This window comes from Leopardus geoffroyi, chromosome C2, assembly GCF_018350155.1.
Source record: "Leopardus geoffroyi isolate Oge1 chromosome C2, O.geoffroyi_Oge1_pat1.0, whole genome shotgun sequence".
Lineage (NCBI taxonomy): Eukaryota > Metazoa > Chordata > Mammalia > Carnivora > Felidae > Leopardus > Leopardus geoffroyi.
The window spans coordinates 27,992,299-28,064,387 of NC_059333.1; the positions used below are offsets into that span (position 1 = coordinate 27,992,299).

The 72,089-nt window shown below is 38.5% G+C and overlaps 1 long non-coding RNA gene across 1 annotated transcript; it reads right to left on the minus strand.

Annotated features, from left to right (window-relative positions):
* Positions 1–23,897: 23,897 nt before the first annotated feature.
* On the minus strand, positions 23,898–44,827 carry LOC123576061. Its single transcript, XR_006701142.1, has 3 exons — positions 44,728–44,827; positions 25,681–25,716; positions 23,898–25,307 (listed from the first exon to the last, which is right to left on the minus strand). It is a non-coding gene; the product is annotated as an uncharacterized LOC123576061 (long non-coding RNA).
* Between the last annotated feature and the right edge of the window lie 27,262 nt (positions 44,828–72,089).

A 72,089-nucleotide genomic window follows, 5' to 3' on the forward strand; every position in this document is an offset into this window, starting at 1 on the left:
AAAAAAACAAAAAGGCTGCTGCTTCACTTCCATCTCTCAGATATCCAAATGTCACTTGTGGCTGACACTAACTTGAAACTACACAGTGAGGAGAATTCTGGGAAATGGGGTTCCGCCTTAGCTAAGTTAACACAATATGAATGACTATGGCTGCTCGATACTGTTTGTTAAATAAATAAGTGATACTGAAGCTTGTGACCTCATCATAGTATCGTGATCATTCTCCTAGAATGGAAGGGACCCAGAGAACCCATCGAGCATCTTGTCTAGGAGCCCCATGTGTCAGATTTTCCTTGTGGATTTGGAGGGTATTCAACATTTTATTATGAGGTTGGTATTTTATTACTAAAATAATGAGGAAGAATCAAACCTACCAGATAACAATGCTTCGAAAAGAAGTTTGATCATGAGAGTGGGCTATAGGATTAATCTGTAATGTAGCTAAAATATAAAAGATCGACAAAGGATATTAGGTGGCAGTCCTTGTTGTTTCATAGCCATCCTTAAACTAATGCAATTAGATTATCTGGTTCGTGAATTTGCCAGTTTACTTTCTTGTTTTTGCTTTGCCTCTTCCACTTACTGGCTGCCTTTTTATTCATTCAACATGAACTGAAGAGGGAGAAATGGGAATTTCTGAAACATACTCTGACATTGAAACATTTTGTTCTCTAAATTTCCCAGGGACCGGCAGTTTGAAGTGGAACAAAAAAACACCGCTGCTGTTGATTATTTATATTGAAGGACAATGTATGTTTCAACACATTAACTCACAAAAATGATTTATTGCCACAGCATCCAAACAATGCTCTGTAACCGATGACTGTAGTTTTTAGATAAGTGATAATTTGCATGAACAATGCTTAGTCTCTTTATCTGGGACACTTGAAGCTGCTCAGCTGTTACACAAAGGTCCTATGGACATGGGGGATTTTTCTTTTCTGTTCACCAGGGTCACTTCAGGAACCAGCAGATCGGAACTGTGGATCTGTCACTCATTCTTAAGATCTTCCGCTTGGCCACAGTTGAGGGGAGGTGTGCTTGCAGGAGACAGAAGTGCTGGCTCAGGCTAAACCGTGACCATTCAAACACTGAACACCAAGCATATGAAGTACTTGGCCAAAACATCTGCGGTGGAATAATTGATTAAAATATTATCGATATATGAGTTGATTTTATTTATCCAATTAAATCTCAGGTATCCCTGGGCGCCTGGGTGGCGCAGTCGGTTAAGCGTCCGACTTCAGCCAGGTCACGATCTCGCGGTCCGTGAGTTCGAGCCCCGCGTCGGGCTCTGGGCTGATGGCTCAGAGCCTGGAGCCTGTTTCCGATTCTGTGTCTCCCTCTCTCTCTGCCCCCCCCCCCCCCCCGTTCATGCTCTGTCTCTCTCTGTCCCAAAAATAAATAAACATTGAAAAAAAAATTAAAAAAATAATAAATCTCAGGTATCCTTTTTTTAAATGTGTATAACTGCAGGTAGCTAGCATTCTTCTTTTAATTGGTTTTGACGATGCAGAATGATTTTTTGTATCTCTCCAGCTGCTTCATCAGAATTGAAGGGAGGGAAAATGACCCCATGACCCTCTTCTCTCATCCGAATGAAGTAATAGCCACAAAACTGGAATAATTTTGGATTTTCCACATGGATTTTCCTGACTATTTCTTTTAATACAAACATAAGAATGATAACCAACTCTTTGTCCTCAATTACTTCCATCCAGAATTATGCGTGGGATGCTGTATGTGAACTTGGCAGTTATATGACAGGAATTTGCATCCTCCCAAAGCAATGCAGGTAGGAGAGAAATGAGCTTAAATGGGACTGAGAAAATTATAATAAGTGATAATTTATATAATATATATTTTATATATTATCTATAATATATAATTAATAATATATATGTCATTTATATAATAAATGATAATGATCATAAATGATAATTGGAAAGATCCTTATAGATCCATGGCAAGGATCTAACAAGTCTCTAAAGGTCTATACAATTCCTTGATTGCTGTCCATATAACAAAGAAAGGGATCCTGTCATGTCTCATTTCTTTGTGTCTTACTGTTGCAGTTCACCTCTCTCTTTTCCCAGCTCATCAACTCACACAGCTCTTAGAAACTAAACAGGCTTTCTCTCCCTGTTATCCATGTGGTCACTGAAAAATACAGACTCACATGAACCACTAGAGGGATCTCTCTTCTTGGGAAAGGGGAAAAAAATAATAAAAAAATTCCAATCCAAGTTGTATAATAAACTCTGAACTTGAAATGACACAGGGAAAAGCCAAGCAGGACCACAAATTAACTACCGCAATTTTCAAAGATGTTTCCATGTTGCAGAGGGGCCCTGACCTTGGGGAGTCTGACCTTTCTAAGGTCCTGAGAGAATGTGTCAAATGTGGACTTTGTCACACAAACACACTTTGAACTACTCGAGTGGGCTTCCATGGTAACTTGAAGGGAGAAGGCTGCAGGCTGCAGAGAGGACAGTGAGAGGCCAGATCATTAAGGCCAATCAAATTTGTGACTCCTATTTTATGGTAGTTTTGAAGAACTTCACAGTTTGACATTTCAAACCCTTACACACTTGAAAAAACATGAGAGTGAGGTAGTACACACACACACACACACACACACACACACGCAAGCCTGCATGCACCCACACACCATTATTTAATTTCACAGTTTATGAAGCAGTTATTTGTATCATCATTATATATATATGGAACCAGACTTGGAGGAAGTTAAGTCATTTCTTTAATCACTAAAGTGGAAAAGCCAAAATTTTAACTCAGTTCAGGTACTTTCTGTTTTACTCAAGCTTCCTGTGGAAATAACCAGAATTTTGGAAGAAAGTGACTGTTCTACTGCATGTATCTGATAGCTACAAAATATAGAAGATAGTCATATAACATAAACGTTTGGAAAAAAGACCTGAGGAAGTTCAGAGAAAATATTTAAGAATTTTATAGACAGAGATTTAAAAGGGAAGATGGCTGGAGAAAGATAAAAGGATCACGATAGTGAACTTTTGACAAAACACTCAAAATTGTAAGGGAAAAAGATGCACCTAGAGGAATCAGATAGTGATAAGAAAGGTCTCGTGTGGGGTTCCTGGTGGCTCAGTGGGTTGAGCATCTTACTCTTGATTTCGGGTCAGGTCTTGATCTCACGGTTCTTGGGATTGAGCCCTGCGTCAGGCTCTGTGCTGACAGCGTGAAGCCTGCTTGGGATTCTCTCTCTCCCTCTCTGTCTGCCCCTCTCCCCCTCTCAAAATAAAATAAATAAACTTAAAAAAACTAAAGAAGGGCCTCTAGTAAGCTCAGATTTTACAAGATATGTGAGAAAGATGGCAGAAACCATAAGTCACTAAGGACCATGTAAAGGAGTCAAGCAGATTTATGGAGAGCATGTGAGGTAGTTGAACCTCTAATATAAGCCCATGCATGTGAAAGATGCTAAGGACAGTACAGTGTTCAGGCTATGGGGAGAGGAAGAATAATAAAGGATGAACTTGGTATGTAGGACAGACTATTTAAGGAATGATAGATGAGAGCAAATCAACACTCATTTTTATGTATATTATCAACCTTTTAAAAATATATTGAATGTTCTATCAGGAAAATAATATCGAATTTGGAAAGCTACAAAAAGAGAACTTGGAAGAGTGTGAAACAACTATAATTAAGGAGGAATGAAAGCCTAGGGAAGACTGAGCAGGTACAATCATTGCCTGCTCAACAGCAATCCTGGGCCTTTCTCAAGCCCTGTTCTGTGGTGACAGAACCCTGATTTTTGTTAAGTTACCGGGTGGTTGTTGGCTTCAAGGGTGAGTGTAACTTTCCTGTACCCTAAGAGTTGAATCTTGATTACTTTAAGTGTATCCCAATTATTCCATTCATGTTTAAAAGAGTGGTTTAAGGATGGGCACATGATGTCATTTGGGCCAAAGAGACATGAGGGGAAAGTCTTGTCTAGGGAGTGACTGAAAAATGTTTCTCTGTTTTAAAAAGAGACACATGGAAGGGAGGTGCCTCCTCCTCTCTTCTGGACTTTAGATGCTGTTGTTAAACAAGGGATGCCCAAAGCTGCTGAAGTCATTCAGAGTCCTTACTGGAGGTGCCATCCAGTCTTGATGCTGTAGTTTAGCACCTGAAATAACTAACCAGGGAAATGCTTCCTTAGGTCTTCTTATGCAAGTTGTATTTTCCTTATCTGTGCCAGCCATTTTTAAATCTCCTCTTCCTTGCTGACCAAAGTATCTTAACTGAGACTCAAGTGATCACTTTACTTTAAAAAGAAAAATCCTATACAAAATGAGAAAAGATATGACTTAAGCAAAGTTGATGTAAAGGTACTTACTGTTTTATTTTTATTATTTTTTTTAAATGTTTATGAATTTATTTTGAGAGATAGAGAGTGTGCATGCATGTGTGCATGTGCACGTGAGTGGGGGAGGGGCAGGGAGAGAGAACCCTAAGCAGGTTCCACACTGTCAGCATACAGCCTGATGCAGGGCTCGATCTCACAAACCGTGAGATCATGACCTGAGCAGAAGACATGAGTCTGATGCTCAACCAACTGAGCCAACCAGGCACCCCAAAATACTTAGTGTTTTAGTGAGGAGTAAAACAAACTGGGTTAAATAAAAAACACAATTTTTTGAACATAGGGAAACTAATGGTATCCACCAGTCCTCTGTCCTGTCCAACTTCTATTGCTAACCACCTTCAACAGAGTCAAATAGATTTGCTCTCATGTGATCTCAGAGGCAGGAAGAGTGTTCAAAACAATGACTAGGCATTTTGAAATGGCAATTACACTTATATTTACTGTTATTTCCAGAGTAACTTGGATGTGGGTCAACAGCTCATTTGCATCCATCCACAAAGCATCTGCCATCCTAACAAGGACCTTCTGATACTTCCCAGGTGCACCCTGAAGTATGAGTGGTCCTATCTCCTTTGCATCCCCCCAAAAGTCAGTATGATCATTTTTGCCTCTTTCTCTTGCTTATGTTGTCCTTCAGTCTGGAGTGCCCTCTTCCCTTGTTTTTCTCCTGTCCCTTTTGTCTAAGAAATTTGTATTATCTGTTGTCTTGTTTTTTGATACCTTTAGTCTCATTCTTTCCTCTTGTTTATGAATTCCAAAATTTTCACTGGGAGGTTTCTATCATTAGTTATATAATTAAAGAGTATGTGTTAGCATTGTCTTTCCAAAATAATTATTTCTGTGACTACTACATTGTTTTACATAGTGATTGCTCAACCAAGACTGTTGAGATTGAGATTGCTGACTGCGTAATTTGTAGCCAACCAAAGACCCCTACTCTGAGATCCTAAATTCTAGTAATCTAATGTCTTCCTTTTTATTCTATCAGTACTATGGGTAGTAGCTGCTTGTTATCGCTGGGTAATCCTTAATGTTCTCTATTGCTCTTTCAGCTCTCAAACACCTGTATAATCAGCCTCTAAATGAACTCATTTTTGTTAAAATGCTTATTGTGGTTTCTGTTTTCTGAAGGCATCTGACTGCTACACTGCTAGAAGACTATAGTAGTTGGAGGGCTACGTAAATAGAGTGGGATTCTCCAAAAATTCAGTGGGGAAGATAGGGAAAGATTTATGTTTAAAAGTAGCATTTGCAAATGGCCTTGAATATGAGTGGGATTTAGAGGTGTAGAGATGGGGTTGAAAAAAACTTTTCAAGACAGGAAAGCACTATGAAAAATACTCATTAATAGGAAAAATATTGTAAGTATGTTGGAAATCATCAATATGGAAAAGTTAATATCTAGTATGAATTTGCAAAGGTAGGATTTGATCAGATCTTGGTAGGGGAGGATCTTTAATCTAGCCTCAGAGCCATCAAAGGCTTTTGAGTAGCAGGATTATAATATTAGGTCAGAGGAGGACAGAAAGAAAACATACTTGTTGTTATACTTTTTTTGATGTTCTTTTTTTAAATTTTATTTATTTGTTTTGAAAGAGAGAGAGAATGCAAGCAGTGGAGGGACAGAGAAAAAGGGAGAGACAGAGAATCCCTCTGATGTGAGACTTGAACTCACAAACCATGAGATCATGACTGGAGCCAAAATTAAGAGTCGGATGCTTAATCAACTGAGCCATCCAGTCACCCCTGAACACTTATACTTTGAAAAATAACGTAGTGAGTATGAATAAGTTCTGTGTTACCCCAGGGATAATGGGGTTGTCATATTCTTCTATTTTTTCTAAATCATATTTAACTTATCTCTGAGTTCCCAATCATCTGACTGGCAGGACATCCATTATCAGTCATTATCAGGGCTCACTCTTTACTTTCTTCTAAGAAGCTGGAACTTGAATAATTCCATAAGAATGGGGAGGGGGTCCCTGGTCCTTCGTTTATGATAGCCACCATTGTTCTCTTGTTAATTTACTGTTGACAAGTCTGTGGAGACAGACCAGAAAAGCTTCTCTTGTTGAGGTCCAGAGACATCTTTCACGTGGTTCTCTTTGCCACAAGAAACTCTCAAGGTTGGAGTGTTTAGTTTTCGGCCTCTTTGGATCCTTATATTCATCACCTTTTGGAAGTTCTACCTCCTCCTGAGCTTTGCTTAGGGTACAATACAGACCTATATGTTCCTTGTAGAGGCAGAATAGTGGTGTCCCCAAGATGTTACATCCTAGTTTTAGAACTTAAATATGCTACATTATATGGAAAAGGGGAACCAGAGTTGCAGAAACAATTAAGGTTGCTAATCAATTGACTTAACATAAAGATATTTTTCTGGATTATCTGGGTGGGACCAATGTAATAATAAGCATCCTTAAATGTGGAAGAGTTTAGCAGAAAAAAAGATTGAAGTGTTGCAATGTGGCAACTGGCCTTGAAGATGGAGGAAAGGGACCAGGAGCCAAGGGATGTGGGCAGTCTCTAGGAGCTCGTGAAAATCAGGAAACAGACTTTGCTTTAGAGCCTCCCGAAAGAGCCTGCTGACATCTCGTTTTTGGACTTCGGGCTTCTGGCCCCATTGAGACCTCTGTTGCACTTCTAACCTACGTAACTGTAAGATAATACATTTGTGTTGCTTTAGACCATAAGTCTGTGGTAATTTGTGACAGTAGCAGTAGGAAACGGATGCAGTCCTGAGGCTGCCACATCTCTTTCCCTTGAACATGAGATGCTTCACTTCATATCTATGTTTCTGACACAGTTTGCCTTCCTTCTATCTCAGCTCCAGAATATCCACTCTTCCCTCTTTCCGGGTAGCTACAAAAATATAAGAGTGTTTCTATAGTACAAACGCTGAAATACAAAAATATTTTTGGTTTCCCCAAGAAAAGCCTAGACCTTATAATAAGAGTCAACAAACTTCAGTCTACGGGCCAAATCTGGCCCATTTATTGGTTTTGAAAATAAAGTTTTATTGGAACACATTCATTTGTGTATTGCTTAGAGCTGCCTTCACACTATAATGGCAGAGTTAAATAGTTGTGACAGAGATAATATTAAATATTTACAAATTTTACTTTGTAGAAAAAGTGTGCTGATCTTAGAAACAAAATTATGGCTAATATTAGGGTGGGTATAAGGATAAGTGTGAGAGGTACAGAATCTCCTTTTCAACTGTTATTCTATAGTAGCAATAAGTAAGACAGAAATTAGAATCTCAGTAGATTAACTCATGGTTGGTGTATAATGAGCTGAATGGTGGCTTCAGAGATACCAGGTTCTAATCCCTGGAAACTGTAAATGTTACCTTATTTGAAAAAATGAGTCTTTGCAGATGTAAACAATAAGTTAAGGATCTTGAGATGAAGAGATAACCTGGGGTTATCCTGGTTGGGCCCTAAATAGCATCACAAGTGTCCTTATAAGAAAGAGGTAGAGGGAGATTTGAAGTCAATGTGAAGACGAAGGCAGAAATTGGAATGATACAACCTGCAAGCCAAGGAACACCAAGGAATGTCAGCAACCACCAGGAGCCTGAAGACGTAAGGAATAGAGTCTCCTCAAGAGTCTCAGGAGGAAGCATGACCCTGCTGCCTGCTTGACTTTGGACTTCTGGCTTCCAGAATTGTGAGAAAACAAATTTCTGGTATTTTAAGTCACCGAGGTTGTGGTCATTAACAACAGCAGTTGGAAACTAATGCAGATGGGAAGACCATTTTGAGCTTTTAACCAGCCCATATGATTGAAGCCAACAAAAATTTTATCTGCTTGTGAATTCCAGACTCATTACTTCACATAATATCTGGTTTTGGTGGAGGAAATGCAGGGAAATGCAAAAGACCATGCTTTGGGGACTTATAGATTTTGTGGGTATTCTAATCATTTAACAGTGTATAAATGATTTCACAGTAATACAGTCAAAGTTCTTAGAGTAAATCATTTTGATTCCCACTTCTGTCTGGCATAGAGAAATAATCAGCATTTTAGAATGAGCACTTGGCTGTTCTATCACTGCCTCAATAACTGCTTGTGGGGCATACGATATGCCAGCTCACTTTCCCTCTCTTTTTATTATCGAATTTTCAGATTTAGATATATATATATATATATATATATATATACACACATTATATATTATATTATATTATATTATATTATATTATATTATATTATATTATATATATTTAAGATACTTCTCCTACACCATTAACATAATAAAGGAAGGTCCTAAAATTCACCTAGATGTGTGAATAATCCCTTTTCAGGGTAGCACACACATCTGGTACACTGTATTGAATTCCTTTGTCCAGCCACAGATGCAGGAACAAGTTCTGGACAGGCTTGACTTCTCACAGGGGTCACCTGACAGGGTATGGATTCAGGTACCACAGGGGTACTACTGCTCACATCCTGCTCTGGGGTCTCACTGAGGCTGAGAGTATCTGCTTCTGAAGTTCATTAGGCTTCTCAGAAAGTCCCTCCATTTGAGCAAGCTCTTGTGGTGGCCAACTCAACAATGCGCCTTTGTGAGGTCTCTCCCTTCTTCCCTGTTTACCATACCTCTTCATCATTTCTAAAGAGTTCATTCATGTGGCAGCCTTTATCTTAGGCTTTGTTTTGGGGGAAACCCAAGCTAAGGCATTAGAATACTGCAGTCACAAGAAAACATCAGTAGATACCGATTGTTAAAACCTTTTCATCATGGATATTTACAAATAATCACTAAAGTAGGGAGGAGGAAATTGGAACCCCACGTACCCTTCACTCATATACCCTTCCCCCAGAGTATCTTTGAAGTAGATTTCTCGACAATATTTTTATTGCGAGGTGATCAAAAGATTAATACATATGCAATGCTGCTTGTTATTCCCAATTCCCTTCATAAGGACTGTATCCTTGTAGATCTCTCTTGCCAACAAAATGTGAGAGCTTATTTCCCTACAGCCACCCCAACAAAGTAGGTTGTCAAACTTTTGGGTTTCTGCCAATCTCGCCTAGGCAGTTTTAATTGCATTCTCTTATTATGAGCAAGATTAAGCATGTTTCTGTGTTTATTTGTAAATTCTTTCTTCATATCTTTTGCCCATTTATCTATAGAAGTTAGATTAAAGGGAAGCTAGTCTTTTTTTTTTTTTTTTTCTTCTTTTCCAAAGGTTGTATTGGGGAAATTAACACTTTATCTGTAAGATAATTTAAAAATACAATTTTTGCAGTGTTTGTCGATTTACTTGTTTCTGGTGTTTTCTTGCATTTTTTTGAACCATATCTTTTTAAGATGAGGTGATTACAAAGTAATTACTGGAGAAGAGACTTGTATGAGAGATTATATTAAATAAATATTGACAGTGAATTCACTTTTCCTAAATACTTCATGGAATATTTACAGTAAGAGCTTCATTTCAAATGATCTCATACCATTCTAACATCCAGCAGTTAACATTTTATCTAATTGTCTAGGTTTTTAAAATTCTTTGTCACACTTTTCTTTCTCTATCCCTGAGGTTTTGAACTTCTCTCTTCTCCCCTTCTCTCCCTCTCCCTTTCTCCTTCTCTCCCTCTCTCTCTTTCATGTGCAATGCATAGGGCCAGCCAGGCTCTAGACCTATGATGATGAGCAAACAGCAGAATCTAACAGGAGAATAAACATTCATCAGTAAGTATCCAACACCTGTGAAACTGTAACTCTGTGACAGGGTTGGAAGGAGAGACACAAGACACGATTGGAGACTACAATTGTGTTTGCATCCAGCCACAGGGGACCAAGAGAAGACATCTTTGAAGAACGACCAGTTGAGTGAAACTCTGAAGGATAAGAATGGCCTAGAAAAAAAGCAGGGGAACGAGCCTTTTTACAAAGTGAACATGGTCTGCAGTTGGAGAGGGAATGCGGAAGTGGAACTGACTTGGAGCAAAGCTGGTATAACTGGAGCGGGGAGAACACCGGGAGCCTGGGGGGAGACCCCCCCCCCGGGGGGGGGGAAGGGCAGGGCTGCTGTCCTGGCCAGGTCTTTAAGAACATTTCAAAGCCATGGACCGATTTAAAGAGAAGCGAGTGGGTATAATCAGATGTGTATTTTAAAAAGGTCGCTCTGATTCCTATATGGGAAACAGATCATAAGGGTGCCTGAGTGGCAAGAGGCCCAGACAGCAGGCGGGTGCTGTGGTTTGGGAGAGGGCAGGGAGGGGTTGATGGTCGGTTGTAGCAGGGGCTTATCTAGAACATTTATCACCTGAGGGTCTCAATTTTTTGATACCTCCTCTGTGACAAAGCTGTTTTCAGAACTAATCAAGTGAAACAAATAGCTTACAATGATAACAGCTAGAAAAAAAAGACAAGAAAAAAACTTCTTTCATTAAACTTTGTATCATGCCAATTAAAAAAAAAAAATTGAAGATAAGACCCCCTGGGTGGCTCAGTTGGTTAAGCGTCTGACTTCGGGTGAGGTTCCAGCCCCACATCAGGCTCTGTGTTGACGGCTCAGAGCCTGGAGCCTGCTTCAGATTCCGTCTCTCCCTCTCTCTCTCTCTCTCTCTGCCCCTCCCGCACTTGCACTCTGTCTCCCTCTCTCTCAAAAATAAGTACATTAAAAATTAAAAAGAAAATAAACAAAAAATAAAAATTGAAAGATAAAATACAAATGCAGCACCAAAATGGGTAAACACACAGCTATGCATTCAGTTGCTTTTACAGCTATTTAACAGTTTGAACTTCAATAATCAGTTATAGTTCTATTACAATTTCTTATGTAAATACTCTTCTGATAATTAGTAAGTGAATTTAATTACAACCGACATTTAAGCAACAACTCAGTGATCATTCTAATAGAATGGTTTTTTTCCCCCTGGATTCAATGTTTAGTTTTAAAACTATTACTGATCCAAGAATAATGAATTTCAGTTTTAAAGATACTGTTCAAAATGTATGAAATAAAATTTGTATGTAGCAAATAGAATACTGTACCTCATGGTCCACACTTTGTTTCACTTCTTAATGTTTTTACACAAATGTAGATTCCAAGTAGTCACAGAGAATGACAGAATTGAAATAACTCAAGTTCTGCTTCTTTGTTTTTATAATCACTGCACTGTCATTGTATATTTTGAATCTGCTGTTTAAATGAAACGATGAAAGCTACATACAGCACTCAAAGTGAGTTCAAATGGTTTCTGAACCATTACAAAGTTATTTTGAAATGAAAATATGTGCTGAGTCCACAAGGGCTGAAAGCTGACTTTACAACTGGAAATTCTCCAAATTAACTCCCCTTTAAAAATGTGATATCTATTAAAGAATAAGTGATAGAAATGTGCTAACTTGAAGCTTACATATATATTAACAAAACTTAACATCAGCCAGAGCAATTATTTCGAATTTAGATCAACAAACATTTTAGGGAGCAGGAGTAATTTTATCACTGACGTTGTTTAGAATTGCCAGCACATGGGAATAATTTTAAAAAATATATGTTTTAAAAGTCTCTATAGGTAAGACACCCCTTTATTGCCTGCACCTGAGGAAGACCTCACCCACCACTTGGTCTGCTTCTGGGTGGCACTGAATGTGGTGAAAAATGCATACACTCATAAGAGGAGTAATTCAAAACGGAACCACACCTTATCCCTGCTCTTAAGACAGTTTATGCTGTAGGTGAGGAAAGGAGACATAACTCTCTGATTTAATGGCCTTCTCATACCTGTCTGATGAATAGAATACCTGGTAAGAGTCACGGAGCATGGGATTTGGCTTGAGACTGAATGATTCTCTCCCTGACCGAATGCCATCAGGGCTCCTCCGAGCCTTAACCCTGGATAAGGTTTAAGGTTGGTCTATAAAGACTCACTCGAAACATTAACAGAGAATCTAGTAGCTAGTAGCTAAAGACTATACCCCTATGATGACGCTAATCCCCTTAAAGCCCTACCTGAGAAAACTCGTCTGCCGAAAGCCTGTACTGTTTGTTCCAACAGACACCTGAAGATAGCGCCCTGTTTTCCAGCCTCTGTGGGAGGGTAAGAGTCCAACTTCAAGACTTCAAACCAAGCTGGTTTGAAGCACCAGCTAACAAACCCAGATGAGTTTCAAGTGCACCAACCCCCCTCTTCCTTCTTTTTGTAATTTTTCACTTTCCTGATTCTACTGAGCCCCCGTTCACTGCCCCACCCCCCTTCCTGGTCCCTCATTCTCCCTTTAAAACGTCCAGTCACCTCTGTACAAATAGAAGTGGAGGTCAGTTCACATCGTGTTCTTTATCCTATTGAACGTAGTAATATACTACATCCCCAATATAGTATATTACTGATGAAATCTGTCCTTACCACTCTAATAGTGTCCAGATTGGTTTATCTCTGACAAGACTTTACAAATCTTTCTAAATATATTTATGATCAAAAGCAGCCACATAAAGCAGAAGCTACTGGAGTAAGATACACAGGAAAATTCTATGACAGTCCTTCAAATGAAATCTGACTCTGTAGAAGGTGGTTAGCAATAGAAGTTGGACAGGACAGAGGACTGGTGGAAATTTAAGAAGTTTGCCTGCTGGTGGGAACTAGTGATAGAGATGAAGATTTTAACTAAGGGCTTTGGACTTGCTGGAGGAAGAGCCTATGCTTAAGCGGGAAACTTGTAGGATGTACTAGGTGAATGATAATTGCTAAAACACAGATTTGTAAAAATTTGGAGATTAAAAAGTGTTTATATATTTTGAGAGAGAAAGAGAGAGTTGGGGCTGAGCAGCAGAGGGAGAGGGAGAGAGAATCCCAAGCTCGGGGCTCAATTTCATGACCCTGGGATTGTGACCTGAACTGAAATCAAGGGTCAGGCACTTAACCAACTCCACCCAGGCACCATGGAGATTTTTAAACTACAACAGTCATGAGATCACACAAAAGCTTTCATTTCTGCAGCAAGTTGTATGAGATGGGCTCAAAGGGCTGAGGTCCTAGCAAGAAGTTTAAGAAATCGAGTAGTATAATACCTTTCTATACGATTTTGTTAAGTTATAGCTTCACCATATCAATATATGTGATTTGACAGCCATTTATATATATATATATATATATATATATATATATATACACACACACACACACACACACAAAGAGACACAGATATTCTGGTTACTAAATGCAGGCATTATATTTGCTAATCGGTCACTCATTTGTTTCACAAAATATGAGCTACTTATTGAACTCCAGACTCTATGAAGTGGTCCCTTTCCTCACAGAGCTTATAGACCAGTAGGCCGGTTATAAAGGAGTTAGAAGTGTTCCCAGAGTTTTTTATTCAACTGTTCTTGGATTCATTCGTTGCCCTTCTCAGATCTGCTCCATATCAGAAGAGATCTGAACTTTCAGGCTGCATTTCCCAGGCTCAGCTGAACTTTGGCTGGGTTTGGCCAAAGAAGCTGGTTGGAAAGTGGACTTTAAGAAGTCTTTGGCCAAAGAGGGGCACTGAAGAGAGAATGGAAGGTGGCAGAATTAGAGAAGCTCAGGTATTTGTCCCTTTGCCCCACCCAGGCAGCGTCTTTGGAAAGAACTGCATCTTCTCTATAGCTTGAAATTCTGCTTGACGGGTCCAGCTTCCGGTTTCTGGCATGTGAGTTCACAAAAGCTGAATGTGTGTATCTTTTCCCAACTCTGCATTTAGCGATGAGGTGGTAGTTTGAAGTCAGCCATGGTGGGATACCTATACTACAGAAATTGGCAAACAGTTTTTGTTATTCTCCCAGGGAACTGGATATTAAACACTCATCAGCACGCCACTGGGTCTAGTGACACCATCTCTTGAAGTTTTTCCTCAAACTCTAAGGGTGGTGGCTGGCTCTCTTTGCTGTTATTGCCTTAGTTGCCTCAACTTCTCAATTCTTCCTTCCTCTGTGGAATTAATTCTTTGTTTTAAGTCACCTCTACTGGGATGTCTAGAGTAGTTTCTGTGTTTCTGGTAGGATCCTGACTAATAAAGCAGGGAACCTAACCTGGATTTGGATAGTCAGGGAAAGATCCTCGAGAGTTATGTGATATGCCTATTTTTTAAATGGATAAAATGGATGGAGGCTGGCAATAGGTTGAGAGCATAAGGAAAAAGCATGATTCAGCACTGTGTCTAGATTTTTGGCTTGGGAATGTAGGCGGAAAAGGGTGCCATTTGTTAGGAGAGGAAGCAAAAGCAAAAGAATAAGTTTGGGGGTAAAGGTGGAAATGCTGAACTGGAAGTGGTCTGCTCATGGGATACTCAAGGCCAGATGTCCAGTAGGGTTTGATGGGATCAGAACACAGAAGGATGTATTCTCCCGAATTCCTCCTCCTCCTTCTGATCCCTCCGTTGCCTTGCTCAGTGTATTACTTCATCTGTCTCCTGTACCTTCCAAGTGTTGTTCCAGGTTTCACTGATATATACTCAGTTCTCCCCTGTCTTAAACAAACTTCTTTTCATAAAGTCCACTTTCCAACCAGCTTCTGCCGTATCTCTCCTTTCCCCCTCATGAGTAATTTTGTTTTCATGGTAGCTGACTCTACTTCCTTCTGTCCCACCCCTCCCCAATCCATTGAAACCTGGCTTCCACCCCCAGTGAAACTGATTCTGAAATTCAGTTTGGCAAACATAACAATGACTTGCTTATTGCTAAACCCAATGGGCTCTCAGCTCCGAGCTGGCCAGAGGTGATAAATTCTGATGAGCAGCCGGTACAGAGCAAATATGCAGTAAATGGGGGTTGTTATTATTATGGTTAGGCTGAATTCATTTTTTTTTAAATGTTACTGCTAAACTTTGCTTTTTTTCCCCAAGAAGAATTACCTTTACAAATCATCACTTTACCGACCATTTCATTTCTTAATGAATTTGGGTTTCTAATGACCGACCATGAAAACAATGGGTAAATTCCGTGGGGGGAAAAATCATTTACATCCATTATATAGTATCCTATGGAAGGAATACCAATATAAACCCCGTAAAAATTGTTTGACTAAAACTTTCACCCTTCAACTAGCTGTTTGTTTCATTACTCTGAGAGCTTCAAATGATGCCAGTTTCCTGAGGGGAATGGTGGGTTAAAAGCATTTTCCTCAAAATTTCCTATGTTTTCTTGTAGTACCTACAAATAGCTAGTGATCTTCTCCAGTAAGAAAGAGAAAGGAAGAATAAGCGTCATTTACTAAGTGGCATGTTTGATTTACAGTCTAGTAGTTGCAAAGAATTAGTGGAGTATTCATGTTTCAATGGCTCACAGCATCAAAGGCATAGCTATGGTGACGAGCGCACTTAAATCATATCTCTGCCTCAGTGGAAAAGGGAATATGCTTTCATAGAACAGTGTGACCTAATCTTTCAGTTTCTTCCAGAGGAAGGAACAAAATCTACAAATGACATATGATACCTTATTATTTTTTTTTCCCAGTCTGCTCTGAGAAGAGCAGTTCTTTATATGTCGACACTTTGAATTGTGAAAGCCAACCTTTGCCATGTGTGCATTTGTGATCAGATACGCTCAGATTTACCCATGATTCACAAGCGATAAAGCTCATGCTCTGAAGCAGAAAAACCACAAGGTAGTCTCAAAATTGTTGGTAAAGTGGAGTCCCCTGTAACATAATGCCAATGGTGGACGGTGTGAACATGTTCGGGGTTTATTTATGGGTAAACATAACACAGTGTTTTTAATTAAAAGATTATGATGACTACAGTGATCAATCTTACTTAGATTCCACATGAAACCTTAAAGATGATAAAAGCTTATGATAGGAGAGTTACAGGTATGACTCAATATCAGTGTAATAGAAATAAGTGAACTATTAATAGCTAAAGAGATAAAAGGAGACCTAATATAACAGCCCTCTGAAATGCTTACCCATGATTTCTCCATCATCACATGGAGAAGCTCTAAGATAGTAAAATGCAGTGCATAAGGCAAGCTATCCTGATGCACTGATGTGTTGAGTAAGAAATTTGGATGAAGTATTTTAATTTAACATCAGACACATCTATTTTTATAACATTTTCTCTTGTAATATTGTTTTTCCTTTGTGCTTTTTCATACAACTTACCTTAAGTTCACTCAGTTAGCTTACACCACACTGCAGGATTAAAAGCGACAAATGGCATATCAAATAAGCATAAAACAAATAGGCAGAAAGATCAGTTTATAAGTGCACACACACACACACACACACACACACACACACATGCAGATTATTTTGTTGGTCTCTTGGAAAATCTCTAAAATGTCCATACTTTGCTGTCCACTATTGAGCTTAATTAGATTAGTTCTCCTTTTTAAAAGACTAGGGGAGTTTGTTTTCTGACACATGGCATTATTTCTTTAGGTCAAGAACATACACTGTTATATGGAATGTACATGATTTAGGCAAAGAACAGAGCCCCACTCAAGTCATTGTGTACCATAGAGTTTTTGTAGAGATACATGCATAAGAATCCAAAAAGAGCTGAGTAATCTGGCCAAGGAATTCTGGAAGAGTTGAGCACCACAGGACAGGAGCTGAACATTTTTCTCCTCTTTCATTCTCTTTCAAATAACCTGTAATTTTGCATAGCAAGTATTGACAACTGGAACCACTTTTTTTTTTTTTTTTTTTTTTTTGCCAGATTTAGTCTTCTGTCCATCAACTGATGAATGAATCCTTCCTTACTCCCCTACTGCCCCTCTCTTCTTTCCTTCCTTTCCTCCTTATTTCCTTCCCTAGTTTTACCACTTAAAGCTTGTATAATCTTGACTAAGTTACTTAATTCTTCTGTTCCTTAGCTTTTTTCCTAATGGGGAATAATAATAATAATAATAATAAATATCCTCCAGGGTTGTTGTGATATTTAAGTGAGCTACTACTGGCCTTTTGGCTAAGGTCAAGTGTAAATGAGCTACTACATCTGTAGTGTCAAAATATCGTGTTAGGAGGGGAGTCCGGGTGGCTCAGTCAATTAAGTGTCCAACTTTTGATTTCAGGTCAGGTCATGATCTCACAGTTCATGAGATCTAGCTCGTGTTGGGTTCTGAACTGACAATGAGGACCCTGCTTGGGATTCTCCCTCTCTTCCTTTCTCTTTTCCCCTCCCAGTCTCCCTCTCTCTCTCAAAATAAATAAAAAGACATTTAAGAATATATATTGTATTATGAGACAAGATCTTAAAAATGTTATTTCTTCTTATTATTCCTGATCATTTTTTCTTCCTTTTCTTTTTTGTTTCCTTTTATGAAAAGTATGTAAATCTATTCTCATAAAGATATTAATTAATATAGATATACGTAAAGTGTGAAAATTCTTTTTCCTTGCCTCTTATAGACAATCTCCTTGTCAGATAAGAATTTGGTGTGTATAACTTAAGTTCTTTGACTAGGTATTATCTGCATGCATTTGTGTATCACATGCACACACATGTACACACACATCTTTACATAAATGGGGCCCCATCATTTGTATCTTTTCAGCAACCTCAGTATATCTTGGATATCTTTCCATGTTAAAACACATAGTTCTTTTAAACACATACCTTTAAAATAATTAGTTAATTTAACATTTTTATTCATTAAGACATAATTCTAGGCACTGGGGATTTGATAATAACCAATAGATAATTTCCTTGCCATAGATGTTTTACTTCTAGTAAAGGAGATGGATAATTTAAAAAATGTAGCTCAAAATTTAATGTCAAGAATTGGTAAATTCTAGGGCGGAAACTGAGAAAGGGTAAGATATAGAGGGGTTGAGTTCAGGATGGTCAGGAAAATATTCTATGAGATGATGTTTAAGCAGAGATGCTGGAGGGAAGGAACCAGCCAACAAAATGGAGAAGGAATAATACAAGTAGAGGAATAAGCAAGAGCAAATATTCATGGATTTTGAAACAAGGTAAGTGGTGGGGGGAGACAGAGGAGATGAGACAGAGGTCAGATTATACAGGACTGTGGGTCATAGTAAGGATGTTGGATTTGATTTAGAAAAAAATCTTGTTTTTAATTTATTTTTGAGAGAGACAGAGTGTGAGTGGGGAAAGGGCAGAGAGAAAGAGGGAGACACAGAATCTGAAGCAGGCTCCAGGCTTTGACCTGTCGGTACAGAGCCTGATGCGAGGCTCGAACTCACGGAGAGTGAGATCATGACCCGAGCCCAAGTTGGTCGCTTAACCGACTGAGCCACCCAGGTGCTCCTGGATTTGATTTTATTAACTTTATTCAGTTCCTGCCTCTTTTTCTATAGTGTGGATATAATGTAGTTTACTTAACTCTTCTTTCTTAATGATAAAATATTTTAAATATTTCTCTAATGAAAATTACAAAGACCATCCTTGCCTCATCTCTGTGCACATGGAGATATTTCTGCAGTTTGCATTCATGGAGCAGAATAACCACATCGAAAGACAAGCACAATGTAAATGTTGATAGATGCCATCAACTGCTTCCAAAATAAGCCTTAATTTATTTTCCCACCTGTGGTATATGGAAGTGACCCCTTTTCTTTATTCTTTTCGATATGGGACACTGTCTTTTCTCTTTCCTTTTTTTAAATAATCCAATGGGTAAAAAATCATGTCTCTGTTTTGTTTTAGCTTGCATTTCCATGATTATTAATAAAACTGAGAATAATTTCATAGGTCTATAATCACTCTGACTTTTTTTTTTCTCTTGTGAATGGCCTATTGATCAAATTTTCATTCCAGGTCACGTCTGTGGCCAGGCTTTGGACTGGCTGCTTTTGGGTCAAGAGTCCACCCTTGGTACAATCAGCGTTGTCTGGAGGATTAAGGTTGTATGTTATAAACCATAGCTCACTAAGACTGCTCCTCAGGACAGGCTATAAGTGGTGCATGATCACCCATAAACTCGATGGGCAAAGCAGTTACTCTGATGAATGCCCAGTGCAATTTGATGGTGAGTGAAATTAGGAATGCAACACAACATTTACGGAGCAACACTAAAATCAAATCTTTGTTCTGAATGCTGTAAGGAAAATTACACAAGATAGTGTCACTGTCCTCAAATACTTGCAATCTTATAAGGGGAGATGACAAACACAAGCCAATTATAATTCGGGACAAAATGTTAAATTTCCAAGAATGACATGGACCAAATGATCAAGTAATTCTGAGCAAAAGAGAAAGCACATTCAACTGGGAACTCTGCTAAAAGGTAGTGCCCTAGATTTTGAATAAGTGTGGGATATTTCAAAGTGGCTATATTGTTTTTGTAAAAATAATTTCACACAAGCACCCTATATACAAAAGTACAAAGACAAAAGTAGAAATCAGCTATGGCCTCATCACTGAGAGACAAGTACATTTTTCTCTTAGCCAATGTCTCTTAATATTTTTGAGGAAATCCAGACATTTTTACATATGTTCAGATAAGTATACATAAATAGGTTTTTGTTTTTACATTTTTTCAATGTTTATTTATTTTTGAGCGTGAGAGAAAAAACATAGTGCAGGCAGAGGAAGGGCAGAGAGAAAGGGAGACACAGAATCTGAAGCAGGCTCCAGGCTCTGAGCCATCAGCACAGAGCCCTATTTGGGGCTTGAACCCACAAACTATGAGATCATGACCTGAGCCGAAGTCAGACAGTTAACTGACTGAGCTACCCTACATAAACAGGGGCCCTTCCATAAATAGTTTTACATAAATGGGCACTTTTTATAATAGGCAAGTACCTTGTCAGTGATAGGTTCATTGGCCAATGCAGAAACTCAGGCTTTGAGTGAATGAATGAATGGATGTTCTGGAACTTGTTCTTTCTATGCTGATAAAGATTGTCTAGCTAGTCATGTTTACAGATTGTATAGTATTTCATTACTTGCATAATTTCCTTAACCAGGCTCCTATGGATAAACCTTCAGGTTTATTTTTAGCTCTACGTTATTTTTAATAACACTGATAAGAACAATCTTGGGCTAAATTAATTTTATACCCATGTGATTATCTCCTTTAGGTAAATTTTTAGAAATGAGTTTCCTGTCTAAAGAACAAGGCATATTTTAGAGGATTATGAGGCATATAGGCAAACTGCCCTCCTGCATAGAGATGTGAATGAAATTCTCACTAATGGTAAATAGCAGCATGTTTCCACACAGTGTCCAAAACCAGGGTTTGATTTTTTTTTTTTTTTTTTTTTGATGCAGGTAGAATTGAGAAGTTCTAGTTACTTAGCTTATGTTGGGATGGTGTTGAGAGGACTGAGAGTGAGTGTATTTTTAACAAACTTCATTTGAGATTAGCTTTATTTGGTCTGGTTTAGAGAACTGCAACTTCTTACTTTTTTTATGTCTGTTAAATATGTGTCCCATTTATTTTACCACTTTTTACTCTCGCTGGTTCAATAAATCTCAAACAAGAGTCAGAAACAGACACTGAGATACACGGTGTTATGTTGTATTATACAATGAGTGGGGATTAGAATTTGAATCCTTAGGTCTTTCTCCACCATTAAAACTGTGAGGCTGTGCTGAGTCATAAGGCTTCTCAGTAAGCTACTACACTCTGTAAGTAGTTTAGCCATTTGCCACAGTGTAACTGTAATCATGAGTCGATTTTCAGTTATTTCAGAAGGATCTTCTATGGATTGCTGTGCCAGTCATTAAGCAATGGTCTCTGAGCTCCGAATCACCCTTCTAGGAGTATCTTGTGATGAGGAGGCAGGGAATATGCAAACCTCATTTCTGTTTGCCCGCTGACTCCCCCTTAGATCCTGCCAGTAGGGGGCAAAAAGGGAGACAGGAAGACTGCAGGAGAAAGGGACTTGCCTGGTTCTGTTTGCTCCTTGCCGGCTTCCTGTCTGCCTGGACTTCCGGTGCGCGGCACGTTGGCATCGCCATTTCCGGCGGGCAACATCCGTTTTTCTCCGGGTAGCTAGCAGCAGTGTGCAATTTTTCGATACTTGTGGATCACCTCTCATAGTGTCACACTTACAGTCACCAGCATTGACCACAAGGGTTCTATCCTCTGTTGGTCCCAGCCCCTTGGGGTTTCCCTTCCAAGCTCAGAGACACTAGAACCCATTGAGCAACTGAACCACTACCCTCTTGCCTCAAAGGCCTGAGTTTTGGCTGTGCAGGACCCGTCTTCTAAGGTTCTAAATTTCAGTCATTCCAACCGTTTTCCTTTGTTCTTTCAACCACAGGGATCTCTGCTTCCTGCAATTGCTGCCTTTGTGGTACATTAGTGCTCTTTTTTCATTTTTCAATTACCTAGTTCACAACTTTATACCTAGGTGACCATTCTTGTGAAACCTTCTCTGTTCAGTAACTGGTATGCTTCCTATCCCCTTATGGGACCCTGATGGAGACAACGGTCTGAGGAGAACAGTGGAAGTTTTGTACCAAGTATTTGATAAAACCAAGTTTTATATTTTAGGAACAAATATTATTAATTTACAGTCACACAACCTATATGTAACTCCATAGAAGAGTTTCATGAGACAGAAAAGGATGAAAAAACCAAGAGGTGAAGACAATCTTTTTTAATTTTTATTTTTACTTAGGAGAGACAGACAGAGCGAGTGTGTGAGCACCAGCTGAGAAGGGGCAGAAAGAGAGGGACAAAGAATCCCAAGCAGGCCCCACGCTCAGCATGGAGCTGGATACAGGGTTTGATCCCATGACCCTCGATCCCACAATCTTGGGATAATGACCTGAGTCGAAATCAAGAGTCAGACGCTCAACCACCTGAGTCACCCTTGTGTGCCAAAGCCAATTCTTAATAACTGTGCTGATACAACATTGCTTTCATCACAGAGAAACACCAGATATGTCTGCATTTTTTTTCCTCCAATGTCATAAAGATGCATGTCCACAGCAGTAGCAAGATGGATTTTCATGATGGAATCTGGCTTATAATGGGTTGTTTGCAGAACTGGGGTGTTCCAGTGACCTGAGGTTATTCTGGAAGCTGCCATTACCTACTGTAGAAACTTGTATTGGGGGGAATTCAGGGAAATGTCATGGAGATGCATCTCTGAAATGGCCATAGATGTAAGTCGTGGTCGAGAGCAGAGTTTCTGGATTTACAGCATTGAGATAAAATCCCTGGGTGTAGTGACTGTGGTTATAGCATATTCTTATCTTTTGATCCTCATTTCCTATAAAATTGTAATGGTTCTACAATTTCAAGTTATCCATTCCAGCTCATCTATATGAAATAGGATTTAAGAGCCAAGATTATAGTTTTTCTAAAAATCAAGGTGATTGGAGAGCTGTTTTGTTTTGTTTTTAATTTTTTTTTTCAACGTTTATTTATTTTTGGGACAGAGAGAGACAGAGCATGAACGGGGGAGGGGCAGAGAGAGAGGGAGACACAGAATCGGAAACAGGCTCCAGGCTCTGAGCCATCAGCCCAGAGCCCGACACGGGGCTCGAACTCACGGACCGCGAGATAGTGACCTGGCTGAAGTCAGACGCCTAACCGACTGCGCCACCCAGGCGCCCCTTTGTTTTGTTTTTATTTTTATTATTATTTTTTTTTATTATTTTTTTTTTAATTTTTTTTCCACGTTTTTATTTATTTTTGGGACAGAGAGAGACAGAGCATGAACGGGGGAGGGGCAGAGAGAGAGGGAGACACAGAATCGGAAACAGCTCCAGGCTCTGAGCCATCAGCCCAGAGCCCGACGCGGGGCTCGAACTCAGGGACCGTGAGATCGTGACCTGGCTGAAGTCGGACGCTTAACCGACTGCGCCACCCAGGCGCCCCTGTTTTGTTTTTAAACTGTGTTCTAGTGAGACAAGCCACGTGACCAATTTTTAGATACAATCCCTTTGGCGCAATTAGCTCAAGGCTATCCATTCAACTGTAACCATCTAAAAGTAGACACTACCAGATTTCCTAGGTTATGGATCATTTTGAATATAATTTCATCTGGTTTTGGGAAATAAAGCTCACAAAAGTACTTCAAATGTGTCTTTTTCTGTCTTATGAAAGTAGGCACAATGCAGTGCCGAGTGCAATATGGCTACGGTAACCTTTTTGGTACATTTAAACTTTGCATATGTTTAAATGCATCCTATGTAAGGATTTTATGTAGATAATCATATCAATTACAAACAATTACAAGTTTGTTTTGTTTGTATTAACCATGTTCCATTTACTTGTGAGATCTGCTAGTTCCAATACAATGTTGAATTTAAATGGTGAGAACAAGCACGCTCATCTCATACCTCATATCATGGAGAAGATTTTTAAAGTCTCACCATTAAATTTTTGTTTTCTGTAGTCTTTTATTTTATTGTTTTTATTTTTTTCATGTTTATTTACTTTTGAGAGAGAGACTGAGAGTGAACAGGGGAGTGGCAGAGAGAGGAGGAGACACAGAATCCGAAACAGTCTCCAGGCTCTGAGGTGTCAGCGCAGAGCCTGACGTGAGGCTCCAACTAATGAACCGTGAGATCATGACTTGAGCTGAACTCGGACACTTAACGACTGAGCCACCCAGGCCCCCCTGTAGTCTTTTAATAAATAGCTTGTAGACCTATAGAGCTATCAAAATTTAGCACAGGAATCAAAAATTACTCTAGGTGATATAAGGAGGAAGAAACTTCAAAAACACTTGAAGTGTCATTGGAAGAACTGGAGAAGGGAGATTTGGGGAGGCCGATGCTAAAATTTTGTTTCGAGTTCACCTACCATAGGTGTCATCAGAGGTCAATAAATTTGCAGCTGGTGCTGTCACTGTTGCCATTACCACAGCTGCTTTACCACAGATTTGGTACCACAAATCTGGTACCAAAAAGGGAGAATCGTGAGTAAGGAACCAATAAATCCTGTTGGCTCTTGCTTGTCTACCATCTCTGCCAAAGGAAGACGGTCTCTGCTTTTGTATCAGTCAGGGTCTAGCAAAAGGCACAGTAGTTACCTGAAGAGATACAACTGAACATCAGTATTTTAAAGCTAAGTCTAAGGTTGTTAACAGTGTCACGTGAAAGGGAAAAAAAACCCACTAAAATCATAAAATATAGAAATAGTAACTTCAGGAAGCAGTGACCACTCCTAGGTCAAGATGAACAAAGACGGGGTTGGAATTACTAAAATTTAAAAGCTCTAAGGAAGAGATTTGTAGAAGTGAAACTCAGACATCTGAAGAGATGGAGATAGTGGGCTGGTGCCTGGTTTCTCGGCAGAGTAATGAGGCTATTTCTGGAAGTTGTGGAAATAAAATCCCAACCAGATTCAACTGTAGCTAAGGAAAGGAAATACCTCTGCTGGGTGTAGTAACAGTGCCAGTGTGCCCGTGTAGGAAGGAGTTAATATAGCAGCTCTGATGTTGCCCTTTGAAGAACTTGCTTGTAAGGGTGGCATATGGAAACTTGACTTTGGAATTTTTCCTGTTACTAAATCATAAGACTGTTTTGCATGCCTTGGGCACTAAACCCTGCTGTACCAGCTTATCAAAATTGTTTGTGCAAACAATGTGATTCATAGTAAATACCTGCTTTTCTTCTGGGAGTCTGGAACTTTGGAAATCATGGCTTGTTGGGTAGGGAAAAAGTGCCAATGTGACCAGCCCCCAATGAAAATCCTGGACTCAGAGTGACATCGGCATCATGGCAGGAGAAGACATTTCTTCTTTTTGGTCCTCATTTCAACAGCAAGAATTCAGCATCCATCCACCGTCACGGTCCCTTTGTGGGAGCCATGGAATCCAGCACCTGTGCCAAGGAACATGGGCAGGAGCTGTGCCCAGCTGTGCATTGGCCCACAGGCAGACAAACATTGTGGATATCCTAGTTGTGGACTCTGCAGTGATTTATGAACAGTTCTTGCCCTTCAGCTGTTGTCCAGGAACTCCTGGAAAACTGTCTTAGAAAATCATCCATGGACAAGGGGGTTTTTGTGGAAGTCCAGGTTTCCTGAGAAGTTCCAGCACATTGCTGGAGCAAAAACAAAACAAACAAACAAACAAACAAAAGTATGTCTGGATACATAGGAGAGGGCAAGAGGAATAGTTCTACTTTACCTAAATTTCCCATTCCCCAGGGTGACACATCTCAGAGCCAAGAGAGATTTTCTTGGCCCATGATTTGTCCCACAGGGGAAAGGGAGAGCATGTGAAAGAATATCCTGCTTACCCAAGATGTTGCCAAAGGAGCTCATTTCTGTCTTGCCCATTAGACATTACCGAATCCTGAGCTACATGACTAGAGGGTGGAAAAAGGTTGGGAGAACAACGGATAGGACTCTTGGGGGGGCATAAAAGGATATGGATCCTACTAATTGCATTATGGACTCCATCAAAGAGCCTACCTATGAGCCACTGGGAACATCTCATCCATGAATCTCCTGAAATTAGTAACATGAAAAAATATGAAGATGTACAACACACTGGTAATGGTACATATAAAGTCAAACTTAGAACATTCTAATACTGTAATATGGTGGAATGTTACACTCAACTCTAGTACAAAGGTTAAAGAGTAAGAGTATTAAAAATAATTTGTTAAAAAGTACACAATATGAAAAGAGGTAAATTGTGGTATAAAAAACATAAAAAGATGGAGTAAACGTGTAAAGTTTTTGTATGCAATGCAAGTTAAGTTGTTACCAGCACATAATAGACTGCTATATTTATAAGATGTTTTATGTAAGCCTCAGGGAAACCACAAAGCAAAAACCTGTAATAGATTCACAAAAGATAAAGGGAAGGGAATCAAAGCATACAACTGCAGAAAATCTACAAAGGAGGGCAGCAAGAGAGGAAGAAAGGAACAAGGGAACTGTAAAATATCCAGAAAACAATTAATAAGATGTCATTAGTAAGTCCTCACCTATCAATAATTTGCTAAATATAAACGGATCGGATTATTCAATCATAAGACATAAAGTGGCTGGATGCACTTTAAAAAAATACCTGACCGTATGCTACCCACAAAAGGTAGCTTTAAGGACACACATACAAATGGCAAAGGATATTCCATGCAAGGGGAAACCCAAAGAGGGCAGGGGCAGCCATATTCATATCAGACAAAATAGACTTTAAGCCAAAAATAGTAACAAGTGACAAAGAGGCTCATCATAGGGGGATCAATTCATCAAGAAGATGTAATGATCATAAATATATATGCGTCCAACATTGGAGTACCTAAATATATTAAAAAAATACCAAGAGCTATGAAGGGAGAAGTATACAATAATATAACAGTAGAGGACGTCAATAACCCACTTTCAACAATGGGTACATCATTCAGACAAGAAAAATAAGTAAATATTGCACTTGAACCATACTTCAGACTAAATGGACCTAACAAACATATACAGAACATTTCATTCGCTAGCAGCAGAATACACATTCTTCTCAAGTGCACACAGAACACTCTCCAGAATAGATCATATCCTGAGGTACTGTTCATTTTTCTTTAATTTTTTTTTTCTCTCTGTTCTTCAAAGTGGGTAATTTATACTGATTTATTTTAAGGTTCACTATTTCTTTCTTCTGCCATGTCTAATTTTTCTATCAAACCAATCTAGGAAAGTTTTCATTTTAATAACCATATTTTTTTTAGAATTTCTGTATAGATTATCTGTTTATTCATTGATATTTTCCTTTACTTATTTAACCATGTTTATTATTTTTGAACATATTTATAATAGCTACCTTGTAATCCTTGCCTGTTAATCCAATATCTGAGACCTGTTTGTTGACTGTTTGTTGACTCAGAGTCTGTTTGTTGACTGACTCCTTTTCCTGAGTATAAATTCATACATTCTTGGGGTTTTTTTGTATATAGATGAATTTGGGGTTAAAACGTGCAAATTACAGATAATACATTGCAGCAACTCTAGAGTCATTATATTCTTCCAAAGATGGGAGTTTTCTTTTATTTCTGGTGGTGCTTAGTTGCTGGGAATCAATCTACAAATTTTTTTCCACCCCCCAATTTTTCATGATATACAGCTGTGTATCTATCTACCTTGTCTTCCCACTGCTGCTTTTTCAGCCTAACCCCCTGTTGCTCAGACATTAGAATCACCATTCTGTTGTTTTCTTATTTCTAGGGGTTTTCCTAATTTTCATCTGTTTTGCAAGTTTTGCCTTAACTAAATTTTGACACTTGAAGATTTTTGCAACCCAGGCTATGCATGGTTAGACAATGCATTCAGTAAAGAAAAGCATCAGACTCACAAATCTGGATCCACACCATTTTATCTTCAGACAGTGGATCTCTCTCTAGTTTCTCCTGACTTTTCCACAACCATCCCTCTGCTTTTCAAATACGTGAATAGTTTTGCCAAAGATTTGGCATCTAGTGCTCTGATGGGGTACCACTCCTTCCTACGTGTTCCCATTACTCCCTTCGTCTGCTTGTTCCCTTAATTAAGAACATGGAACTTTAGGGATGCCTCGGTGGCTCAGTTGGTTAAGCTTCCAACTTCGGCTCAGGTCATGATCTCACAGTTTGTGAGTTTGAGCCCCACCTTGACAGCTGTGCTGACAGCCCGGAGCCTGGAACCTGCTTCGGGTTCTGTGTCTCCCTCTTTCTCTGCCCCTCCCCTGTTCATGCTCTTTTTCTCTCAAAAATAAATAATGAAACATTTCAAAAAATTAAAAGAAAAGAAAAGAACCATGGAATTTTATACCTGGAAAGTATCTTAGAAAAAGTATAATCGCCTCATTTTAGAAGCACCAGAAGAAGCCTCAGAAGGTGAGATGAGTGGCCCAGGGTCACAGAACCAGTTAGCGGCTTGGTTTCCTGATTTAGTTGTGATAACTACTGTGATGCCTGTACCAGAGGCACTGGATGGTTCCAATGCAGTTGGAGAGTGCCAAATAAATGAAAGATACCATCCCAACCTGAGGTATGCCCATACTGGTTTTTTTTCGGAGAGATAATATGTGCATAGTAAAGTGAATTGTGAGCAATTACAAAAGCAACTTAGCTTTTAGTGTAGAATAATATAAAACTAACTAAATATAGACGGGGGAGTTTTAGGGCTACAAGCTCAGGCAACCTAATGTGTATTACTTGGCCTTAAAACCCTAGCAAAGGGGAAATTTTTAATACATCAGAAATCCATGTAGTATTACTGTATTTCTTCAGACTACGAATGCACAGTGCCAGTAGATGCATCATTTCTGTGGCACTGGTAAGTGTCAGAAGGGCTTTTGAAATTTTGACAAGTTAAATTTTTTTAAGTGCTTGGCTTTCTGTGGCTCTCTCTGTTATGAAGCCTCTATGAATCTCCTGTGATAGAGCATCGGATCACATTTCTTGGTGTGTAAGATATAAGAACTAATTTTTAGGAAACTTTAGCTTCTTCTTCATCCTTGTATCTTTGGGCCTATTAATAGGAAGGACATAATTTTTTTTCTCGAAGATTCTAATGTATTATGAAAGCTCTTACTTGTGTATGAACAACAGAAATTTTTTCTGCTTATTTGTTCCATGTAGCCTACTTTTTATGATGAAATGACATAGGCATAGAGTTCAAGCGTGCTACTGAAAAAAACGGAATTGATGAGTTAAACAAGGAAGAGAATAAGTAAAAAAAAAAATACTATGTAATTTTATGTAAATGTTTAGTGTTTATTAATTTGAAGCATATACTATGATTTTAAGACTAAATTTACATGCAACGCCAGTTGTTACTTTTACAGATATGATCCATTTAGTTTTTGCTTAAAATCTTTGGATAGCTTATAATATGAACGAGTTTAAATTAATTACCATATTATAAAAACAATGCTTTTCAAACTCCAGGAGCAATTAAATTTGTGTTATTGAATCAAATCGTTTATTTGAATAAGAATCTTTATAGATTAAGAATTTAATTTTCCAACCCTTTTGCAAAATTCTTCAGCTAGATGGCAGGAAGGCAGCATTGTTACTTTGTCAAGTGGTCCAAAAAAATCTTTTGACTCACAGAAATGAAACTACCCTACCGTCCTCTCCATCCGAAAAGAAGGGAAGCATTTTAAAGCTAGAAGAAGTAATGCTTTGGGACTGAGAGACTCATTGAACCAAAAGCCTTCTCTGAAGTGTCATTTTTAAACAGGCAGAGAATTGTGGAGATATTTATAGAGTGGGTCTTCAAATGGTCACAAACTTATTTAGGCAAACGCTTGCTGAGATTAGTATTTATTGCCTGGGAAATAAAGTGACTACAAGATAGTTGCATGGTTCTAAGTGGAGAAGCTTGCGTATAATCTGGTCCAGAAATCAGCAAAGAGGGGTTTGTTGATAGCGGTTCAGCTTGAGTGTTACCTGTTAGGATCAAAAGATGAATATTATGCTCAAAAGTAATTTAAGGGAACTTTATTTTGTTTTTGACAGTTAATCGTTAAATTGAAAACAAGATCAGGGAAAAGGAAATATTTTAGGCAGATCCAAGAACCTACCTTTGATACAATCTTCCCCCAAAGAGCCATAATTGCTATGCCTATTGGCTTGGCTATGGCCATTGATTTGGGAATATGTTCCTTGAATTTCCACATTTCAAAGCAGATCTTACTTTCTGAAAGTGCAGAAAGCTAATTATATCAGGCAACTTAAGAAGCCAAAAAAGGGTTCATTAAGATACTAAATCCAATATCTTATACACGGACTGCCCTACTTTCTTACTATGACAGTGGGTTTGTGGTTTTAACCATCTTCCCTCTATACATTACATGGAATACTGTGTAGATATATGCAAATATTAATGTGGGAAGTAGATTAGTTTATAGTACTGACTAAGAACTTGAAGATCTGGGACACAAAACAGGGACATTTTCATGAAGCATAAAGTGAGCTAAGGAAAACCAAGTCTGGGTGACATATGTGGCCTGGGTGGTAAGTATTCCTGGAAGAGAGAGGAGAAAGGGAAGATAGTAAAGATGAATGGCGTAGTGTTTCCCCTTGGGTTTGTAGAAAGGGATATTTGGATAAAGGTAGGTCACCTTAAAAATGCATGTTGAGGGGCACCTGGGTGGCTCAGTCAGTTAAGCTGAGGTTAACTTCAGCTCAGATTATGATCTTATAGTTTGTGAGTCTGAGCCCTGCGTTGGGCTCTGTGCTGGCAGCTCAGAACCTGGAGCCTGCTTTAGATCTGTGTCTCCCTCTCTCTCTGCCTCTACTCCACTCATGCTCATGCTCTGTTTCTCTTTCAAAACTACATAAACTGAAAAAAAATTTTTTTTAAAGAAAAGTCATGTTGATATCACTCAATGGAAGTTAAGAAGCTGACTGAGAAAACATATATATATATATATATATATTTGATGTAAGTACATATATTATTTATTATATATTATATATGTACTTATATAAGTAAAGATAAATAATATATATCTATCTGTATCATGTAAGTAATAATAAATCATATATATATGATATATATATATATGAGATAATTTTTTTATTGTGAAAGATTAAAAATGTCACTTGGAAATAAAGGGCATGTACAGAAATGGGTTGAGAACACAATGGTTGGAAAAGGAGGGGCTATAAATACAGCAGTCTACACATTACATATCTCAGAGGAACAAACTCCTTCACACACAGGTTTTATAATACCAGATGGTCTATTTGTTTACAGTATTAAAAAAAAATCTAGAATTAGCTACAGGGGTATGTATATCATATGTATACGTACACAGATTGATTAGTATGAAAACGATATATATTATCTTTTAAAAAATTCTTACCCACTCTGTGCTACAGATAAATTAATTTCATTCTTTTTTTAGACATTAACATTTCATTTTGGTAGCATTATATATATATATATATATATATATATATATATATACACATTTATAGTTGGTATTATTATTTTTTTCAACGTTTATTTATTTTTGGGACAGAGAGAGACCGAGCATGAACGGGGGAGGGGCAGAGAGAGAGGGAGACACAGAATCAGAAACAGGCTCCAGGCTCTGAGCCATCAGCCCAGAGCCTGACGCAGGGCTCGAACTCACGGACCGGGGGATCGTGACCTGGCTGAAGTCGGACGCTTAACCGACTGCGCCACCCAGGCGCCCCTATAGTTGGTATTATATAGATATATTCTATCTTGAAGAGTAAATGCTTGATATATAAATATGTAACACCTCTTCTTTTTTTTTTGCAAGTCAAACTGACAAAAATCTATATTTCTAAACCCACAGATTTTTGTGGTGGATCATATTTCTTACATTAATTTCACAGGTAGTAGTTTTTTACCTGAAGTTCAAATAACATACTACTCATGTCAGTTTAGAGATCAATAGTGTGAACTTCTGATACGGAAGAACTATAGAAATAACAAGTGCAGCTTCTGTTTTTAAAATGGCCTCTGTGCATCATACCGCTAGTCCCAAATGGAGACCAAGAAAGCAAGGTCATTTTAAATCTGTACGTACATCTTGCTTTCCTGGCTTAACACTAATCATTGACTGTGTCCTGCATATCGGAAGGGAGAGGATGAAGGATATAGAAGAACGCACTTTGAAAACATGTACTCAATGTTGCATATCCAAAAGCCCCCAGGGGATTAAACAATCAGAAAGCCCTACATCATTTGCATTTTAATGGATAAAAATAAGAGTTGAAACATTTCTTTACACTTAAACTACCGTGAAAAATCTTGTGTAGTTAATAGGACTGAAGTGGTGGGAGGCGGAGGAAGAAACAGAGACTCCATGAAATTTAAGGAAAATTCATTTCCTTTACCGAACTGGAGCGGGGCTGATTAAGTCAAAGTGCCTGACTCTGCTAGAGACACATTTTCCTAATGAAAAGTACTGTAACTTCAGACCTTTCACATTTTCCATGAATAGATGTCATTACTCATTATCACATTTATCATTACTTGTAAAACAATGAGGTGGCAGCAGGGGGAAAAGGACTAAAATAGAGTTGAAAAAAATTCAGTACTGGCTTCGGTAGTTTAAGTGAAGGCTTTTGTGAAAAAGCAAAAACAACCTTCATGCTTACTCCATCATACCTTTGGAAAAGTGATATGATGTAGGGGGCCAATTTTAGGAAAAGAAGAGTGACCACAGCTACTCTCTTCTCTAAATATGAATTAGAAATGATAAAGAACTTGACTGGTCTAATTCTGAAATAGATAATGAGTTGTTTAAGTGATAATTACGGAATCTCTTTATTTTTGGAAACCCATTAACAGGTATCTCTTTAGTCTTAGAAAAAAACCTTTATAAATATTGAATTGTGCTATCCCATATACAAATTTCTTTCAAATTATGGAATCTGACTAATTTCACAGGAACTCCTTGGCATTAATTAGCTTTATGATTTAATCAACTAAAGACATCATTTATTAATTTCAATTTGAAAAGCCAGGAAAAAAAGAGTATCACCTTATTATCTTTAGTCAAAGTTCTGTAAACGTTCATATGCGTTAGACATTGAAAAAAAAAGGTGCCCGCAAGCCTTGTGAGTTTCTCCAATTCAAAGAACAGGATTTATCAATGGGTAGCTGCAGCAGGTCTTAGAGTAAACTCTTACTGCCAAACTAGAGAATACAAAGGGTTTGACTAGTTTTGTAATGAAGACACAATGGCCATTTGTTGAATTTTTAGTCTAGTAGGTAGGAAGAGGGAAGTAAACCCTACATTACTGTCAAGTTCAAGCAACTCCTCATTCCCAATAAATAAATCTTGACCATGTTCTTCAAATACCAAGCTGTAGTGAAATGATGAAGAGGCCCTTAAGTATACCATCTTGAATAATGAAGAAAAGTAGGAGGCCTTATATATAGATGAAAAATCCTATAGCTGGCTGGGTGCCAGAAATTCTAGCAAGACCCCATTCAGAACACGTAGAGATTTTCAGATGTGATTCTTATATGTTACTTGCCACTAGCTCCTCAAGATTATGAATTGTACTTGAGGTATTAGAGAAGTCGAGAATGAATTGTACTCGTAAACAGAAAACATATTATAAATCAGTAGATCCATTTTCCACTTAGGATATTGGATACCCTGAACTCAAAGAGTTGATATGTGTAAAATAGGCAAATAAAGGTTGTGCAAATATTGTGGAAATGTTATTGCTTGCTTCCATTGACAGATTTATTATTAGAAATAACCATATTCGCAATGTAGGACATTTCTATATCATGAAATCTGGTTTCAGAAATGTGTTCTTTCTGACTTCCTGAAGTTTTTGATGTCTGCATTCTCTTTCTTAACTACTCTAATTTATCTGCCACTAACTAATTTTCAATACAAATATGATAAATGAAATTTTCTGCTTGTATTTTCCAAGTATTCAATTATTCAGAAGAATGAATGGAGATGGGAAGTTAAAGTTTTTAGCAATCATTCTTAATAGAAAAAGACTGATTGCATTCTTTTGTGACAATCCTGAGCATTATTTGAGTTAAAGCTACACAAGTTAGGGGCTGTTGTTTTTCTTTGTACTCATGCTATCTACACAATCAAGTTAGAAGACCTTGTGTCACAATTAGGGGGTTACCAGAAGGTGGGGTAATGATGCAGATCATCTTTCTCTTCCCAGTTTCCTAACACAAAGTCAGGTGACCATCAAAAAATGGCAGATGTCTTGATTGCTTATCACACTCCAACTCTGGGAAATCTTACACCCTTGAGGCTATGGATTCATAAATTTTGAAACAATAGTATTTACTATAGTGGCATTGTCTTTAATGTCCATTTCCTCTCAAAATGTGGAAGTGTTGGCCAAGGAGCAAAAATTGTCTTAGTCATTCTAAAGCCATTTTTTTCTCTTTTTTAAAGTATTTATTTATTTATTTATTTATTTATTTATTTAGATTGAGAGAGAGAGAGAGAGAGAGAGACAATCCCAAGCAGGCCCTGCAGCACTAGTGCAGAGTCCGTTGTGGGGCTCAAACTCACAAACCGCAAGATCATGACCCGAGCCAAAGTTGGATACTTAACCAACTGAACCACCAGGATGCCCCAATCTAAGGCCATCTCTGCATGTCAAATAGAAAGAAACTTATACCTGCATTCTTTAGCAAGAAAATTCAATCGGAAAAAAAAAAAATACCAGTCCTATGTATGCACTAATTTTTTAGGGAAAAATACTACAATAATAAACTTCAATAACCTCCCTGCAAATCAAAATTAACCCAAAACTGCTAAAAGAAAGGTTAAAAAATAGTGGAATCTGCTTATGTTTGCATGGTTTATTGTTTTTTTCAAACATCTGGCACATTTTCTGGCAGAGTACAGGTACTTAATGATTCATTCATTTAACAAGTATCCGCTGAGGGTCATCTATGATCCAGGACCTGTGTGAAGTTAGTGAAATGCACTTTTATGTAAGAGCAGTCATGGTTTATTCCTTCATGAAGCTTATAGTCTAGTGGGAGAAACAGATGGATAAAATATTCACACCAATAAATTTATATAAAATATAACTCTGTGTAAAATTATAATGTGTTAAGCACTATAGATGGGATGGTTTATAATGCTTATAATGTTTATAGAAAATGTAAAATAGAGAAGTTTAACCTAGTCGGAGGACATTGGAAAGGTTTTTTTGAGGAAGCAGGTATAAGTGGAAGAAGGGGTCCCTTAATTATGGTTACATTCTAATGAAATTGATGCAGATTGAAGGAGCATTTTAAATATATGAGAAAAGAGGACAATTTTATTAATATAAAAGGTACAAAGTTAGACTGGTAACTATCTGGGTATTTTGAGTTCGAGGTGTCTGGAATACTCGACATGGAGGAATTGGAGAGGTAGGTCTGTAGCTTAGCAGAAAAATCTCAACAGTAGAAACTAATTTAGAGAATCTTTAGTATATGAATTATAGTTAAAAGACTTTGGAATTGCCTCAGGAATAATTAATTATATGACTTTCTGAATATGTTCCCTCTCCAACTTTTATCTACATCCTAACCCCTGGAATCTGTGACTATTAGCTAAATGCAAAAGAGATTTTGTAGATGTGATTAAATTAGGATACTTTAAGATTAAGATAAAACTAAGATTATCCTGGGTTATCTGGTGGGCCTGATATAATGCTCCTTATAAGACAGACTCAGGAGGAATCAAAGTCAAGAGAAAGAAATGTGATTATTGAAACAGAGGTTGAAGTATTGCTCTTTGAAGATGGAGGAAAGAACAACAAGGTAAGAAACACAGGTGGCCCCTAGAAACTGGAAAAGGAAAGGAAACTGATTCTTCCCTCAGAAAATCCAGAAGACACCAGCCTTTCTAACACCTTGACTTTAGCCCAGTGAAACTGGTTTTGGACTTCTGACCTCCATTAACCATAAAGGAATAAATTTATGTTTTAAGTTTGTGACCATTTTGTTATAGCAACACAAGGAAACTAATAGATATGGAGAGGGAAGAAGAGGGCAGAAGATGAAATCTGAGGCAAGACTCCCCACTAGGAATAATGGGAGGAGAATGTTCTAGTGCAGAAGACCCCAGGAAGCAAAACCAAGGAAAGGTGGACTCACGGAAACCAAGAGAGCAAACATTTCTAGGAGAATGGAGTTGTTGGTAAGAGGTGATTAGAATCATAGACTCACCTAATCATAGGTGATTAGGATCTGTACTGGATAGGGAAGGACAGTAGAGTGAGAGGGGATGATAAGCTGGAGAAAGGTAGAGGCTGGACGTGGAAGACTAAGAACAGTGGGAGACTGGATGGATAGGGTTGTTGTGATCGGAGTAGAATACTGGAATTGAAGATCGTGGAGGCAAGTGCTGATTCAGCCTCGAAATGCAGAGAGGACTGGAGATGAGCTGATCCACAGGTGTACTGACCTTCAGAATAATGGTGGGTCTTAGAGCTTGAAGAAAGACTGGCCATTAAGTGCCTGATTTACCGAATTTGTGTTCTCGTCGCTGCACTGAGTGCAGCAATCACAAGGAATTTTCTTCTGCTTTTAAACGATATATTCATACTTTTTTTTGAGATGGAATCTTATCTTCTCATTTTGCTTACATGTGGATGGCTGGGTTCTAATACTTAATTTCCCTTAAAAATTAAAGTGCCCAACACTGCACTGCATTTTCTGGATCCATCCTTTTTTTGTTTTCCCAAGCTAGAGTCTAAAAGCTGAATATTTCATGTTCTGGTCAATTTTCTGTAGCCCGATGGTTGGAAGGAGGGAAGGTGGTCATGCACATGGGATAGCTCAGATGAAGTGTCATGGAATCTTTATTAGAACTCAGGGCTCTACTCTCTCCTCTGCCCTCTGCCCTGGCTTTGTTCTAGAGTAACTCTACCTAGTGGAAGATACTGTAGGTCAAGATCCTTTCACTGTGTAACCCTGGAGCTTTTACTTCTATCAGAGGTGCCCTGTAGTTCCTTTCTCTTGACTTCACTTTTCTCCTGGAGCACTTTCCACTTGTGTTCAATCCAAAGAAAAAGATTGAATTTTCTTGACACCATTTATATGGCATTTTTCTTCCCCTTCCGGAAACCTTTCTTTGTAGTTAGTTTATTAGATTGCATTATGTTATTTTCTTGTTCTTGTTTGTGGCTGTGGGTGAACATTTTTGACTGGGTTTTATTTATTTATTTTTTTGTTTTGTTTTTCTCACTTTGTTAAATTCCATGGGACAGAAATTAAATGATGCAGTTGTAATCTACCACCTTCCCCTGGATGCTTATAAACAACGTTTCTCTGGTTACGTATATTTATTATTTAGAAAAGGAAGTCAATCCACCAAAATTATATTTCAGATGCAGGACTAATTATTTTTATGAGGCTGAATTTATTATAGATACAGCTAGAACTAACTTGTGTTTTTAATTTCCTTAAAGTGCTTTGATTGTGCAGTGATTGGAGCAGTAAAAACCAAATATAAATAAGTACTTGCACCTGACAAATAATTTATAAATATTTTACATGTACTGTGACCATATTTATTTATGTACAGATAATACATAGTCGGACTATCTCTACAAATAAAAATGCTGACCACACAAAGTTGTAATTCATAGGTATTACATGTCTCTTCTCTCTCGGGTTATATTCCTCTGCATCCTTTCCTGTAATTATTTCCTTAACTCATGGCTGTCAGTTCTACTTTAAGACAAAAGCCAAGAAAATGTAGTTTTTGAGTTTGTGCCAGTAAGTTTTTCTGCCTTGGAGAAAATAATATTTCTAACTGTATATTACGGTTTTTATCATTCTGATGTTCTAAGTTAGAAACAATTGCCTGTTCTTGCCGAACTTTACATAAGCATATGTGAAGTGAGAAGCTAAGAAGAGAGACTATAATCACAATATTGCATAAAAAAATAAAGGCCAATGGAGCACCTGGGTGGCTCAGTCAGTTAAGAATCTGACTTTGGCTCAGGTCATGATCTCACGGTTTGTGGGTTCGAGCCCCGCGTCCGGCTGTGTGCTGACAGCTCAGAGCCTGGAGTCAGCTTCAGATTCTGTCTCCCTTTCTCTCTGCCCCTCCCCTGCTTGTGCTCTGTCTCTGTCTCCCTCAAAAATAAATAATAAAACATTTTTTAAAATTAAAAGAGAAATGCCAAGGGGCGCCTGGGTGGTTAAGCCTCCAGCTCTTGGTTTCAGCTTAGGTCATGATCTTGAGGTTTGCGAGTTTGAACCCCGCATCAGGCTCCATGCTGACAGTGAGGAGCCTATTTGGGATTCTCTTTCTTTCCCTCTCATGCTCTCTCTCTCTCTCTCTCTCAAAATAAATAAATACACTAAAAAGAAATGCCAAGTGAGTTAATTCAGATGCTAACACCGTATATACAGTCCCTATTTAATTCAACTCAGGATTGCCATTTAATCCTCTTTTAGTTGATACACCCTTGATATGAATGGGTGTTCCAACATTTGAGGAAGACACAAAAGAGTATATCTCATAGGGTCAGAATGAGATAAAAATATGTACAAGCCATACACACACCTACACACACATAGTGAATTGAAATAAAAGTGGTCAGGTGACTGTGATACTGGCAATGACTGGTAGCTTTGTGACTGTCATCCTGCCCTGCTTGCTCTCTCTAGCACAAAACTGTTTCCATGTATACTAGGGGCACCTGGGGGGCTCAGTCAGTTAAGCGGCTGACTCTTGATTTCGGCTCAGGTCATGATCTCAACGTTCACGGGATTGAGCCCTGCATCGGGCTCTGCAACTGCCTGGGATTCTCATTCTCTCTCTCTCTGCCCCTCCTCCATGCTCACTCTCTCTCTCAAAATAAAAAAATAAACTTTACAAAAAAAAAAAAAAAACAACCCTGCTTCAATGATGCTACCATCTCATTGGTTATATATAAAGGAATGCCTACTACAAATGTCTTTCATTTATTTTTGTTGTTCCAAGAAGCAAAAGACTGGCAGGAAGCCTGGATTTATTTCATTAACATTATGTCAAGTCCCACCAACAAACAAAAACTGACAGTATGTGTGAACCATAAAAAAGATCCTAATGTTATTCTGCTCTTTGATCTTTGGGATCTGTAATTATTAATAAAAAAAATCAAGAAAGTGCAATAACTTCTAAACATTACATTTCAATCTAGGAGAAGTTGCTAATGAGATACCACTGAAGACTCAATGGGTAATTCCAGATGCATGTTACCTTAAGACGATTTTTTTTTAGTGTCTATTCAAGAGGGTAGAGTCATCTGAGTTTAGTTTACCTTTAGAATCCCAACGTGGGGTCCTTCTTCCTTCGTTTTCTTGAGACAGTCCATATTGTGCTTGCATATACCACTAATACTAGGTAAGGGTATGCATAGAGAGATGCAATTTGTAAAGATTTGTACCATTTCATTGTGGAGGATTGCTAACCCTGGTCAAAATACATTAGTTCCAGTGCTCAAGTCCTACCAGATCTGGCAGCATTAGTAATGTATGAGGCATGTTTTTATGTGACTCTTCTGTATCTTAGGAGTGGCTGGAATACACTTTGACATGATAACATATGTCAGCTAGTACCTCTGTAATCTCTCTGAAATATATTTGTATGCTCAAGTTACTTATGTAATGTTTTGTAAGATAGAGCTGTTGTAAAGATGTTACAGATGTTTACAGATGTAAAGATGTTGGGCGCTGTATATTGTCACTGGAGAATTGATTTGAGTTTTCAGTAACCGCTGCCTTATAAAGCTACAGAGAAGTAGATTTTGAAGTGTTGGCCCTCTCCTCTCTGCCCCCACTACCATAAACCTGCACATATCTCATTATACTGTGACTGACGCAATCTCCAATTTTCTCCAGGTTAATTCTGAATAACTGAGTGGTAAATTTATGTAATTGAAGTAGGTAAAATAACTAAGTGTTGTTTCATGGCCAACTTTGCAGTCCATTGGGGCAAAAATTAAAATGGCTGACTCACAAAGAAAGGAAGGGAACAACTAATTTGGTCCTATTTATTAATTGAGCAACTACTTCTGTAATTGGGTAGGTATCTCATTAAATAGTCAGTGAAATCACCTTAGGCATCATCTTACTCCTAAATGGGATGTAGACATTGACTACTAGACTAGGAAATTATTTTGTATTTTGTTTAGTGAGTTTGTGGTCAGTAAAATTTCTTACCACTTCAGTGAAAGTTTATTTATTTATCTTAGCTGAAGATGCAGTTGTCCATAATTAGATTTATTGGCTTTAATTTTCTTCTTTTGGAGAAGCATCTGGGTGGTTCAGTTGGTTAAGCGTCTGAGTTTTGATTTCTGTTCAGGTCACAATCAGGGTTCGTGAGATCTAGCCTCACGTCGGGTCAGCACTGACAGTATCGAGCCTGATTGGGATTCTCTCTCTTCCTCTCTCTCTGCCCCTCCCCCCACACACTCTCTCTCAAAGTAAATAAATAAATTAAAAAAAAACTTTCCTTTTTTTTTTTTTTTTGTAAAGCTTCTGGTCCTTTGCAAACTCTTACAAAAATTTGAAGAAAAAGGAATCCTTCCAAACTCATTTAATGAGGTCAGCACTATTCTGCTACCAAAACCAGACAAGGACAATAAAAAATATATATAGGCCTATGTCTTTGGTGAATATAGATGTATAAATCTTCAAAAATATTAGAAAATTGAATTCAACAATCCATTCAAAGGATGATACACCATGATCAAGTGGGATTTATTCCAGAGATGCAAAGATGGTTCAACATCTACAGATAATTTAATGTGATACATCACATTAATGAAAAGAAACATAAAAACTATATAATCATCTCAAGAGATGTAGAAGAAGTGGTTGACAAAATTCAACATCCATTTATGATAAAACCACTCAAAATGTGAGGATAGAGGAAAAACTCCTCAACATCACACAGGTCACATATGACAAACCCACAGAAAACCCCACACTCAACAGTGGAAAGCTGAAACCTTTTCCTTTAAGATCAGGAACAATAGAAGGATGCCCAGTTTCACCACTTTTATTCAACACAGTACTGGAAGTGGTGGCTGTGGTAATTAGGCAAGAAAAAGAAATAAAAGGCATCTGCATAGGACAGAAAGAAGTAAAACTATCACTATTTGCAAATGACATAATGATACAGACAATCCTAAAGACCTTACCCCAAAACTCTTAGAATTAATAAATAAATTCAGTAAAGCTGTAGGATAAAAAATTGATATATAAAAATTGATTGAACTTTTATATACTACTGATGAACTATCAGAAAGAGAAATTAAGAAAATAATCTCATTTACAATGGCATGAAAAAGAATAAAATGCCTAGGAATAAATTTAACCAAGGAGGTAAAATAGCTGTACACTGAAAACTGTAAGGGATTGGTTAAAGAAATTGAAGAAGATACAAATAAATTGAAAGATATTTTCTGCTCATGGATTGGAAGATTAAAATTTTTTAAAATGTCCATACTATCCAAAGCAATCTATAAATTCGGTGCAATCCTTATCAAAATTCCAATGACATTTTTCACAGAACTATAACAAATAATTTTAAAATTTGTATGGAACCACTAAAGACCCTGAATAGCCAAAGCAATTTGGAGAAGGAAGAACAAAGCTGGAAGTATTACCTTCCCTGATTTCAAACTATACTATAAAGTTATAGTAATCAAACAATAGGGTATTGGCAGACAACAGACATATAGATCAATGGAACAGAGTAGAGAGCCCAGAAATAAGTGCATGTATATAAGGACAATAATTTACCACAAGGAGTCAAGAGTATACAACGGGGAAAGGATAATCTGTTCAATAAAAGGTGCTGGGAAAACTGGATGCAGTCACATAAAGAAAACTAAAATTGGACCCTTACACCATATATAAAAATCAACTCAAAATGGATTAAAGACTTGAAAGTAAGACCTAAAACCACAAAACTCCTAGAAGAAAACATAGGAACTTAGCTCCTTGACATAGCTCTTGGCAATATGTTTTTTTTTTTTTTTTTGGCTCTAATTCTACAGGCAATGGCAACAAAAGCAAAAATAAACACACGAGGCTACGTCAAACTAAAAAGCTCCTGCACAGTGAAGGAAACCATCAACAAAATAAAAAGGTAATCTGAATGTGAGAAGATATTTTCAAATCATATATCCAATAAAGGGCTGATATCCAAAAGATATAGAGCTGATATACCTCAATAGCAAATGAACAGACAATCCGATAAAAAAATTGGCAGAGGATCTGAATAGATATTTTTCCAAAGAAGATCTATAAGTGGCCAACAGGCATGTGAAAAAGCTGCTCAACATTACTAATTAGCAGGGAAATGCAAATCAAAATCTCAATGAGATATCATCTTAAACCTGTCAGAATGGCTAGTATCATAAAGACAAGAAATAACTGGGGCACCTGGGTGGCTCAATCAGTTAAGCATCAGACTTCATTTCAGGTCATGATCTCACAGTTTGTGGGTTTGAGCCCCGCATCGGGCTCTGTGCTGACAGCTCACAGCCTGGAGACTGCTTTGGATTCTCTGTCTCCCTCTTTTTCTGCCCCTCCTCTGCTTGTGCTCTGTCTCTTTCTCTCAAAAATAAATAAACATTAAAAAAAAACCTTAAAGACAGGAAAAAACAAGCATTGGTGAGGATATGGAGAAAAAGGGACTCCTTGAGCACTGTTGGTGAGAATGTAAATTGGTGCAGCCACAGTGGAAAACAGTATGGAGATTCCTCAACAAAATTAAATATGGAACTCGCATATGATCCAGCAATCCCACCTCTGAATATTTATCTGAAAAAAATAAAGATATTACTTTTAAAAGACTTATGCCTCCCTATGTTTATTGCAGCATTCCTTACATGGACATGGAAACAACCTGAGTATCGACAGATGAATACATAAAAGAGATGTGGTAGAGACCCACAATGGGGCACTACTCAGCCATAAAGAAGAGGAAAATCTTGCCATTTGTGACAACATGGATGAATATTGAGGGTATTATGCTAAGTGAAATAAGTCAGACACAGAAATATGAATACAGTATGAATCCACTTATGGATGGAATTTAAAAAACAAAACAAAACAAAATTCCTAAGTACGAAAAACAAAAGGGTGGTTACCAGAGAAGAAGGGAGTTGAGAGTAGGCAAGAACAGGTGAAAGATGTCAATTGTACGGTAAGGGATGGTAACTAGACTTCCTGTGGTCTGTCTCTTTGTAGTGTATGAAAATATCAAATTATTATGTTGTATACCTGAAGCTAATATAACTTTATATACCCATTTTACCTAAGTTTAAAAAAAAAAGTTCCTGAATTGGACTAAAAGTGGCTCCGAGTGTCCTGAGCCATTTAAAATAACTTACATATTTAGAAAAGGATCATTGCTGTGGCAATCACAGTAAGCATGAGAGTTTTGAAACACAACAGTTTTTATTGCTCTGGGCTTATCTTTGCTAATTCAAGTAAAAAGACTAATATTTCCTGAAAAAGAAATGCAGATGGGAATTTAGTGCCTAGGAGAGTGGGGGGACAGGCAACATCCCTTTGAGCGGCAGAGCTAGGATGTCTGAAACTTCCACATCGGAGTTCCTTTAATCCCCTTCAGGCCCGACCTGAACACACAGTCCTTGGCTCTTTGCAAGAATGCAGACTGTTGACTTTCACCAAACCCTGGCCAATTACTATCAAGAGAAATGTCCCCAAACCAGTTATTTAAACCTAACCAAAGTGATTTTGGAATTTAGATTTTTTCACATAATTATTCAAAATCTTCAGACAGATTATAATGCCATGGATAAATGCCAGTCATTGTTATCAACGTTATGTTAAAAAGTCTGAATGTGTTGGAGAAGCATGATAAAGTGTTTATAGGTAAGATATTTGAATGATTGAAATTTGCTTTCAGCATGTGGGATAGGGAGGGTAGATGAAGCAATATTGGCAAGATGTTGACACCTGGGGCTCATGGAACCTTTCTCTCTACTTTTGATTACGTTTCAAAGTTTCCATAATAAAAAAGTGAGGAAGCCAGAGTATGATGTTATGATATGGATAACAGCACCTTTGGGTTCTAGGCACAATGTAAACACTAACTAATGGAAAATCTCAGAAGAGATACATTCTTTAGTTATATTGTGCTCTTATATTAAACAAATAAACTTATCAAGTAAAATGCCTTTCTTAGGGTAATAGAGGTAGGTTGAGGGTGCTCTCCTTTTCACCGTTAGTCAGCACTTATTGAACATTCCAGGTCAAATAACGGGTCCTAATCATGCGAGTAGGAATAAGGCATATCGCAGCCCGTGGAGGAAACCAGTAACGTAGACAGATAATTATAAAACAATGTCATTAAAAAATGGGAGGGAAGGCCATAGCATGTTTTTTCTAAGGTGTTGTGAACCACATGAATGATAGCAGGATGAATAAAACTAGCACATACTGCTGAAGGAAAAATAAATGGTTGAGGGTTGCTAGAGTTTATTCAAGGTAGGAGAAATGAGAGAGATGGAGAGGCAGGCAGCGAACAACCTGCAGGTGGTAGAGAGAGAGAGCCACTGAAAGGTTATAATGTAGGGCATGTGGGGTGGAGGGTAGGTTTGAGCAGACAACATTGGAAACAGGGAAGACAGAAAGGCATCTGTGGTAGTCCACCAGGCAAGAGACAAAGAGAACTCGAACTGGATCCAGACTTTGTGGGGGAAGGATAGTAAGAAAGGGTAGGGGGGTTCAGCCCAGGGTAGTATTACAGAAATAAAACCCTATAAATGCTTTCCTTTCCCTACTTCTCTTCTCTCATCCTTCTTAAATCTTTTCCCATACCCCTTTTCTTTCCTTGGCCTCTTTCACCTTCTCCTTTCTGTCATTTTTGTCAAGTCGTGTGCAAAGCTTAAATATTTAAAAATTTGTTTTGTATAGCTCAAATACATACATATGGAACAGAACTAGAAATACCAAATATATGTAACTTAAAAAAAAACGTTTCCTTTTCTGCCTTCCTCGCTTCTCAGCTACTTCTCAGCTTCTTACCTCGATGGAGACAGTCGTTGTTCCTTCGAAGGTTCTTGTGTAGTTGCTTCAGAGGCATATCATGCACTTATAACCATATATACATACTTGTAAAGATTTTTCAAAATAACTTGTGTGGGAAGATTTTGTGTGTACATACTTGACATGTTAATTAGCATGCAAGTTGCACTGGATTAAAATCTTACTAATTAATTTGATGGGTCATTTGATTACATAGAGCCTTCATTTGATTACATGCTGGCCTTCTTTTGCATAAAAAAATGAGCTCACCAAGGATACTCACATGAATAATCTTCTTTGGAAGATGAAAAGGGTTAAATTAAACTATCTGAACCTTTCCCTTTCTAGTGGATACGAATATTAACCTAATGTCTATGTGGAATCTTGATTAACTTTCGAAAACATCAGCAAACCGTTCTTTTGCCTATGAAGAGATTTGCTTATGTAACAACATATCATCTTGCTAAAAATTCTCTATCTTAACTGTCAAATAAGTGAGATCACAATTAATTGGTTTTAATTTTTTCTTTTTAAGTCAAAGAGAAAACCTTTGACGTTTCTTCAGTGGTAGGTTGTGGCTTTTCCATGTAGTAAACATTGCAGTTTCTGTTTTCACCTTGGGTGCACTGCAGTGAAACCCTTCCTGTAATAGTTCCTGGAAGAGCAGAATATATGAGCCTTTCATAAATAAATATTAGTACATTAGTCTTCTTCCAGCCCCAGCCAGATTTTCCTGGCTGCTTCTTTCCCCAGGTGGCCAGAAGAACACAATCCCTGATACCAGAGTTTGGCGGCTTCACATACATATCTGATCAACAGGAACACTCCCGCTCAGATAATGTTCTTGTATTTCTGTTGGTGAAATATGGGATAGTGGTTATCTGATACGCATAATAAAATAACTTCATACACGATTAAAAACATTATTTCTGAATTTGCGGTAGCATTTACCTTACAAGGAAGTCTTTGCGGTGTCTAAATGTGGTGTCTCTCCTGATCGGATGGGGGGCCCCCAAATGTGGGGTGAAGATGGGGTGGAAGCCATGGCGCGGGAGGGGAAAGAATTCACCGGAGGCAGAGCAAAGGAGAAAGAAGTTTATTGAATACACCGTGAAGGATCCGCTGGCAGGAGAGCAAAGGAAAGGCTCTCTGCCACCCGGCAGTGGGTGGGGGCTGTTTCTAAAGAGTGAAGGTGAGGAAGTATGGCGACATGTGGAATTTTCCCTTTTTTGGTAACTGCGCCTAGATGTAAGTAGCCCATTGGTCAGTTAGGGCCACTGGGTATTTTGAGGTCGGTCCACTCAAGCTTGTTTGCCTAAAAGTGGCCTCTACGGTCTTCTTTAACAAATCCTTGCTCAAGGAATTAATCCTTTAACTACATAAACATTTAGACTAAAAATAATGATTATGATTACACCATGTTCAAATTCTGGCTATTTCTTAATGTGATTTGCAGTCCTAAATGCTTGAAACCACATTGAGATAATTAAAGAGAATAAAAATTCCCAAAAATGTTAAGCACACATGGTCAAATTATACTTTTCCCCAATAGGAAGCTAGCTACCATACTCCAGAATACCATAATTTTCTTATATTTCAAACAAAAGCAGTCAGATTTACTGGGTATCCAATTAATGTTAATGTTATTTTACAAAATCAATTTGTTTTTGTATGTTGCAACTGAAATTCTATTTTTATACTACACATATTTTACTGAATTATTGAATAATACCTTCTGCACCAATTCGTTAGACTATAAGTTTATCTGTTTTATTCATTGCTGTATTCATTTTTATTTTGTATTCATATTTATTACATTGCTGTATTTTATTCATTGCTGTATAGTAAGTCCTCAATAATTATTTTTAAATCAACAAATACACCATTATATATGATCCATATTTCTGTACGAGTATTTATTTTCTTCATCACACATTGTATATCTTTTTTCAACTTAGATTGTTTTTTCTTTGTTGTAGAATAAAAGCTCTGCAGTATAGGATAAAAAAGATTAAAAAAAGTTTGCTTGGTTAACTCATTTTGTCCCAGTTGCATGAAGCCTCATATAGAAAAATATTTAGTTTAATGGTTTTATTATTTTCTTAAAAACCTGTCTTTAATGTTTATTTTGAGAAAGACAGAGAGAATGAGTGGGGGAGGGGGCAGAAAGAGAGGGAGACACAGAATCTAAAGCTGGCTCCAGGTTCTGACTGTCAACACAGAGCCTGATGTGAGACTTGAACTCATGAACTGTGAGATCATGACCTGAGCCAAAGTCAGACGCTTAACCAACTGAGCCACCCAGGAGCCACTAGTTTCATTATTTTCTGTACCTCATTTCCCTACTTCAGGTTGACTGTAATAATGGAAAAGTTGAGAACTGCAGCCATTCCCCACCCCCCAGGTAAGAATGGATTCTAATTAGAAAAAAAAAAAAAAAAAAAGAAAGAAAGAAAGAGCATGAGGGACAGAGAGATAGGAACAGAAGATATAGACTGATATTGGGAGAGAGTCTTGCTTATGTTAATAGGATTGCCATTAATGTGCCTTTTAATACAAAGTGCCCTACATTACTCTACATAGTTCATCATAAGCTAATGAAAGAGGTGCTTTAATTAGGAAGATAATAAGTGATTCAGAGACAAAAGGGAAGGATTCCAAACCATGACATCCATACACATCGTCAGCTGCCAAGAGGCTTTTGGGACAGGGTACAAGGGAGTAAGCTGCATAACACTTCAATAACTAGGTATCAAGGGAGATGACAGTGTCCTCAAAGGAAAGGCACACCCGTAAGGTGTTAAAATATCATGAGCCTCTACTGTGAGACAAAATATTAAGCCAATTTAACCTCTTGGAATTGCCAGAAGCAAATCAGAGCATCTCAAATTTTGGAACAAGTCACTAAAACATTCTTATATTCATTGTCCACACTATTAGTTTAATCTTAAAATCTGTAATAGTTCCTGCTATTCCTTAGAGAATCAATGGTGTATCATTTGAAATAGTAGAAAAATAACACTCCTGTTCCAAAGAAAATCATGCCAACCAATTGACTATCAGGATGCTGAGTACTAGTAAGAATTATGCTTGCTTAGATTACATAGAAGGAAAAATGAGATATAAATGTTGCACGTGACTATAAATCAATGATATAGCATAACTCTAGGATACCTTTCTTTTTCATTCTGTGTTCGCTTTCTTTTCCTAGACAACTACAAAAATTATTGGGTTATAAAAGATAATACAATATAATTTTAAGATTAACATATAAACATATTTCTACTTTTAAAAGGGAGGCACTGATGTTCGTTAGCATCTCGGTTTTATTTTCCTTCTGCAAAACAAAGGTCTCTATAGGAATTAGGAGTAAACATTAGAAATATGTCGGATGAAGACCACTAGGCCAGTGCTACTCAAAGTTTGCTTCACAGCCTGGTTCCTGTCCCTGAACTATTACTGAGTCACAATAAAATAAGTACAGACATTGAGAAAAAAACATTTAGAAATTTTTGCAAAGTTTCTACTGAATTTGATAGTAAAAAACTGAGACTTTTGATGTAGGTATTTTTTTAATTTCATTTTTTCCAGTAATTTTTTTTTTTGCATAAGTAATAAGAAACAAATCTTTTGTTATGGGTAGTTTAGTAGATACTGGACTGAACTACTTTGGAAAAAAAGGTGCTTACATCATCCTTTCAAACTTCTTTGGAATCATCTTACATATCTAGAACTTCGAGTGTTATAAATTTCTGTTTCTTTAGAAAGTAGACTGCTGGTTACCAGGGCCCGAGAGGTGGAGAAATGGGGACATGTTGGTCAAAGGGTGCAAACTTTCAGTTATAAGATGAAGAAGTTTTGAGGTACCTGGGTGGCTCAGTGGGGTAAGCCTCAGACTCTCGATCTTGGCTCAGGTCACGATCCTGCGGTTCATGGGATGGAGCCCCGTGGCGAGCTCTGTGCTGACAGCACAGAGCCTGCTGGGGTTCTCTGTCTCCCCCTCTCTCTGCCTTTTCCCCTGCTTGCACACCCTCTCTCTCAAAAATAAACAAACAAACAAACAAATAAATAAACTTTAAAAAAAGATGAAGAAGTTTTGAGGAATCTGAGGTATAGCATGGTGATTATAGTTAATACTGTATTATATAGTTGAGAGTTGCCAAGAGGGTAGAAGTTACATTTCTCACCACAAAGAAGAAATGGTAACCATGTGGTGATGGAGATGGTCATTAACTCTAGGGTGATAATCATTTCATAATATGTAAGTGTATCGAATTAACACATTGTACACCTTAAAGCTACATAATTTTCTTTGTACATCTCAAAAAAGCTGGAAAGAAAAAATCAGAATCTGAAAAAAATTCTGTTTCTGTACACTTTCTCTGCTATTTAAAAAAAAATATACATCCTCTGTCTGGAATGCCTTTCTAATTTTGGAAGAATTTTTAAACATTCAGTCTTTTATCAAAGTTCAGAATTGAAACCAAGCTTCTAGGGAGCATTTTACCTCTGTAACAACAGACATTTACAGACAACTATTGTTGGAGATGGTAATAAAAAACAGAGGCCTTTTTAGTTTTAGTTATAGATTAGGTCACTGACAAACATCGACTGAGTGTGTCAGGAAAAAGCTCAGCACGCTAAGTCATTAGAGTAAATATCATGTCAAAAAAAGTGAGCACAACTGCAAGTAATTGGAAACTAAGGCCATTTTATCAAGTTGACGTTGGACATCATGGCCATTTGAATTGAAAGAACATTTCAATAGTCTACAGTCATGTGGTAGGAGGTGGAGGAATGGATATATTTTATCACGAAATCTGAGATGCTTCAGTACCTGCAGATGCACTCGCAAGCCCCAGGACTTCTGTCCCAGCCATCCTCAGTCTCCAGAGACCAGGAAGCAGACCACAGGAGCTCCTAGGATATGTTTTTTTTTTTTTTAAACTTTGCATCCTGCCTGCCATTCTGGTTAGCCTTTGTCATTTCCCTTCCAATCTTATGTCCCTTCTTGCTATTTTTACCTGTTTTTCCTCCTGACCCAAACTACTTATGTAAATGATCACTTTTACAGTGCCTATCTAAGGACAATAAAAACCCCTCTTTTCTTTTCTTTTTTCTTTTCTTTTCTTTCTTTTCTTTTCTTTTCTTTTCTTTTTCTTTTCTTTTTTCTTTTCTCTCCTCTCCTCTCCTCTCCTCTCCTCTCCTCTCCTCTCCTCTCCTCTCCTCTTTTCTTTTTATTAAGTTTATTTATTCATTTTGAGAAGGGGGAAGGGACAGAGAGAGTGAGAGAAAGAGAATTCCAAGCAGTCTCCACACTGTCATCACAGAGCCTGATGTAGGGCTCAAACTCACGAACCATGAGATCATGACCAGAGCTGGACGCTGAATGGACTAATCCACCCATGTGCCCCCCAAACCCCTTTTTCACCCTCAAACTCTTCATTAAACTTCTTTCCCTTTCTTTGACAGAAACCCAACTCTTTCATAAGAAAGGACATGACATTGCTTGCAGGGGCTACTTTTTTCCACACTCCACATGTCAACCATCCTCCTCTACCCCCAGTGCTGCTTCCGGAGCATTACTGCATTAGCCTTTGGGAAAGATGTCCAGCACTCTGACATTATTGCATCAGATGATGGTGTCCTGTAGCCTTGATTTTTACCGTCACGTACTTATTTTCTGGGTACTCACGCTCATGCCTTCCATGGTTTAGCATCTAATGTTTTTATACTCTAGTTCACACTATGCTTGACTCTTCGCTGCTCTGTTCCTTGACTACTTAATCTCCGGCCACGTTAATCTACATCTTCATAATTCAATCCTATGACCACACCTGGAACTTGTCGTCAGTTGGAACAGTCCCACCTCTGGCACATTAAATCTGAATGGCCATTTTTATCACACCTCCCCTCCCACAAACTCTCCCACTCAGTATGCTCACCAACCCTCTCCCTGACTCCACAAGTTTGGCAGCCTGGGATCCCTCTACATTCCTCTGTTGGTTCTATTTTGTCTTCTTTTCCTTCTCTGTCTTGCTTTGATGTCATGGACCCTCCTTTCAGCCCTTCTGTTGTCAGTTTTTAAAAATTCTAGTCCTATTGCCTTTCTCTCCATTCTTGTGGCACTCAATCTAGGTGCCCCATTTCTGTAGATGTAACCCAGACAGCTGAGTTATTGAAGATGATCACACAACCATACATGCTGATGGCACCATAAATTCCTGGTGTCCAAACTCAACTAGACTTTCAGTACTATGTATATTTCCCTACTGAATTTTCTCCACTCTGTTCAAGTCTTTCATTTTGTTGTCCTCACTACTGGCCAATAAATTTGCCTATTTCATCAGAGGAAAAATACAACTCCAACTTCCTGCTACCAAATCTGCAAACAGAAGTCCCAGGAAAGACAATTTATTTTCCTGGTTGAAGGCCAATTCCTGCATCTGCACTCGTGATCCTGTCTCTTGCCTTCCTAGGATACCTGTTATGGGCTAAATGTTTGTGTCTCCTCAGATTCGTATGTCAAAGCCCTAACCCCTGGTGTGACGGAATTAGGAGGTGAGGGCCTTTGGAAGGTAATTAGGCTTGGATGATGTCAAGAGAATTAGAGCCTCCGTGGTGGGATTAGTGCCCTTGTAAGAAAAGGATGAGACATCAGGGCTTCTTGACACCACCATTGAGGAGAAGTGAGAAGTGGCTCTCTGCAAGCCAGAAAGCAGGTCCTCACCCAGAACTAAACATGCTGAGACCTTGATCTTGACTTCCCATCCTCCAGATCTGTGAGAAATGAATGTCTATTGTGTACACCACCCACCCTACGGTATTTTGTTATGGCAGCCTGGGCTGACTAAGATGATACTGTTTTCTTTATCTTCAAGTCTTACTTTCCTTCTTTTATTCATCAGTCCATAAACGTATTCAATGGTCTCACATACTAAAAATTTGTCCCTCAGTCTCACACCTTCCATCAGGTACTGTCCTTTATCACCACTGCTTTGGAAAGATTTGTCTACATTCACTACCCCTGGTTTTCAGCTCCACACATTCTTCACACCTTTTCCATATGGCCTCTACTCTTGCCACCAGTAGAAACTGTTCTTGCCAAAGCCAGTGATGACTGACTTTCTTACTGCTGAGTCATTGAAATCTTTCCTTGTTTGACATCTCTACTCCTCTTTCTGGTGTTGACCATCCCCTTTTGATCCTTAACATCACGCCCTTTCCATTCCATCTCACCAACATTGAAATCTCAGATTCCTTTGTAGAATCCTGAAACGTTTGTACTTCTCAGGATTCTGTCTTAGATTGTCTGCTCATTTCAGTTTGCACACTTTCAATTTTTCAATGTCTCCATCATTTCCTGTTGTGGCCTTAATAACCCTCTCTCTATATGCAAATGACCCCAAAGCTCATCTTTCCAGGGGAAAACTGTCTCCCAAATTTTAGATTTGGAAATCCCTCTTCCTAAAAAATGTGTCTTGGAGATACAATGGGTCCATCAGAGCGCATAGTTGCAAAACTGAGCTCATGTTTTCTGTTGACCTGCTCTATCTCAACTTCCAACCCCTAGTCAAAACTGGAAATCTGAGCATCATCCTTGACTGCTCCTGTTCCTTTACTTTAGAATTCCTAGATATGGATCAATTCATCACTTTTTTCTTTATTACCTCTATTACTCACCTAATTCAGTCTATCATCTTATTTTCATTCACCTCACAGGGAATCTCCTTTCCCCAGCCAGAACTTATCTCTAGTCTCTTCAACTTATTCTCCACATCACAGACAGGGATTTTTCTAAAATGCAAATCTTATGCATATGCTACTACTATGCTTATGAGTGTTAAACGGCTTTTTATTACCCTGAAAGTCCAAATTCTTTAACAAGGTTCATATGATCCTTTTCCTTCTGAGCTCTCTACCATTCTTCTGTTTGCCTTTTTAAGTCCCAACCATTTAGATTTTGAACTCTCTTCTCTCTCCCTCTCCCCTTACTCTAAGTCTTTGCAGGCCTCTTCCTTCTGTCTTGAGTTTTCCACGACCCATTCCCACCCCTGCCCCCGCCTCAACTCACCAGGTACTACTTCTGGCTAAATTATACATACAACTGAAGTCTCGCTTAGACATAACTTCCTTTGGGAAGCTTTTTCTCCTCCTAGAACTAGTTTGGGGATTTGCCTTTTTGCTTCCACTGCAATTCATTTTACTGTTCATAATACTTGTCACATTCTATTGTACTTTTTTAAATTGTACTTTTCTATTTTTGACTTTTTATTCCCCATTAGCCTGTCAGCTCCATTAGGGCAAGAATTGTTTGTTTTGACTCTAATGCTCTGGTACATTGGAAGCTCTAATAATTATTCAATATATGAATGCAGGAAGAAAAGAATAGGAAGATGCAGACAGAATAAAGCCAACGGAGGCAAAGAACTTAGGAGATCAAAACCAAATATGTAAATCAAGTTCAGGAACTTAAGAAATTATAGTCAGAAAAGTTAGAAGAGGTACCCCTTCAGGCCCTCAGGTTTAATATGATGAAGATGAAAATGCAGATTCCTTGGTGTCCTTATATGTCTTGTCTGCACTTGGCCATGTCATTTCCATTTGGTTTAGTCCCTATATGATCTGTCCACCTGCTTCTCCAAGGAGTCTTTTGACAGCGTCCAGGTGCATAGTTCTTCGAAATTTTACCTTTGTTGTTATCACTAAGCATGCCCTGTGAAACAGCTTTGGCTGGTTACCTAGGCATGGCCTCTATCCTCTGAAGTTCATACTCAGTCAAACACAAAGCACGAACATTTCATTGAGAAAATATAAAATGAAGACTAAATAACATTTATTTAATAAATGTATACAAGGAACTTTATTTAATAAACGTATAATTGTGTCAAGTGCCAAGAAGGAAGGAATCACAGGTGTTGCATAATTTAACTCACCACCCCTCAAAGTGATACATAACTATCCTCAAAAGTGTCACATGACTATGTAAATCCACTAGACTTCTCCTAAAATTTTCCTATATGCTCCCGTCCTCCAGCCTACCAGTTAGCTGGCTAAAGCAAGTTGAAATCTCTCATATAAACCAATTTATGGGAATCCTGTCACCCAGGTTATTGAAATTTACAAAAGGATTAAAAAAAAGCATTTAGACTCAAACTTATATGCTACTACACCACTAAGTTCTAAGTTGTAGGTTTGAAATTGGAAGAACTAATACAAATATTTCAAAAACATCAAAATTAAGAATTTCTGTACATCAAAGGAAACATGCAACAAGAGTGAAAAGACAATCTATGGAACAGGAGAAAACATTTGCAAATCATATGTCCAACAAGGGATTATCCAGAATATATAAATAACTGCTATAATTCAACACCATCAAAAAACCTGATTTCAAAATGGGAAAGGACCTGAACAGACATTTCTCTAAAGAAGATATGCAAATGGCCAACAAGTGTTTGAAAAGATGCACATTATTCATCATTAGGGTAATGCAAATTAAAACCACAGTGAGATATTACCTCATACCCACCAGGGTGGCTCCTATCAAAAAACCAGAAAATAACAAGTGTCGGTTAGGATATGGAGATATTGAAGTTTGCACATTGTTGATGGGAATATAAAATGATGCAGGGGGTGTGGAAAACTTCATGATATTTGCTCAAAAAATTAAAAATAGAATTGCTATATGATCGTCCATCCCACTTTTGGGTATAAATGCAAAAAAAATTGAAAGCAAGTTCTCAAAGAGCTATTTGTATATTCATGTTAACATGAATTGTTTACAAGCAGCATTGTTCATAATAGCTAAAAGGTAGAACAACTCAATTGCTTATTGGTGGATAAATGGATAAACAAAATGTGGTATCACATACAATGGAAAATTATTCAGTCTTAAAAAGAAAGAAGATTCTGGGATATGCTATGGTATGAATGAACCTTGAGGACATTATGCTAAGTGAAATATGCAGTCACAAAGAGGCAAATATTGTATGATTTCACTTACATGAGGTACCTAGACTAGTCAAATTCATAGAGACAGACAGTAGAATGATGGTCACCAAGGGTTGGTAAAGGGGAATGGACATTTGTTGTGTAATGCATATAGAGTTGCGGTTTTGCAAGATGAAAAGAATTCTGGAGATTGGCTGTACGACAGTGTGAGTGTATTTAACACTCCTGAACTGTACGCATTAAAATGGTTCTGATGATAAATTTTATGGTATGCATATTTTACTACAATTAGAAAAATTTCAAATATTTTCAGAATGGTTATAGATGTGTTCTTCTATTAAAACATGTGGATATTAGAGAATTGCATATAGACATTAAGCAATGAATTAAAGCTTCCCATATCCACTTTGTCATGAAAAAAATCACAAGGTTTTAGAAGATAAAATATTGAATTTTGGTAAGTAATCTAATTGATTCATCATTTTTGAAAATAGAAAAAAATAAAAATTAAAACTTCTATGTACCTATTATAAGTGATACAAAATATTGTGATACTATTCTACTACTCAGAAAATAAATGTAGAATATTATTTGATATGCATTGTATTTAATCTTTCTCAGAATTATAACCATACTTAATTAACCTTTTTGTTTTCTGGAAATTATGGAATTTTATTATAGCCAAACTTTAACAATGAATGAATGAGTTCGCTGAGAAAAATTAGTGGGAACTTATTTGTCAGGTATACAAGTAAAGTGAAATTTAAGATTCACGTAGTTGTCAGAGAACACCAATTATCTAAGATTTGCATTAATCTACTGTAACTATTTAGGTGCCTATCACCTTAATTCTTGTGCAGTAGAATGTCCTGCAGTCAGCGACCTCCAAGATGGCCAGCAGTCTTGGAGTCCTGACATTCATATACATGTATAACCTCCTTTCCTTGAGGATGGGCTTCTAATGAACAGAATAAAGCAGATGTAATGGGATGTCACTTGCTAGATTTGTTTACAAGAAGACTGTGGTATCCATCTTGGGTGCTTTCTTTTTCTCTCTATCTGTGTTTCTTTTTCCCTCTCTCTGACTCTCTCTGCCCTTTCTCAGGGAAAGTAAGCTATAGTGTTGTGAGGAGCCCTATGGCAAAGCCCACACAAAAAGGAAGTGATATCTGGAGAGAAGAACCAATGAGGATCTGAGGTCTGCCAAAAGCCCCATAAGTGAGCTCAAAAGTAGATCTTTCCAGAGTTGAGATGACTTTAGCCCTGGCCAATACATTGATTGCAACTTTGTGAGAGACCCTGACTCAGAGACACCCAGCCAAGCTGTGTCTGGATTACTGATTCACATAAGCTGTGAGATATTAAATGTCTCTTGTTTAAAGCTGCTAAGTTTTGCTATAATTTGTTACATAGTGATAGATAATACTGTGATAGATAGATAGCCAAATGCATCAAATATAATAAGCTTTAAAGGTAATGTTTTACATATAATTTTCATGTATTTTAATGTAAAACATGTATACATACTAGGATTTTCTTTGCCATGGTTTCTATCCTCTCTTGTCCCAAAACCCATACTATATTAGGTTGATCTAACTTCTGATGTTTGGATCACACAAGTCCAGCCTGATTTGACTGACACATTATTCTAGCATTATCTATCATCTTTTCAGTGTTCTTTTTTTTTTTTTCTTTTTTTCTCTTCTCAATCTTAATTAAATTTTTTTCCCCAATCTTCCTCCAAATCTTTGGGAATATCAGGAGGAAAATGTACGTATTTATGAGCTATGGAGTGCTTGAGTACATGGTGTAGTTAATAAGAGCGATTCCATTTGGTGGCTGGGTTTTCAAATGCATCAATCAGGGCAAGAGTTACTCTTTGGCTTCTGTTCAGAATCTATTTCTCATCACCCAAAATCACTATCATTGCTTATCAGGATTATGCCAATAGCCTTCTAATTGGTGTTTGTCCTTATACCATTACCTTCCTTACTTTTTTACTTACATAGAAGCCAGAATGATCCTGTTAAACTACAAGTCACCTCACATCTCCCTTCTGCTCAAAATACTTAAACTGCTCCTTATTTCACTCAGAGCAGAAGGCATCAGCATGTCCCCAAGTGTGCCCTAGCTCCAATCTTTTAATCTTGTAATCCACGAACTCCTTGTCTATACCACTAGTCCCTGCCCCACTCCAGCCACACTGTTCTCTTAATTCCAATTTTCTAGAAACACTCTTACATTAGGGTTTTTGCTCTAGTTATTTCCTCTGTTTGAAATATTCTTTGCCCAGATACGGTCCTGGCTAATTTATTACATCCTTGAATTCTCAGCTCACAATTTCACCTTCTCAGAGAGACATACTTTGACCTCTACTAAATATTGTAACGATCTACCCCCCCCCCCCAGGCTTCAGAATTCACCATTGTTTATCATCTTCTAATCTACTAAATACATGACTTGTTCTTTGTTATAGTTATGGTTGGTCTGTCTCCACTAGACTCTAAACTTCATGAAAAAAGGAGTCTCTTTGTTTTTGAATCTCAATCTCCTTGATCATTATCAGTTACATAGTAGGCAACAAATAAATATATATTGAGTGGGGACTCAAAAATATATAAATAAATATTTATTGAATTGAATTGTGAACCGGCTGGAATTGATTTACCCTTTTAGCTCTTGAAGTATGAAAAGTGTTAACAAAGTGTTAGATACATAAGTAGAAATGCTAAAAATTTATAGCTATGGAATAAATGAAAACACTCTAGCAGCAGAGTCCTTGTTTTCCCTCAAAACAAGTAACCTGATGGAACATATTAACAAATAGGGACATGATTTATTCATTACCATTTGCAGCATCTTGACTGAGAAAATTAAATTGTTTTGTGGATGCTTGATACACTCTGAGACCTTTTCAATTTCTTTACTGTTCTTCCCTTGTTAATTTTTCTTGTTTTCTTTAAAGGATTGTAGACAAGTAAGCAATATTCTGCTTCTTTGGCAAATAATTGATCATTTGGCCTCTTGAACTCCTTCATGGAATGTGTCTCTACAGGTTTACTTAGCATCCTGAATACGGTGATGGAATTAGAGAATGATTTCTTACTGGAAACCATAAAAAATAAATAAAATAAGAGTAAATGCTTCTTATTTTGGCTACAGTGCAAGATGAAAGAGATGACCAGCAAAAGGCACTTTCCAACATCACTTTTTAAAAATATATTTCACTGATCTTCATTGTCTTAGGGGAAAAATGCTTTGCAACTCATCCTTTCTGCTGCTGTTCCTGTCAGCACTAATATAAAATCCCAGATTTGAAATAGGAAAGGCACATCATGTCTCTAATTTTTAAATGAGAGAGTAGATTATGAAAATCAAAATTAAATTTCCTTGCACTTAATATTAGGTAAAGCATTATTAAAACATCATAGATCAGATCCTTTCTAAAATATCTTTACAATATAAATTTGCATGTAATAAAAAATATTTCCCAAACCTAGCTTCAGGATCTAATAATTGTGAGCAACAATGTCTACCACGAGCAAATTCTACACAAGGAGTTAGCAAATTTCTTGCCCTTTTTTTTTTATAAATAAAAGTTTTTTGGAACATATCTGTGTCCATTCTTCTGTGTATTGTCTATGGCTGCTTTTGTGCTACAACAGCAGAGTTGAACAGCTGTGATAGAAATTGTATGGCCTGTAAACCTAAAATATGTACTATCTGGCTCTTTATAAAAAAAAAAAAAAAGTTATGCTGACCCCTGTTCTAGACAGATAAGAAATTGGGGCAAGTCCTTATATTTCATTACACTGAAGTTAACCTCCATGTTCACGTCTATCATTTAAGAGGGAGAAAGAACTTGGAGAGATTTCAGAGTTCTGTGGATGGCTGTAGTTAGTCTGAACTGACCAAGAAAAAACAGAAGGAACTATTGGGCCACAGGAGCTGCTCAAGCTCACCATGTTCACGTTCCTGTGTGATCCCACATGTCCTCTTCCACATCCTCTCTCTAAGTGCCTGACACGCCTGAGTCTTCCTTGAGTCTTGCCATTAACAGAAATGTTTACCTCTCTGTCATGACTTTTGACTTTACTTTCTTTCCTAAACTGGTCTTTCTTCAGATTGTGGTTGGGTGTACCCGTTCACTGGCTTGGCCTACATGCATTCTATGAGGCTCTTAGCTCTTTTGCCCTCCATTTGCAGGGCCAAGATTCTGGCTGTTAGCCTTGATTCTCCATTTTTTTATTAAAAATTTTTTTAATGTTTATTATTTATTTTTGAGAGAGAGAGAGAGAGACAGACAGACAGACCGTGAGCGGGGGAGGGGCAGAGAGAGAGGGGGACCCGGAATCTGAAGCAGGATCCAGGTTCTGGGCCATCAGCACAGAACCGGACATGGGGTTCAAACGCACAAACCATCAGGTCATGACTTGAGCCGAAGTTGGATGCTCAACTTACTGTGATACCCAGGCACCCCACTGACCCTCCATTCTTAAACTTCAGAAACATTTTCCAACTTCTCATTCTTAGATTCCTTTCTCAGGTTGCCCATCCTGTTCTGATGCCTGATCAAACAAGAGACAATAAGTAATAAAGGACTTAGCATGTTGATACATCTAAGAGGACACTGTAGGAAATAATAGGAACCAGAGGGGAATCTGAAGGGAAGATGGTGAATAGAAAAGTACGACTGCTAAATTCTTAAATTCCGTTACTTTTCTCCAAATGGAGAAGGGCAATCAGTTGTTTTGCATATCCACAGAGAGATAGGTGTGGAAAAAATCATGGTAAACATAAGGATTGGGATAAAACAGTAAAAAATAATTTTGTCAAGAGTCACGAAATTTCAAGATGGAAAAATTCTATAAACCAGATAGAGCTCAATATCTTGGAGGGTACTCAGGAAGATACTGAAACTTAAAATCTGGGATAATATTGATGATCTATAAAGATTTCCTTGAATTGTATGATTGAAACAATAGCTCTAGTGTCATTTTCACTGAGAAAAGGCTAGAGGCAAAGTAGAAAAACCATTATTGCACAGTATTTAAAAGAAACAATTACCACGAAAAAATACAGTTTGATGAACAAACTATTTAGTCTTTTCCTTTAAGGAATGTAATCTTCAGGTTACACTTACTAAGATGGGATTTTTTTTTTACTCTAAAATAACAAAAACAACTTCCTGTATTTTTCAAGTACTTTTATGGATTTATTTTTGCTTTCTAGTGTTTAATCCACATAAGATCTACTTTGTTTTGCGGTAGGAACCTACGTCTTCTTTTTCAAATATTTAGCTAGTTTTTCTTACCTGCTTATTGAATGCCTCATTCTTATCCTCTGATATTAAATACTGACTTTAGAATATGTCTAACTCCCTGTGTTATTCATGGACTCTGCACAGATTCGCCAGTCTGGATAAAACTTCATATATGTCCACAATACTCAGTTTACATTTTGAGACTGTGTATTTTACTATTTTTTCTTTTTTAGCATTTATTCATTATTGAGAGATAGAGAGAGACAGAGAATGAGCAGGGGAAGGGCAGAGAGGGGGAGACACAGAATTCAAGGCAGGCTCCAGGCTCCGAGCTGTCAGCACAGAGCCCTATGTGGGGCTCGAACTCACAAACTGTGAGATCATTACCTGAGCCAAAGTCAGACGCCCAACCGACTGAGCCACCCAGGAGCCCTTATTTTACTATTTGTTATAGAAGGTCTTTATTGTTTTGCTCAAAAGAATCCTGGATATTGTCTTATTTATATTCTTGATTGATTTTATAATACATATAATCCGATTTTGTAAAATACACACACATATTTCATATACACATTGTGTATGGTGTTTATAAATGCTCTGAAAAAAAGATCTTGCAGGCAAACATCAATCTGGTAACGTTGGCTCTCTCAAGGAGAAGGAAGGGATGATGGGTTAGAGAATGCATGGGTCATGATTACAGGGATGATGGGGGCAATCATCTGACTCAGATTCGGATGCCAGGAAAGGCATTTTAGGAGCAGTCATTTGTATAGAATTTGAAGACATATACGAACTAGTCATGTGAAGAAGGAAAGGAGATCATTTGAAGTAGAGGAAACAAATCATATGCAAGGTGATGTCTTCGGGGGATTGCTAGCTATTCAGAAAGATTTTAGCACTGAGGAATGGCTGAAGCTTTGGTTGAATGCTTGGTCAAAGGTCACAGTATAAGGGACAATCATGCCTAAATTAGTAGCTTGAACTTTTGTGACCATTTGGATAAATCACTGAAAATTTTAAAACAAGGCATTGTAATAATCAAGTTTTTACCTTTAAAATGTCACTCTGACATCCAGACGGAGGTTTGAAGAAATCACCCAGGACATTCCATAGAGCTTCTACAATAATCTATGTGTAGATCATTTAAACCTTGGTGTTCATGTGGCCCAGTCTCTTTGTGATAGCACAGCCAAATAAACACACATTTTGGAGCCAACGATATTTAAATGCAATATAAGCTTCATTAAAATTTCAGGAATGGTGTTATAAAAATCTTTTTTCCCCATCCATCTTTCTATCTCTCTCAAACCCTACAACTATACCCAAAACTTTCTTCCATCCTCACTTCAGGTGTGGGCTCCAGGAATTTTTCCCCACCTCTGTTCTTGCTTTCCTGAAGGTGTGCTTTCTCCCTATTACTTTTCTTTCCCTGGCTCCTGTTTCTGGTTATTTTCAATGTTCTACTCTTTTGGTTCATTACCACTATGGGCATAGCAACTGGCTCTTACGTATTTCTTCAACGTTTATTTATTTTTGGGACAGAGAGAGACAGAGCATGAACGGGGGAGGGGCAGAGAGAGAGGGAGACAGACTCGGAAACAGGCTCCAGGCTCTGAGCCATCAGCCCAGAGCCTGACGCGGGGCTCGAACTCACGGACCGCGAGATCGTGACCTGGCTGAAGCCGGACACTTAACCGACTGTGCCACCCAGGTGCCCCACGTATTTCTTGCAAGGAGGAGGGAGATACACTGAAAAGACTCATGTATAAATCATGTTTATCTTTGTTAAACAGGAGCATTGGGTTTGGAGACTATTTTCACATAGTGATTATAGGGATAGAGAGGAAGGGATAGATGTTACAATAATATGGGAAATAGCATAAAAACAATTGACCACTGAGAGGGAAAGAGTGGACGCTGTCGAGAAATATCCTCCATGTTTCTAGCTGGGAAGACAGGAGAATTGGGGGGTACTTTTGACTCAGTTAAGAGGATGCCACAGGAGAAGAAAAGTTAGGGGATACATCATAAATGCATCTTTCTGAAGGCCGATGTTGAAGTGTTTTAGGTTACCCAATAAGAGCTCTCCAGAGACAGATGGATAAATGAGATTGTGTCTTAGAAGAATGCATTTGAGAGTCATCATTGCAAAGGTAATGGTTTAACCAGAGAATAAGGCTCAGAGGCCTGAGGGCAAAATGGTAGATAAAGGATAAGATGGAAGACAGACAGCTTTTAAAACACTGAAAAAGTTAGAACAGAGAGGAAATGAAGCAGGTATAGCAAGTGTCAAATACTATAGACAGATTGGAAAATATAGGAACTGAGAATTGGAAGTAGCCAGAAATGGGCTTAAGAATTCTCCATTACATTTGACTCTACTAAGAGCCATTTCAGTGAAGATGGGGACTGGAGGCTGGTTGCCACAAGGATATTGAATACTGTTTCAATAATTTTGCTTATAAGGACAGTTAGTGAGTTGAAATGGGAATTTAGGAGTGGGCTGACCTCAGGTCCTAGGTAAAAGAGGCTGTGTGGATGAGTAGCCTCTTTTCAAGAGGACAAAAAGAGAAGTCTCATCTTAACGGAGAACCAGGTTTAAGATAGAGTAAGCAAATTGGGGGAGAGCTGAGTAAAGAGTTTCAGTGAACGGGGAATTTATTTACAGTAGAAGAAGGGTTCCAGATGGCACTGTGGAAAGAATTCAGTATGATTATCCAGCCATATGTGCTAGGAACTGTGAGATGGTAGGGAAAGAAGACATTGTTTCTGCCTCCAAGAAGCTAACAGTCCAGTAGAGATCCTCATTTAAATATTTGGAAAGAGCCTAGTACATGTAGGAGGCACAGTTCTAGACACTAAGGATACATTAGGGGGTACAAAACAAGGTCAAGGCCCTCAGAGAAATTGTATTCCAGTGCAGACAGACGTACAAACACATTCTTGAACCACTTAAAGAATTATGGTAACTGCCTTGCCCCATAGAATTGACAGTTTCTTCCATTTCTGCTTCTGTTAAGCCGAGGGAAAAAAATGAAGGGAGTTGTCAATTCTACAGGCCAAGGCAGCTAAGAGGAGGCAGGTGGTGATTCTCCTTTGCAGGGAAGGGCATGGTGATTGAGACTGGCCTGCAAAGGAGAGTGGGTTCTTACAAGTACCTAGGGAAAGGCCCGATAGGCCTAGGGAGCAATGGGAGCAAAAGCCAAGAGGTTGACAGGAAAGTGAAGTGTAAATGGCAGATGACTCATAGGAGAGGAAGCAGAGAGAACGGTGAGGATTAGGATGCGAGAGGACAGACCACTGCTGGAATGTGTATTTTGGGTGGAGGCCAAGGATGGCCAGAATGAAAAGCACCGTGGGATTAAGTGGTCCCAAAGTTCTGAAAGACTCTGGCTTTAGAGTGCTGTTCACCCTGGTACAGAGGGGCACCGATGGGTGCTGCACCCTGTGGCCTGGCCCAGTCAGCAGGTTTGGTCAGGGTTCCGAAAGGAATGCCTGGGGAAGGTACGTTGTGCCTCTGTTGAGCTTGGCTCAGCTTGGCTGGAAGGACAGTGGTGAAGTGAGATCTCAGGCGTGATGGATGCGTAGGGGAAGTGAAAGTTTCCACTGGGCCTCACGGATGCGCAGGTGTGTGGAGGCATTTGGGCAGAAACTTCCATAGGTCCCCAACCAGGAGACGTCAACAGAAGCAGGGGAGACTTATGTCCCTGTGAGGTCCAGTTCTTGTCCAAAATGAAGGGAGTCAGAATCCATGAACTTTTAGGTTCTTTTTAACACTGGAATTCTAAGACTTGGGAAGAGATAAGGAAATGTGCCTTCCTTGTTTTTCCTCAGTTTACTTTGGAATAACTCTTTTCTTACAAAAACAAAAACCTTTTAGTAAAGGACTCGACGCACAATAGAAACTCAATCAATGGGTAGTTGATTGACTCATTTTATTTTGGCAGGAAATTGTATTCTTCATATTAAAAGGTAAACCAGGTCTCATGAGAGCTCCAGGTGCAAATAATACAAGCTGCATTTGCATTATCATTTTTTTTTCTCTTTTTATGCTTCATTTTGGTTGCCTGACTACAAATGCTTTCAATTTTTACTCTGATTTTTCAGCTCGTAAATCAGCATGCAAATGAACCTACACCCAAAGATCTGGGTTCTGTAAGCAGTAGGGCTGGCGGTAAGCATTTTTATGAAGCTTTCCAAATGTAAGAATATTTATTGCCCTGAAATCTACGATTATTTTGTTCAAATAAATGCTAGAGCATCAACAGAAAGCTCAAGAGATGATAAAATATCAGGCAAACTACATGTATGCTCTAAATTTCTGTGTTTGGAAAGAATGTCTCCCTGTCATTTTCTCATATTTACAGTGATTTTCTTTTCCCATTGATCTTCCCCTTCTATGGTTCCAGCATTCCTTTGACCCAGCGTGATTCCCCTTTTATTAATGTTTACCCTCCTTCCTATTGAGAGTCAGCTGTGATTTCGTCCATCCCCTCTTCATTTCTTTGTAGGTAATATCCGCACTGACCAAAAATACACCCCAATCCTGACTCAGGGAGCCCCCCCCCCCGGACACCACCCTCTTATGGAAAACTCGACTAGTGCTCCTTGATTGCACTGCCATTTGTCATTATCCTTTGTTTACAGACTTCGAGCCAGTTTTCAATCCATGTGACAACACTTCTGTCCAAATCAATTAGTATTAATTTTTCAAGTCAGATTTTGCAAGGCACTGCGTCAAATGGATTACGGAGGTCCAGGCATATTACATCCACACGTTCCCTTCAGCCAGTGATTTTGTAATTAGATTTTTTTTTTAAGTAGGGGGGGTGCGTGGTGGGTAGGGAGGAGATCAAGTTCCCGGGGCGAGCTGTCCCTGAGCCGCCTCCCCGCGCAGTGAAAATTCGTGCGGCCAAGTCCGGATGCAGGCGCAAGTGTAATGCGCACAGTGAGCTGGAGGTTTTTTTACTGGCACGGAGATCCAGCTGCTCACATTCCTCACACCATATTGTCTAATGAAGCGGCCCCTCTTTCAGCAGCTCCAGCCGGGAGTCTTTGAGTCATTTCTGATCCTCTTTTATCCTTTGATCAACATTTGATCTGTGGAACGAAGCCAAATTGTGAGCGTCCGCCCCACTCTCTCTCCTCCCTGCCCTCTGTGGTTGATGCTCCCGCAGCCCTGAACTCCTCTCTAACCAGCTGCACCTCTGCTGCTCTTTATTCTTCAGGAGAAGGGTCGCTCAGCTGTTTCAAATGGTTTTAGAATCAGCTGGTCGGGTCGCCCCTGGCGCGGGGGACACAGGCGTCGTTACCCAGGCGCGGCACGTCCTTAAACGAGATTGTTCAGAAAGAAGCCTTGGCTGCTGTCGTTCCTCGCCTTCTGCAGCGGGCCGAGAGCAAAGCCTAGCTCTCTGGAATTCACTGCCGTACTTTAAGCCTGATGACACTTTATAAAAATCCAGCGGGTTTTGTGTGCAGTGGTCGAGGTAAAGGGGCGGGCAGATGCTAGTGGCCTTTCGTGTTAACAGTGGGTTTTGTAGCATTTTACAAACAAAGACAGTTCTAGCTTCACTCCCTAAATCTGCCTTTATTTATATTTTATTATTATTATTATTATTTGCAAATCACCCTAATGCAAAACTCTTAAACAGCTAAAAAAAATAATACTGAGGATAAAGGATTGTAAGTATTACGTTGGACCCTTTGGATATATTTGAATGTGTCTCCTGGAATGAAAACAGCCAGCCAGCGGTTTTTAACTCCGCCTCATTTCCTCGGTGCCTTGCTCTCATCTGACTACAGTGAACTTTGCACTGGGCAGCCCTCTCAAATCTCTGTCCCCCAAAATGAATTTTACAATACTTGACCTTTTAATCCAGCAAATCAGCCCCTTCTGTAATTAAATTAAACTTTTCATGGGCTGAACCCAAGTATCAAATGTCACCTTATCTTCTGCTGCAGAAGTTGAAACAGAAACATCAGACACTGTAGACAAGATAGAGTCAAAACAGATCATTAACACCAGACTAAATGCCTTGAGACTGTTTTACAATGACTTCATGCTTAGCTGTTGAAAATAAGCCGTCAAAAACTATGTTGCTGTCTGTTCAAGGAATATAAAGTAATATACCAAATACGTTTGCTTTGAAGAACGTCTGGAGCAGCTCCGAAAATGATGAACAATTTCCCATGGACACGTGAGTGCTAGAGTGAATGGGATTGCTGTTTTTGAGACAGGAAGTACTGAGTGTAGACATGGCATATGATGCTCATAAGACTGTCCTCTGCTACTAAGAGCTAATGGGAAATGAGAAAGAACCATTTAGACTATAGAGAATGAAAATAAATATTAAAAGGTATGGCCCTGACTGCCATTAAAACTAAGATGTATTTCAACTTCCTCTTAAACACTTTAAAATGCATATAATGCATTTAAATTTATAATTAAAAATTCTTTCAAAGGGTATGAATAATAAATAAAGTTCAGTCCTAATTTTCGAACTTCAAAAATAAGGGCTGTCTTAGTCTAGTCTCCAAAAGAAATTTATGCAGATCTGAGAAACCAGCAAGAAACCGGCATAAAATTTGCTGCGTTTAATAACCTTTAATGTTTTGTGAGGATCTGTTTCCTGATTAATACAGGTGCTGGGGCTCTATTGTAAGAAGATACATGTGCCGTTCTGGGGGATCAGGAAAGAGATAGCAACGCCTGGTTACAATGAACACTAAAGGAAAGAGACGGATGCAAAGCACCCAGCGCTGGCCCGCTGCGTAGTAGGTGCTCGGTAAATGCTTTCCCATCAAATAAATCCATCAGTCAGTGTGAGATCGGGTACCGTTTTTCACACAGGATGACTGGTCTGACCTCTACAACTTAAGACATCTGCCTAACTGGGTTAGCGTCTTCCTTTTTCAAGTTTAAGAGAGCACAGATGTGTTCTAGGTGAAGCTGATGCAAATTGTTCTCCACAATGAAAGGAGTGTGATGGGTTGGAGAGGTCTTTACGGTTGAGTAGACGGGTTTTCTCATTCAGTCCATAGTAGATATATAACTTTGCATCTCCTTGAGCTTTAATTTCTTTTTCACCTGAAAAAATGAGAATAATACCACCTACTCTGCAAGACTGTCATCAGAATTAAAGCGAGTCGTACCACTGATATACCTATCTAATTGGCCAGTTCATAGCAAATGCTCATTAAATGTAATTTTCCTTTCCTTTGAGAGAGAGAGTTGACAAGAGCTAGATAGTGTCAAGGTTCTTGCTGAAAAGGCAGGAGCATGAATTTCATGGACAGAACAATACAACTGGAGACAGGGAGGGTGTAGGGGAGCCTGGAGCACAGTCTCAACCTGCCATGAGTTCAGGTTAATAGTAGAAAAATTAACCTCAAATTCCTAGTGAGGATGCCTATTCCCAATAGGGTTCGTATAGAGTACATTAAAACCTTGGACTGTGAGTAACTTGTTCTGTGAGAGTTCCACAAGATGAGCAAACATTTCTAATAAATTTTAACTTGAAAATTAGTGATGTCTTACAGTACAAGTAGTATGTGATACTGAACATCACATCACAACTGAGCCAACGGTTCTTTAAATTTGCTTTGATATACAAGTGCTTTGGATTACAAGCATGTTTCCAGAACAAATTATGCTCTCAAAACCAAGGTTTTACTGCCATAATCGGTACTCAAATATTTGTGTAGGTATCAGAATCACCTGGGAGTTTAGTAAGAAAGAGGTCTACGCTCTGTTTCTTTTCTATGAATCTAGGCCTCTGTGTCTTTATTAGCTCCCCAGATGATTCAGAAAATCTTCAACATTTGTGAACCACTAGTATGGGTAATAAAGTTTCAGCGGATGTAACCACAGTTTATTTTCTGGCTCCAGGATCTTCGGGAGTAGAGTGTTCCAGTCTACATTCCGGTTGTCCAACAACGATGACTCTGACTTCTTTCCCAGGCCTCCTCCAACACCAAAGACTGTGGTCAGAGTGAGTTTCAGTAGGGTAATGCTTGACCGGTGGGTTATATAGGCCAATAGACTGATATTCCTTCTCCATCTCAGGTAAACAATTCTGAGAGGCATTCTTTGGACGTCTCAGGAGGTCCCAATGGAATAATGCACTGTTTTGCACAGTAGCAATCTCAGAATCACATACTCATATTGGATTTCCTCCCTTCTCTGTCCCGCATTTCCTACCACCTCACCCCTATTTCCTGGAATCATTTCACAAATGAACACCTGCACTTCAGTTCTTAGCTCAAGTGCTACTTTTGGAACAACTCAAGTTAAGACAATAATGTAGTGGCTAAAAACATGCCCAGGAGAGAGCGGCACATCCAGTTTTCAATTGGAAACCTTATAGTGCATGTGGCCAGAGAGTGAATTAAAAATGGCTGACGTCAAGAGGGCTGGGGGGGTTTTGTTCACAGGTGTGCCCAATGCCACACCATGGAAAGGAAAGGCAAGCACAAAACTGAGCCAAGTCTTCGTGGTCTGTTGGAGTGGAAAACAGGTCTGGCCCTGGATTCTCTTACACAGACGCCAACAAGAACAAATACATTACATGGGAATAGGAGACTCTGAGGAGTATTTGGAGAATTCCAAGAAGTGTATTCCTGGAACAAAAATGATCTCTACTTGGTAAGAATTAACCTGGCCCAAAGACAGGCTTACTTCCCTCACTTCTGGGAAGTAATCTTCAAGCCCTTGGGATCCCCGCTTCACATGGGTGTCTTTGCTTACCTGGAAACTTGAGCCATGCTGGGAAGTCTATGCTGAAAATGTGATTTATGGTGAGGGCCTTAGGCAACATAGTTTCACATTACCTGTGGTGGGGCTGAAGACTAAGGTCAGCCTGGTGGAAGGTCAATCATATCTATGTCACCGAGCCACAATAAAACTCAGGACACTAAAGCCTGGGGAGCTTCCCTAGTTGGCAATACCTTATTCATATTGTCCCACATCAATGCTAGAATAAACAGGCACTGTCTACACCTGCCAGGGACAACTGGAAGCTCTGCACCTCGGTGTCGCCTAGCTCTGCTTCCTGGGACTCTTCCCTCCGCTGATTTTAACCTGTATCCTTTTGCTGTAATAATGCAGACTCATGAGGATAATGACTCTTCTAAATTCTGGGAGTCCTTCTAGCAAATTATCAAACCTGAGGATGGTCTTGGAGACCCTCGAACTTGTAGTTGTCACTGTAAATGAGGATGGTCGTGAAGATGCCTGAACCTTTCAGCTGGCATTAATAAGAAGAGAGAGGGCAGGGCATCTGGGTGGTTCAGCTGGTTAAGCGTCCAACTCTTGATTTTGGCTCGGGTCATGATCTCATTGTTTGTGAGACTGAGCCCCACATTGGGCTCTGCACTGGTAGCATGGAGCCTGCTTGGGATTCTCTCTCTCCCTCTCCCTCTCTCTCTCTACTCCTTTTCTGCTCATACTCTTTCTCTCTCTCTTTCTCAAAATAAATAAGCACTTTTTAAAAAAAAAGAAGGGAGAAAGTTGACTTGAGAGCTAGCTTCAAAAATGCTAGTATCGAGTAATTGCCACTACCTATTTGTTACAAGGTAGAAATGTCTCATGACTTTTTTTTTTAAAGGTGCCATATTGCAATTGATATGATAAACCGGAATTTAGATCATGAATGGATAATGGAATATTCTTGTTGAGCTGTCCTGATTTAAATAAAATTGGCTGGTGGGTAAATGAATACGATCGCACTTTTAAATTTTTAGTAACTACTATCACTATCGCCCCCTTGAAAGATATTATTGAAATGGAGGCTGCGTGTTAGTTGCCATCACACAACCTAGAGAAGATTGATTTTATATATATATGTATGTATAACTGGTTATACAAATATACTTAAATATAGAGGAAATCTCTTCACTGTCTCATAAAACAGAGCAAGCCTCACCTGTGTTTGAATTTGTATTCATCAGTTTGTCTAAAACAAAGGCTGAAGATAAGAAGCAATGTTTATTCTATTTTTTTTAACTTTCTTATGTCAAACTCATTAAAATTCTGTGCATCTACACTTCTGTCCTTTGGGGCGCCTGGGTGGTTCAGTTGGTTAAACATCTGACTCTTGATCTCAGCTTAGGTCTTTTTTTTTTTTTTTTAATATAACTTATTGTCAAATTGGCTAACATACAGTGTGTAAAGTGTGCTCTTGGTTTTTGGGGTAGATTCCCATGGTTTATCACTTATATACAACGTCCAGTGCTCATCCCAACAAGTGCCCTCCTCAATGCCCATCACCCATTCCCCCCTCTCCCCCACCCCACCATCCACCTTCACTTTGTTCTCTGTAGTTAAGAGTCTCCTATGGTCTGCTTCCCTCCCTCTCTGTTTGTAACTATTTTTTTCCCCTTCCCTTCCCCCATGGTCTTCTGTTAAGTTTCTCAAGATCCACACATGAGTGAAAACATATGATATCTGTCCTTCTCTGACTGACTTTTTTCACTCAGCATAATACCTTCCAGTTCCATCCATGTTAGGTCTTGATCTCAGGATTGTGAGTTCAAGCCCCGTGTTGGGTTCTGCCCTGGGTATGAAGCCTACCTAAAAGAAGAAAAAAGATAAAGAAAAAAATAACATTCTGCCTTTTAATATGGTTTAAATGTAACAGCAAATAAAGAATATTTAGTACTTATCACATTTTATAGATTATTTTATAAGGTTAGATGCTTTTAAAGTCAGAGCTACAAGACGTATTAGCAAGTTAAATTTGCTTTTGAATTGTTTACTAAGTCACACTAAGTTGTAATTCAGAGTTGTTCTTTAATAACTGTTCAAAAATACATAAAATCGTAGGAGTTCTGTTTCTACATGATTGATAATGGTGGTTTTACAATCTGTTAGAAGGATTAAGGTAGAGGAAATGTAGATTTACAAATTATATCATCAAAAGGCTTAGGATACATTTTTAAAAATCACTTTTAAAAAGTGTAGACAGTTTCTAAGATGGCTCCCAATGATCTCTGCTTCCTCATATTTCCACCTTGCTCCATTTCCTTTCCCTGAGTGGGCACTAGACCTAATGCCATGCTTCTAAGGGATGCGACTTCCAAGATCGTGTTGTAAAAGACAGTGACTTCCATTTTCTTCAAATTCTTTCTGGGGTTCTCTTGTTTGCTCATTTCTGAAGCCAGCTGCCTTGTTTGGTGCCAGCCTGTCAAGAGGCCCACGGGGCAGCCTCCAGGCAGCAACCTGCACGGAACTGAGGCTGTCAGACCAATAGCCAGCGAGGAACAGAATCTTGCAAACAACCATATGAGCTTGGCAACAGATCCATCCTCAGTTGAATGTTGAGATGACAGTAATTTCCTCCTTATGAGAAAGCCAGAGCCAGATGACCCAGCTAAGCCACAAGGAAGCCTCACTCACAGAAACTGTGAAATAAGTGTTGTAAACCCCTATGTGTTAGGATAATTTCTTATGCAGCAATAGATAATTGATGCATCTGGACTTAAATCTCAGCTTCACTCCTTTGTAGAAGTGCGATTATAAGTTTGTAGGTTACTTTAGCTTTTTGTGCCTTGATTAGATATTTGTGATCTCTGGGATAATAGCCGTGGCTACCTTACAAGGTTATTGTGAGAACCAATAGGGTGAATTAATCCATAGTTGGACCACATAGCAAGAGCTCAATGCATGTTAACCTCCATTGACACTGGTCTAGGACCTGTGCAGAAATATTGGCAGTGGGGTTTTCTAAGCTGAGAGTGAGAGCCTCTGATGTAACTACCAGTTAAATCTCATATCACTGAATGATTAATTCAGAATATGTGAAAAAAAAAATGCTGCAATTGAGTGCTCAGTTTCCTATTTAGTACCAGAATGCTTAGAGTATAATTTGTAAAACCTGACAGAGGCATTAAGCTCTTAAGGTATAGGCATCCCATTCTGAAGGTAGGCAGAAATTGGGAGTCAATAATGGTGATGATTAGAAAATGTATCAAAGGAACTCAGTATGTTCCCCTATTGCTAATTTTGCCCTATGGACTCTTTGGGTATCCAAGAGCTGTGAATTAGGATTGCTGTCTGTCACAAAAGCAAATAAAATAAATTTATCCAACTTAACAGGTTATCATCTTCTTTTATTACATTAACTAAATTATTATCTATTAAAATGTG